A 64,109-nucleotide genomic window follows, 5' to 3' on the forward strand; every position below is an offset into this window, starting at 1 on the left:
ATTGGAGATAGATTCCCCACAAACTTTTCTGAACAGACTGGCTTTGAGCTGTAATTCTCAGAATTCCTAAGAGCCTAGGATTACATTCATGAGTTACTAAGGCCCAACTTTTGTTGTCTATATGCTTCATAATATTTACATCTTCCTGATGTTACTAAACTGATATTATAAGTGTTGCAAATCTATTTATCAGAACCATAAGGTTAGTAAACATTATAATGTAGATTTAGGCACAGGCTATCTAAATACTGTGCAATACGTATGATGCACCCTGCCCTTCTCCTCTTCAGCCTCTTACGTGCTGACACATTCTGCTGTTTTACTCACTCTGCTGAAACTGCTCCTTGAAAGCCAATTGTAAATTCTTCATTTCAAAATCCAGTGGGTTTTTTCCAGTTCTTAACTAGAATGGACATTTCTAAATTCAGAAAGGCTTCCCTCCATAATTTTTCCCTTCTCTGATATTTCTCACCTTCCTCTTCTTAATCCCCTTCTTGATTATGTCAGCTCTTGATTTTCTGCTTATGCTTTATTCTTACACAATGAGGTAAACATGAGCCCTATATTATGGACTTCCTTTACTAACTCAGTAATAATTTTTTGAAGCTCTCCTTTTCTACCCTTGGCTAAAATGGAAAGGCTATCCCCTGGTGAAATTTGTACACAAAATGCACTGGAGAATCCTTAAAGATACTTAAGAAAAATACAAGCTCTAGAAAGATTGCTTACTTTACATATCATTCTAAGAAGGCACCATCCAAAACTTCCTTTCCATTCATAAAGTAGAAGTAATGCCATCAAAAGATAGTAGCAGTACATGGGTAGTCTACAATATGATATAGTATATATAGTATCATATATATATTTATAGTATATATCTCCTATAAGCAATATATGGGGCCAATCTTCTCTATCTGCTTTTTCCCTTGATTTGTGTAGAACTTAAATGTGGTACATTTGGACAGGTTCTACCAAATTAAAGATTATTTCAGTCAAATGCTGATAGCTCATGTCTGTAATCCTACCTACTCAGGACGCTGAAATCTGAGGATTGAAATTCAAAGCCAGTCCCATCACTAAAGTCCATGAGACACTTATCTCCAATTAAACACCAGAAACCCAGAAGTGGCAAAGTGGCTCAAGTGGTAGAATGATGGCCTTGAGCTAAAGAGCTCAGGCAGGGCACCGAGGCCCAGAGTTCAAGGCCCACAGCAGACAAAATATATATATATATATATATGGAAATATTTACAAAACACAATGTCTTACAAAGCAAAGCTATAAATGAGATGATGTTTGTGAGCAATATATCTGCTTTTGCTCTTTTATTTAAAGGCTAATTAACTCCCTTCTCATTTAGGAGCACAGCAACATATTCTACTGACACACAGACAAGAAAAAATAATCCTCTGGAAAAAAAAAAGAAAAAATAATCCTCTGTCTTTTAGTCATGAGATAATGTGCAGGCCTTTCTTAGAGAAATCTTCAGCTGTTACTGAAGATTTCTCAAAGACACATTACTAGTATTGGCCAACAAAAGGAAAATGAAGTGAAGTAGGTCACAAGTACACACCTGTAAACATTATCATTTCCTTCCCTTCTATAAGTGGTCCCTGTCTCCACTGATAATAAAATTTACCTATTAATTTTCACTTTATGTATTATTAATGTAATTTTCCCAACAAAATACTCAACCCAACTTTGCTACCGATCCTACTTTCTTACAATATATTTTGGTAATTTTCCAATATACTCTAAATTCAAAAAAAGAAAATTAATACTATCTTATGAAATTTAAATTCATTAATCACAAAATCTTACCTTGGTCTAAGAGGAAATATTTGTCCTTTTGAAAAAGTTTAGCTTTCTCAGTAACAGAAAAACATCATCAAGCAAGGCACTGGTGGCTCATGCCTATAAATCTAGCTTTTTCAGAAGACTGAGCTCTAGGGATCACAGTTCAAACAGCCTAAGTCAGAAAGTCTATAAAAGTCTTATTTCCATTGAACTACCAAAAAGTTGAAATTGTAGCTGTGGCTCAACTGTTAGAGCACTAGTCTTAAGTTGAAAAGAAAGCTCAAGGATAGTGCACAGGCAGAGTTCAAGTCCCAGAACTTGCTTCCTCCACAAAAAATAAACAAATAAACAGCAGGAAAGATAAACATCAGAATCTGGAAGAAAAACAGTGGCCAAGAATACCAATTTGGAGCATATGAATCCAGTACTGGCTCAGAACAGGAAAATGGCTCAAGAAGTACCCTAGCATTCCAATCACTTGAGAGGAAGGTAGCAAAATGATCATTTTCATTCCTCTGGATAATATCTGAGGAAGTTATCAATTACAATATGATTCAACTACGAATTCTCAAACAATTCATCTGCCTCAAAAAGTTTTCATTATTAATATTGTTTCACAAATATCTCAAACACAAGAATATGTCTTCACTGGAGCCATAAGATCATTTCTATTTACAAAAATAAATGACCTTCATGGCATATTAATAAGGTACCATTTTGGTTCACTCATTAGTTTATTGTCGATGTGATTTTACCTCCATTTGGGGAGGAACTGGTGAAGGTCCAGATTCTGGAGACTGAAGATTCAAGCTTCACTATGAAGCCACTTATTCTGCCTACTGTCTTATTCCTCGAATTCCTATGGCATGTGCTTTATTCTTTCAAATGTAAACCATGATCCTTCCAATTATAAAATGTAAACCATGATCCTTCCAAACCATGATCCTTCCAATTACAAAATATATTAACAGGCAAGCCATGTAATACTTAGTAAATGTTTACAAATGGTATTGCTTTCATTTGTATCAAATACATGTAGGTAGCTATAAACATAAATATATGTAGGTAGCTATATGGCAAAATTACCTTTTTATATAGCAAAACTGAAATACATATAAACCTTAAGAACAGAGCCATAAAACATACCCAAATGCTATAAATATTTCACTAACTATAAGACACATTCATAATGAAAAGATGTGGCTGTGTAAAGAAGTCTTGGTAACTTTTTCTGTATAATGAAATTTCTATAAAACTTTTAAAAATACAAGGAAATAAATAGTTATAGCCAGGTGCCAGAGGCTCACACCTATAATCCCAACTACTCAGGAGGCTGAGATCTGAGGATCATGGTTCAAAGTCAGACTGGGCACAAAAGTTCATGAGACATCTCCAAAGTGGTGTTATGGCTCAGGTGATAGAGCACAAGCCTCGAGGTGAAGAGCTCAAGGACAGCACCTAGGCCCAGAGTTCAAACCACATCATGAACAAAACAAAAACACAAACAAAAAAAACTTTTACTGAGATAGTAAGCTTGAAATTTTTCTGAGAGAAGTTTTGACTTGAAGGTAATAAAAGAAACTGCCCTACAAGACAGTAAGGGTACAAAAATTTCTCAACCTAGTACCAGAGCCACAATCAGAGAAAACAAGTGAAGTAGTACAAAATCCAGATCAGATCTTCTGTTTGACAAATATGGGATTTTCAATTAAAGAGATAATAATGGTTATAACAATATATGTAGCTGCTGGCAAGCACTGGTATCTCACAACTGTGTTCCCAATTACTCAGTAAGCTGTGGTCAGAGGAGTTCAGAGAAGAAAAGTTCAGGAGAACCTTATTTTCAATCAGGCAGAAAAAGGCCACAAGTGAAGGTGTGATTCTGGTGGTAGACCTCAATCAAAAAGTCAAGTAAAACAATGGAATTCTATGCTGTCATCAGAAAGAACGACATCACCCCATTTATAAGGAAATGGAAAGACTTGGAAAAAATCATATTAAGTGAAGTAAGCCAGACCCAAAAGAACATAGGCTCAATGGTTTCCCTCATTTGGAATAATTAGTACAAACCTAGGACTCTCCTGGCAGAGGATTACAAAAGCTCAAACCATAGATACATAAGGCCATGTAGGATGAGGCCAAATTAATGGACCGCCATGATATGGAAATGAGAGATTAATTATGAGTGACTGTTCTTAATGTACTGTTTTTTTTCTCTTCTCTTGTGTTGCCCTTTGGTTAATCTCATATTGTTAGACTTTGTTACCTGGTATATTATATATACATTTATTTGTTTATTTGAAATAGGAGGGGGAAAAGAGAAATAATGCACCTTCTGTCTGGCAAATGAAATCATAAAAGTACATGGAGAAAACAGAGATTAAGTTTTCTAACTGTGGAGTCAGGGAGGAATTTTAAATCCAAACACAAATGTCTGAAACAATAAAATAGGAAGGACCTATTTGGCATAAAATAGTATATTGGGCTATATTATTAACAAAAACTAGAACCTTTAACATATTTGTAAAAAATTAATTTGAAACACATTGGATAGATAATGTTATAAAAAATATTTTCAAGCTTCCAAATGTAGAATTGCTACCATACAAATGAATGTGAGGAAGCTGATAATTGAGATGTAAAGTGGGAGAGTAAAGGTGGGGGGAATACATGAATGAATAGTGGATGGTCAGGGAAGTGTGCAGACAAAATATTCAATGCATATCCTATGGCAGTTGAAGAAATGGCTTGAATAGGTGGGAGGTGGTAGAATGATAGAACTGATGATTAACTAGATGCTCTGTACTAATAAACTGGTGTGTTGAAGGCTAAACCCTATGCATAATTACTTAAAGATAATAAAAATATAATTACAAACAAAAAACTTTTAGCTTGGTACCAATGGCTCACACCTATAATCCTAGCTACTTGGTAGACTGAGATTTGAGTATCACAGTTTGAAGGCAGCTTGGGTAGGAAAGTACATGATGCTCATCTCTAATCACCAAAAAGCTAGAAATAGAGTTCTGGCTCAAGTGGTAGAGCACTATCCCTGAACACAAAAAACTCAGAGATAGCGCCCAGCCCCTTAGTTCAAGCCTTGGGACCAACAAACACACATGCACACAAAAAATGTCTTTGAAAACTCACTAAAAAGAAATCTCCCTCGGCTAGTGGTAGTGATTCACACCTCTAAACCTAGCTAATATCTGAGGATCTTGGTTCAAAGGCAATCCAAGCAAGAAGGTCTGCAACCTTCATATACAAATAACCAACAAAAGGCCAGAAGTGGAGCTGTGGCAATATACAGTACAGGCACAAAATGCAAAACACCATATATTATACTGATAATAACATATAAATGTAAGTAAATATAAATATAGACACTAACACCTTTTGAAAATGTATATAAAAAGTGCCAAAAGTAGGCATAGCATTGGCCTCACTGTAACAAAACAATAAGAGAACCAACTTGGTAAGCTAAGATGATGTTTAGCATGCCAATTCATAACTTTAAAAGAAAAAAACTTATAAACTAGCTGAGATAAGTGGTTGATTATCATCATAATGATAATCTACATACATATTTATGTAGATGATAAATAGTTATATATAAGTAGAAATACATTTTCTAGTAATTATATACTCTTAAAAGTCTCCACAAGCCTTTGTACCTCCCTATTTTGAGTATTTGTTTCCCACCTCAACATGTAAGTAAAATAAACATCCATAACTAGCATTTTCAATTAGTTTGTGGAACTTTTACAGAAACTGAAACAGCACAAGACACTAGAACATTATTGAATTAACCAGGTGATGACTATTGTTAATATAAAGAGGAAAATCAGATGCTCCCCTACTCTCTTTGAAAGACTAAGGACAAATCCTAGGAAAGCAAATAAGCTAGCACTAAAGCTGAGAACCTCCTAGAGAGTAGGGAGAGTTAAGAACCAGCAAGTTCCTGTTTCTTCTAAGGATGCTCTTGATCTTTTACAGAAATGCCACCTACACTGAACAGACTTCTAATGTGGATTAAGTGTGTTACACAGGAAAGGAATGGTCACAGACAATCTTCATGTGTCCCAGCCAGCAGGGGCATCAAACGTCCTGTTATGTCCTCAGATCAGGGATGTTTTCTTCCACTGTCTTCAGGTAGCTAGAATATATAGTTATAGTGTACGCAGGTTTAATAGTAACTTGTGTGCATTATTCTGTTGTGGTTTTATAATCTTAAATAGGGTTTGCTGCAATAAAGTCATATAACATTGAATATTCTATGGACTCAGTTTTCTAGAATGAATTTAAATTCCTCAATATTAGCCATTCTAGTTGTACTAAAATCCCTAAGGGCTAACATTCTTTAACATCTATTTAGCACAAAACTACACAAAATCAAACTAATAAATCAGAAACTAGTTTAGGTCAAAGTATACAATTACTGACCCAAAATTTTTCAAAAAATAAGAAAACAGAAGCCCCATGGTTGATTAATTTGAGCATACCTGAAAAGAATGTATTTGACATTGGTTTTTCGTGACTTTCATAAATAGGCACCCCAAAGTTCTTGGAGGAAAAAATAAAATCTCTCTTGAAGTTCAAATGTATACATAAAATGCTTCAAGTTTATTAATCATAAAGACAATTGACCTAGCTGAGCACTGCGGCTCACGCCTGTAATCCTAGCTATTCAAGAAGCTGAGATCTGAGGATAGCAGTTCAGAGCAGCCCAAGAAGGAAAATCAGTGAGACTCACCTCCAAATAACCACCAGAAAACCAGAAGTGGCATTGTGGCTCAAGGTGGTAGAGTGCTAGCCTTGCACTGAAGAGCTCAGGGGCAGTGCCTAGAGTTCAAGCCCCATGATTGACAAAAAAAAAAGGACAATTGACCTAAAATTAAAGCTTAGTGGTGCTGAAGACAATGAAGTTAAAATACTATTTAACTAAAACTGTTTCTGGAGCTGTTTGGTTTTTTTTGTTGTTGTTGTTATGTTTTGTTTTGTTTTTACTAACACACTAAACTTAGAAATGGATCTATTATTTCCTTTAAATAAAAGGTATAGGTAAAATAGACTATTTTTTCATAAGTTTCATAAATTTTAAAAAGTGACTGGTACATAGTAGCTAGGTTAAAAGGAATAAAATTGTTTTCTTGCTTACCCTTCATTACCTCCTCCTGATTTAGCTTTGGTCATGTTACTCTTCTTGGTGTGATCACCTCAAGATCAAATTGCATTCCAAAATCATTGATCCTGGAAGATCTTTGGATACTCACTTACCCTGACAGGTTCTTCAGTATTTCTACTGGTCATATAGGCTACCACATTTCACTGCCAAAATAATGAACAAAATAAGCCTACATACTTATAGTGTTATTCATTTTATTCATTGAACAAATAGATACTAAGGGGCATCCTGGTATATATCCTCTGTATCAGGAGCTAGAGGTATGATAATGAAATAAACAGATGTTGTAGTTGTAAACTATAACATCTTGTATGAAAAAAGACAGTAGAAAATAATCTTCCAAATCATGTGATGAACAGTATTAATACCACAAGGAGGAAAAATGTACTCACCCACTCAGGTCCACAATCTAAGTAAAAGTTGATAGAAAATTGTCTTCATGAGACTAAGCAGGCCAACAGGGATCCCAAGAAACCTGTTAACAGCAACTTCCTGTGGGTATTAAGAGTTAACACTAGTCCTTTTTTTCCTGCTTCCTCTGGAGGGTGCTATGGGACTATTACAAAAAAAAAAAGGCTAACTTCACTGAACTTTATCACTGAGATGCCAGTATGTCACAGAAGAAAGGAATGGCCATTGTGTCTTAGCAGTGACATCAAGAACTGAGCATCCCAATGTGACATTCTTTGGTAAGGAATGTTTCCTTCAGTAACCTTGTGATGCTGCAAAGCAATAGATACAGTTTTCACAGGATGATACTGAATCCAAGACAAGCCGTTTCTCCTTACTTGCTGTTAGTAAGAAAACATTTCCCTGATGTGCTTCACTTGGTGGCCTCTCTATGTTGGCTCAACTTTGCCTAGTCACAAAAGGATGGAGAAGCAATGACTCAGGAGAAGAGGCAGGACTCTTGCCAGATCAAAACTGACCCTTTGCTTCAGGGAAAACGAGAAAACCAGTCAGGAAACAAGAGTTTTCAGAGATAAAGTAAAACCTCTGGTCTGTCATGTGCTAAGCTGCACTTTGGATGACACCTCAAAACCTGCATTTAAAAAAAGAAATACCCACATCCACCATGATTTCCTGTCCATGAGTGTAAATGAGGACTGATTCTTGGTCACAGGCCTGTGTGTATGGCCCTTGTGTATTGGGCCTGGCATGGTAGTATCTGTAGCCCAAGCTACTCAAAAGGCTGAGGTAGGCAGAATTATTTAAGCTCAGGGTCTTAAAGCAAGCCTAGGAAACATATGACTCTGTACTAAAGCAAATAGTAACAAAAAAAAGACTAGAGAGATTTCTGTACATGGAGTGTGGAAAGGCCTCATTCTAATATACACACCATGTGTATAAAAACTGAATTCTACTATACCCCAAAACTCTATTGCTCTTCTATGTAAAACAAATAAAATACTGGCACATAATTTTCTACTTTTTGATCATAAATTGATAAAACAGACTTCTAGTGATTCATCAACATATTATATTTTGCAAAATTGTCCAAATTTTCAAAGCCATTTTTTAAATCTCTGATGTTTAGACTTAATTTCTTATTCTTGGCATTTATTGTAACTTGCATTCTTGTTTCTGTTGCCTTTTGATAAATTTAAATAGGTTTTGATGCAGGAAAATGATATTTTCTAGGTTTAAAATATTCAAGAAAGTGTTATGACACTGAATATTCAAGGGCTCAATCTTCTAAAATGAATTTCTAATACTTCTCTACCAGTCATTTAAGTTTGACAGTAGCTCTAAAATCTCACATTCTTATCTATGTAATGAAACTATAATTTGCAAACCAAACTAATAGAGGTAAATTTGGGTCAAGTTACACATTATTGACTAAAACACTATAAAAATCCCAGGGTTCTTATACTGTTTAACATACCTGCTAAGAACTAGACAGCTGAGTTCTAAAAGGAAGAAATTAAATCTCTCTTGGAGTTCAAATGTGAATGTAAAATATGTTTCCAGATTATTAGTCATACAGGCAAGAGGCCAAAGGTAAATTTTAGCTAAAAATCTGTACTTGTACTGAAAAGCAATGAGTAGTAGAAAATATTGAGGGGAAAACACTAATAACAAACTGCCTCTGGAACTTTATAAAATTATCAAACATGAAAAAGGAGTTTTTTTTAAATCAAAGGTATATGATAAAAATTGGTTATTATTTTTCATAAATTTTTAATGACTGGTAAATAGGACAAATATATGAAATTTCTGTCTTTCCCTACATCTGGGTTTCCTAATTCCATGTAGGATATTTTAAGATGTGTAATCACCTCAATCCCAGCCTAGGTTCAGAAATCACAAATTCTGGAAGTTCTTTTGCTGCTCTTATTCTGAATTATTCTTCAATTATTTTACAGAGTATTAATATGTTATGATATGCCACTGTCAAAATAATGAACCTAAAACAAGTATCACTCATAGAGTGCTATTCATTCATTGATCATTTAAGAAATATATTTTGAGCTGTTTTGTGAGGCAAGGGACATGGGTTGTATATGCAGTCCTGGCCCTTGAATTCCTGCTATGGGTACTGTTCCTGAGCTTTCTGGCTCAAGGCTAATGCCCTGCTACATGAGCCACTTCTGACTTTTTGCGTACTTAATTGGAGCTAAGATTCACAGACTCTCCTGCCCATGCTGGCTTTCAACTGCAGTCCTCAGATCTCATACTCCTGAGTGTCTAGGATTATAGGAATAGACCAACAGGGCCCAGCTTGAGCTGAAAATTATGTACCTAACCTCTGATGAGATCTAGAGACAAGGTGATAAGCAAAACACAGGTCATATCTATTCCTAAAAATTGTAAAGTCTTGTATGGAAAAGCACAAAGCACGTGAAGGAATAGCATTAATTCCATAAGGAACTAAACAATGTACTCACCTATTTACATTCACAATAAGGGTAAGTTGATGAAAAAGTTGATGAGGAAGGTTGACAGGATCCCAGAAATTCTTTGAATAGCAACTTCCTGTGGATAGATACAGTTAAGTATTACCATCTTCCTGTTTGCTCTAAAGATGCTTTTGTGTCGGAGTCTTCTGTCCCCGAGAGAGGAGAGAGCCCACTGACCACCAGCACCCAGCACTCCTTTGCCAGAGGACAATCAGATGCGTCAGGGAGGCTTGTCAAGGCAGGAACTCTAACCCCCCTCTTGAGGAAGTCCCTCCAGCTAATATCAGGTGCCAGAGCCTATCAGCATGAGGGTGGGCAGGACAGGGAGGTCTACCTGTTTACCCTCACTATAGGTCTCAGCGGAGAGTGATAAAACAATAACATTCATAACCAATGGTAATCAAAAGTCTCAGCAGAAAGTTATTCACAATACCAATGATATAGCTCAAAGTTAGACATGGCCTTACTCAGCTCCCAGCACTTTTGTTCCAAACCCTTTACAATGGACTCTGAGAAGTTAGGTGAGTCACAAAGGAATAGAATGGTCACAGAAAGCTTTGTTTCCTAATAGAGCTCAAGAACCATGAGTATTCCGATGTTGCATCCTTAGGTCAGGAGTGTCTATGTCTGTCGGGAGCAAGAGTGGAATCAAACTGTACTTTGATTTGCATCAGATAATTGCTTGATTGTCTTATTGTTTTTTGGCCTTCTCCTGTTCAATTGATCTGAGATTTACCATATGAATGTAACCCCCAACAGTTCCCTGATTAACCATCTGGATGTAACACCTGGCAGTGCCCTGGTCTGAAGAAGGGATATAAACTTTGAGTTGAGAATAAATGGGGCGCTGCAGTTTTTGCCTGGGCTGCAGACCTCCTGGACCCGATGTGTTTGTCTCTCTTCTAATTTTTCCAGTCCCTGCCCCCTATTTCAGGAACCCCAATTTGCTGCCGGTAGGCCCCGGCATCTGGCGCCCGAACAGGGACCCTGAAAATCTGGGACGACGGTGGAGGACCCCGCTGTGGTGAGTAACACATCATAGGACTATTAAGAGAGGATCTTAAGAGAGTGTATAGTCAGGAGTAAAAATTATGGGTCAAGTTAATAGCCATAGGTCATTTGTACCGATCTTAACAGACCTACTTGAAGCCCACGGAACATGGGTGGAAAAGGGGGTGCTTCAGAGCTTCCTACAGTTTGTCGAGGAGGCATGCCCGAGGTTTTTAGAGGAGAAATTCCAAAAAACCTGGCAGCAGATAGGTAAAAGAATTCAAGAATATTATAATGTATATGGCCCCGAAAAGACCCCAGTAGAGGCTATTGATGTATGGAATCTAGTAAATGAATGCATAGATCCTCAACATGAGAATGCTGAACTTAATCTTGAATTAAGGGAAATTTATGAGTTAAAGGACCCTTCTGAAAAACCTGAGGCTGAGCCATATGCAGCAGCCCAAGAGAGTCTAAGTGAGATCTTGAAAAGGGAACAACAACCAGTAGATATTGAGTATCAGAATTCAGGTTTGAATACCAAGGAGGAAAGTTATGATGAGTCAATGGAGGGCCGGGTGGCTACGATAGAGAAGAAGTTAGAAGAAATGCTACATTTTCTATCGAAAATGGGGATGGAGCAGAGAGCCCCCCCAGAAGTAGGAAAGAAAGATGACCCTCAGGCCACTATGATGTCTGATTCTAAACCTTACCCCTCACACGCACCGCCACCGGCTGCAGCCTTACGGCCTCAATCCCTTTTTCAACCTTTAGGCAAGCCTAAAGGCCCTAGCAACAAGTCCCTTTTAACAGGCACCACAACCAGGCACAGTGCATCACAATTAAACCTGACTCAGGCTGCTAGAGAGAGGGAAGATATTTCAGGGCCTCGATGCTTCCCTAGTTTAGTTGATCATGATGAACAAGTATACCATCAACCTGTTCCTGTTAAACTATTACAGGATTTAAAAAGTGCCTGCTCCCAATATGGGCCAACTGCCCCTTTTACTCAAGTAATATTGGAGGCCGCGTGTGCTGGTATTGCATGCCCAAATGATTGGAAGCGGCTTGCCAGAGCATGCCTTAGTGCAGGAGAGTACTTATTATGGGAGACAGAGTTCACTGCACAATGTCAGGCTAAAATTGAAACAAATGGGTCTAAGAACCTGCCTTACACTGTTGATCAGTTGTTAGGAGAGGGAACCTACAAAAACACCAAAGATCAATTGGGTTATGCAAAGGAGGCCTATTTACAAATAAATGCTGTGGCGAGAGAGGCTTGGAAAAGGTTACGCAATTCCAATCGTACAAAAAATCTAGTAGAAGTTAAACAGGGACCGAATAAACCTTATCTAGAATTTTTGTCTCGATTAATGGAAACTGCAGACCGCCTAGTACAAGATGAGAACGCAAGGAGGATTATAGTTAGACACATAGCCTATGAAAATGCCAACGCCGCCTGTCAGGCGGCTATCAGACTCCATAGGAATAAGGGAGGAATCACGGACTTTATTTCACTGTGTGCTGATATTGGACCCTCCCATGTACAAGGCCTTACCTTAGCCGCCGCTCCTCAAGGAAAGACTGTTACTGAATTTCTAAAATACAGAGGTCAGCGGCATTCTCGGGATGCTAGACCCCCAGGGCGTTGCTTTTCTTGTGGACAAATAGGACATTGGGTGACGCAATGCCCACGCCAAGCCAGGTTAAAGAGAGAAAAATCACCTGGCACATGTCCATGCTGTGGTAAGGGGAAGCACTGGGCTAAAGATTGCAAGTCAGCAACAAATCGCAATGGCCGCCCGTTTTCGGGAAACTGGAGAAGGGGCCAGCCCCTGGCCCCGCAAAACCATGGGGCAGTCCCTCCCTCTTCTCGGCCACAAGTGCATCTTCTAACAACCCCCCAAGATCAGTCTCCAGCCTCCTCCGTGCCACCCCAGGCAGTGCAGGATTGGACCTCTGTTCCTCCACCTGCTCAGTATTGACCCCAGAGATGGGGACACAAGCTCTCCCCACGGGGGTCTTCGGCCCCCTTCCCCCGGGAGTGGCTGGATTGCTGTTAGGGCGAAGTAGCTCAGCCCTTAAAGGGATACAGATTACACCTGGCAAAATTGACCAGGATTTTACTGGAGAAATCAAAGTTATGGCCTCTGCCCCCGAAACACGTGGTATCGATCCCAGCCGGTCAAAAATTAGCACAACTAATACTTGTGCCTTTACCTCCCGGGGAGACTGCTAATTCCCCATGTGGACAGAGAGGATTTAGATCTTCTGATATCTATTGGGTACAAAGCATAAAACAAGAGAGGCCTGAGATGACTATATTTATACAAGAAAAGCCCTTTAAAGGAATATTAGACACTGGAGCAGATGTGTCTGTGATATCTAAAAAACATTGGCCAGCCCAATGGCCCCTGACAACCTCTATGACTTCCCTACAGGGGATGGGGTATGCAACTGACCCACAGCAGAGCAGTGCGATTCTTACTTGGAGAGATGAGGAAGGGCACTCTGGTCATTTTCAGCCATTTGTCCTGGATCATCTGCCAATTAATTTATGGGGTCGTGATATCATGGAAAAAATGGGAGTGTATATGTTTAGTCCTAGTGCTGCGGTCACTAAGCAGTTACTTGATCAAGGCCTCCTCCCCTTTAGGGGACTAGGCCAAGCAGCACAGGGGGAGCCAGAGCCACTCCAACCCCAGTCTCACTCACAGAGACAAGGATTAGGGTATCGTGGAGAGAGCTAATGGATTATTAAAACATCAAATTGCTAAAATACAGAAAGGAGAGTTGTATCCAGCTACCCCTGTGAATATACTTAATCATGCTTTATTTGTTTTAAATTTTTTGAATTTGGATTCAAATAATTTATATGCTGCTCAGCGATTCTGGGAAAAAAGAGCGCAGCGTCCTTTTGCCTTAGTAAAATGGAAGGATCCCCTAACTGGTGCTTGGCATGGACCCGATCCTGTTCTAACCTGGGGTCGAGGGCATGTATGTGTTTTTTCACAAGGAGAAAATGACGCCCGCTGGCTGCCTGAACGCTGCGTTCGGATCGTGGAGAGTGACAGTGGCCATCCAAGCAGCGACTCACTGGGCCTACACCCCCAACCCTCCAGTGGTGCATCCTGCGACGTGGGAAGGACCTGAGTTATTTGTGCATGTCAATTGGGACTGCTACTGATCCACTTGTTCCACACATTCATATGAGCTGTGTTTCTCCTCCTTTTACTATTATGTAGGGACCTTTTAACATATTCATTGACTCTACACAATTTAATATGTGACATTATTTTGTCTTTACCATCCCTCTTCTTAATAACCTTTTTTGTAAAAGATGCCCAGGTGAAAAGCAAAGGCCTCCAGAGGTAAGTAGAAGTCGGCCGACCCCCTGTATGTCTGTGTTTTATTTTATTTTATTTTATTTTTGTTTGTTTGTTTGAAAAGGTGCACTGTGGGCCTAAAACAGAGGCCTGGGTGGTCAAGGGACCCCCCCTCCCCTTCTGAGTTTCTTGTCGATAACAAGGCACACCTGAGAGTCCCACCAGCAAGACATGTCTAAATCTAAAAATAACTGTTTGGTGAAAACATTCATTTGAGCTCATGTTTTTTATGTTAAGTGTATCTGATTGAGTCCAAATTTCTTGTTATATGTCAATGTCTGATTCTGTTTAAAACTCTCTGCTTCTCTGTCTTGTTCGTGTTACTTAGTTTTCCTTGGGTATTTTGTTTTGTTTTGTTTTGTCCAGTTTTGTCTTTAAAATTGGTACCAGTTCTAAATATGGATCCTTATGGTTTTTCTGCGTGTACACAAGCACATCCTTGTTATCTTTTTGAATATTTCTGGGAAGTAAAAAGTTTTTCGCTCCACTCAGGCCTGGTATGGCCCCTCCCAATTGGCTGCAGCTGAGGTGAGCAGAGGCCAGACAAAGCAGCTGCAGTCTTCATCTAGTTTCCTTTTTCCTACAACCTGCTGAAGTGACAGTCTTAGAGACAGTTGGTAGCAGGACACAAACTTCAGTCTTTAATTTTAGCTAGTCGCTTTGTTAAAAAGGGCTTTATTTTAAAACTTGGTTGTCACCCACAAGAATAAGATTAGCAAAAAACCTTCATGATACTAAAATTTTCCGGAAAATGAACGGCCGATATTAATTTTGCGCGCTTTAAGATCTTTGAGTATGAATGTGTGTGCGAATGGGTATGAGTGAACATGTTCAAGGTTAAATTGTCAGCATGCTGTATAAAACAATGGTTGAGCTCATTTGAAACACAAAGGGAATTGGGTAAATCTAAGTCTGAACTTCAAAAAATTAGTAGGTTTGAATGTTTCCTATATCTCAAAGGTTTATTGCATTGTCTTAAAGAAAAGCTGGTAAATATTTTTCTAGATCCTGAAATCTGTATTTTATTGCAAGGCATACAGCTGTTTACATTGTAAACATTGTATCCTGTTAAGCACAGAGGTGTTAGGGAATTTGGGATTTATTACTTTAAGTTAAAGTTTGGAAACATGAATTAGAGATCTCAATGTAAAATTGTTCATTAACGTCAGAAACTTTGCCTGTCTGTCTTTTCTTGCAAACTGACACTAGAAATCTGATGAATGTGGATAATGTGATTAGTATTTTAAAGGAATGTTTAAAGGTTTATCTCCATGCAATTGGGTGTATTTTAAAAAAGGAAAGGAAACTAAGTCCAGACTTAGGCTTTTGGTGCACTGATATCTATAGTTCTTGCATTAGGGAAAAACTGTTATTTGAGTTTAAACTGTTGTTGGAGTTTTAGACAGTAATCTAAACTGCAAAAGAGCCCCTTTTTTCTAAAAGGCAAGAGGAGTGCCTTGGGCCCTAGGGGGCCTGAGGGCAGAAGGAGTTCTTTGTGCCCTTAAAGGTTTTTCAATTGCAAATAAAGGCTAAGGTGTTAATTGTTTAAGCCAGTATCAGTAAAAGTTATTAAGAACATTGGAAATGGGTTTCTAAACAATATTTGAAAGTGAAGTTGTCTTAAATGTTTAAAGAAAGAGAAAAAAGGAAAATCAGGACTACCAAAGTAATTGCTTAATTGCTATTTCAGCTTGCTCTTGTAACTTCCAGCTAGCCCATTGGAGAAGAACAGCAATCCTTATTCAGATGTAACTTTGGCTTTTACCAGGTTCTAGGTAAGCTCATGCTTAGAGACTATTTCTGTGTCGACCACCTTGTTGCTCTAATTGGAGAAACGTGGCCTTTTGTAGGACTCATTGATCTGAAAGCCGCAGCTTTGAGCCTGCCCGGGCAAAGCAAAGTCCCTGTGAGACTGTGGTGTCTAATCTGCCAGCAGAATGCTGGGACAGAGTTGCTTTGGAGCTTGAAGTGGCAGAATGCTAGCTCTGAGCTGAAAAGCTGGGGGGAAGCACTCAAGCACCAAGCTCGGGACTCATAGTGGTAGGGTGCTAGCCTTGAGCTGGAGAGCTGAGGGACAGTGCCCAGGCCCTGAGTTCAAGTCCAGCAACTAAGCAAGTGAAATGCCAATGGGACATTTATCCCTGTGTGGAGAAACACTACTGGGACACGATGCAGAAAGCCTCTGCTTGGATGGCAGAGATGGTGTCAGATCTTAGTCACTTGTGCTTGGCCAATCAAATTAATCAGAGCCGGGAGGTCATAGAATAGTTTGTAAGCATGCCTTACTAATGCCCGTGCCTTTCATAACTGGGCAGGAACTTGTCAATCTTCTGTGATAGTGGGTAGTTTAAAGTCTTAATTGAGCGAAATTTTTATTTATTTATTTATTTATTTTTGACACCAGCCACAAATTCAGGAAAAGTTTGTGGATCTGAGGCTTGGGTCTCTATTAATCTGTTTAGATCTGACAACTGAAGCATTGTTAAGGTTGCAGAAATTTAGTTCCCCAGACAATCAAGAAAAGGCCTTTGCAAATGGGTACTATGTAAACTACACTATTGTAGCCAAAGATGGTTTGTGCAGTTGTTAAATGTTAAATATGATCTCCAGTTTGGAGCAAATTATTATTCCTGATATCTAATCCTTGCAATCCCTGATAAAACAGGCTAGGCTTCTTAAGGTCCCTGGTCAAGCACAGAGACAACGCCCTTGAGTCAGCTTGAAGAAGTCACAGAAGCTGAATCTCCGCCCATCAATCCCCTTTAGATGAAGGGACCAGTCATTTTTGGAAAGTGAGACAGGATAATTAGAGATATTAGAGATAGTGGAAAGAATAGAAATTGCACTTGTGTTTCTTTTAAAATAAAAATGGGGGATATGTCGGGAGCAAGAGTGGAATCAAACTGTACTTTGATTTGCATCAGATAATTGCTTGATTGTCTTATTGTTTTTTGGCCTTCTCCTGTTCAATTGATCTGAGATTTACCATATGAATGTAACCCCCAACAGTTCCCTGATTAACCATCTGGATGTAACACCTGGCAGTGCCCTGGTCTGAAGAAGGGATATAAACTTTGAGTTGAGAATAAATGGGGCGCTGCAGTTTTTGCCTGGGCTGCAGACCTCCCGGACCCGATGTGTTTGTCTCTCTTCTAATTTTTCCAGTCCCTGCCCCCTATTTCAGGAACCCCAATTTGCTGCCGGTAGGCCCCGGCATATGTCTTTTTAAATTTTTTTTTGCCAGTTCTGGGGCTTGAACTCAGGGCCTGAGCACTGTCCTTGAGCTTTTTTCTCAAGACTAGAGCTCTACCATGTGAGCCACAGCACCACTTCCAGCTTTTTTTTCTATGTATGTCTTTTTATGTTGATTCTAAATTGATGCACTAAAAAGAAAGACATCTAGTGATTTTTCATTCTGTTTATATGATAATTTATTTGTCTACATTGTCAAATCCTTTTAATTATTTTTATTTTTATGTCTGCGACCAGACCTCTAACTCAGTATCTTTGCTTCTTGGTTAACACTACCAATTAAGTCATGCTTTCAATGCAGTCAAATCCTTTTTAAAATAAAAAATGATAATTGATTTAGGAGTAACATGCTTATTTATGATGTTTTATCATAATCTTAAATAAGTTTGATGCAGTAAAATCATATTTCCTTGATGTCACTACTGAAAAACTATAGAAGGTATGTGTTACCATTACATTCCTATTTTATTATGAAACTATTTTACTAGGCGATTACAAGATTAAATAATCCTTATACTTGGTTTTCTTTTTTTAAGTCTTTTTTAAATTTTATTGGTTTTCTACAATGATTTTTTTAATATCTTTAGTCATTTTACTTGGACAGGAAGCTCCAAAAGCTGACTTTTTTTTAAAGCTGACATTCTTAACATGTATCTATTATTACCCTTAATCCACAAATCAAACTAATAAATTAGAAGCCCATAAGTGTCAAATTATACATTATTGACTAAGATCTTAGAACATCATCTGGATTGTCATACTGTTGAAAAGCCTAAATGATAAGCATGTATTTCAAGTTAACATGACTTTGATTAAGCACCAGAGTTTTTTGAGGGAAAAAATGAAATAAATGTTTAAGTTCATAAAGATATACAAAAAGTGCTTCAAGTTTAATACACATGAAAACAATATGCCAAAAATAAAGTTTAATTATAAAACCATGCTGGCACTGAAAAACATTGGGGTAAAATAGAAAATACTTGAAGGAAAAATGATATATAACTGATATGTCATCTGGAGCATTTTAGAAATTGTTAATAGCAGACTAAACTTAGAAATGAATCCACTGTCTTTAAAGGTTGGAGAGTTATTCTTTATCAGAAGTTCTTAAATATGCCCGGCACCAGGGGCTCATGCCTATAATCCTAGCTACTCAGGAGGCTGAGATCTGAGGATCAAGGTTCAAAAGCCAGCCGAGACACAAAAGGATCTGAGACTCTTATCTCCAATTAACCTCTAAAAAATGGAAAGTGGGGTTTGGCTTAAGGGTAGGGCGGTAGCCTTGAGCTGAAGAGCTCAAGGACAGCGCCCAGGTTGAGTTCAAGCCCCATGACCCACACACACACACTCAAAAAAAAAAAATCCCTCAGGGAGAGTTCCTTAATTCTAGTCCCAATAATTGGTGCTAAATAAAGAAATAAGAGTCACAAGACAATTATCACACAAACCTCGTGACTGACAGTGTTATACAGAAAGGAACAAAAAGAAGGTATTCACCTTCAGGTCCTGGAGAAAAAGTGTTCCCAGGAGGCCAGCGGGCCCAAGAAACCTCCCAACAGCAACCTTATGTGGCTAGGCAGTTATTTTCCTTCTGAAAATATTATGACCAGTTAAAGAATACCCACCTACTCTTGAGTTTGTCTCTGATGAGTTAGGTGACTCACAAAGGAATGAAATGATAACACATACCTTCTACAGTTTTCCAGTAGTGACAACAAACACCCTGAGTATTCCAAAGTGATATCTTCAGATCCGAAATACCTTTCTTTTTTCATGATCCTTACACAGCTGGTGGGCAGCTACACAAAGTCAAAACATTTTTTCTTAGTTATTGTTGGTAAGGAATCCTTTCCTTAGTATGTTTCACCATCCAGGCTTCTCTAAGGTAGATTCAGTTTTACCTATACCCAAGAAAAGCCAGAAAAAGAACTGCCGATTCCTTCGGCAGGAGAGGACAAAGTAGGTTGGGAGAAAAAGTGTGTTAAGAAATAAGTAATGGACTGTGGTTTCCCATCAATGGAGTGCACTTACAACCATGAAGGCTAAGGCATGTACAGTGGAGGAGCCACCCAAAAATGACAACAAATGAAAGAATCCAGGTATTGATACTCACATCTAATTTTTTTACTATCTGGAAAAGGCAGATGACTAAACAAAAACAAATAAATGGCTGTCTGGAGGTAAGGTGCTAATGAGGATTGGCTATATTGAACACAAGGTCGCATTATAGAATGATTAAAAAGAAAAATTAAAATGTCTTTGGCAGGAGGCACCAGTGGCTCACACTTGTAATTCTAGCTACTTAGAAGACTGAAATCTGAGGATCAAGGTTTCAAACCAGCCTTGACAGAAAGTCTTAAGAAGCTTATCTCCAATTAACTACCAAGTAGCTGGATGTCCAGCTATGGTTCAAGTAGTAGAATACTAGCCTTGAGCAAAATAGATGAATGACAGTGCCCAGGCTTTGAGATTAATTTCTAGAACCAGCACACACACACACACACACACACACACACACACACACACACACACACCACAAAACTGGATTGGGCCTGGCATGGTAGGGTGTGCCTATAGTTTCAGATGCACAAAAATCTGAAGCAGCAGAAATCAATTGAAAACTTGTACTAAAGCAAACACCAAACAAATGGCATTAGTTTTTCCCACCTCAGGCTGGATAGCCCCTATTACACTAGCATAATTAACCGTCTTGATCTTGATCCATTTCACCCCAGAGACCACACTAGTGAATAAACAAGATGATTATACACCTAGCCCTCAGTTATCACAGTATGCATTGGCCAGCATCAGTGACCAGAACTACAAATGCTCTATTATGTACATCTAAGCCCAGCTAAGCTTTCAAATGATGCAGCCTAGAAAATATCTGATAGCCACTGTCCAGAAACCCACCAAAGTCTCAGTCATACCTGTCCTGAATTTCTGATCCACAAAATTGTGAGAAAATAGTTGCTTTAAGGTCCAGAATTTGGGTACATTGTTACATAGCAGAGGCCAGGTTAAGGAAAGTGGTAGAATAGAGAGGAAGATTAGCCATGAGTTAGTCCTCATGGCAGCTAACAGAGGGGCACATTATACATTTCCACTACTTCTGTTATCACCTCGATTTTTGTTCTGTAAAATCCACTGACATAATCATATTACACAGAATATTACAATGTAGTACAAAAATATAATTGTCCTGTTTTTATTATAATCAAAATTACAGTCAGCCTATTTTAGAATGTTGCAAATACTACCAGCATTTCACTGATTTCTTCAAGTAAAAGATGAAAGATTGTTATAAGGAAACTGGATTCAAATACACTGTGTGGATCTAGGATGGTTTATCTTAAAGAACAAAATTAGATATACAATAATAATAATAACAAATTCTAAAGTAGAGCTATGGCACAATGTTAGAACCATTGCCTAACTCACAAGACTCTGAGTCCAATCCCAGTACCACAGTGTGTATGTGTGTGTGTGTGTGTGTGTGTGAGAGAGAGAGAGAGAGTGTGTGTGTGTGTGTGTGTGTGTGTGTGTGTATTTCACCATTGGTGGAAATTAGATGAAACTAGGTGAAAAACTTAGACCACTTGGCTTATATTTTCAACTATCCATGAATGTATAATAAATATTCTAAAAATAAAATGTTTTTAAATAATATAAAGAAAAATAATAGACAAAATTTTAATTGAGATATATGTTCTAAAAAAAAATACAAGATTACTTGAGACTGTATAACAGGGATTTCTTCACTTTCAAGGATCCAAAGATTCCCACAAAGAAGTAACATTCAGCAAAATGTTAACATTTAAACTAGGAATTAAAAAGGAAGTAGCTGAGGCCAGGAGTTTGGTCTAGTGGTAGAGTGTTTGCTTAATATTCATGAAGACCTCAGTAGCATATACATAGAAAAAGCTGGAAGTGTTACTGTGGCTCAAGTGGTAAGAGAAGCCCAAAGACAGTACTCAGGCCCTGAGTTCAAGCTCCAGGACTGGAAAAAAAAAGAAATAGCTAAAAGAATATGGGAAGGAAGATTAATAGAACAAAGAGTGACAAAGAGTTAACTATATTGTTTTATCAAATATGAAAAATAAGAGCTTAACATGAATAGTGGAAAGGAGTTTTCATTAAGATATATCTTTGTCAATTGTCAAACCTGGAGATTTGATAGGTTAAAATAAACTTGATAAATCAATATGTCCTTACTGAATTGGGAATTCAAAAAATCACAGTAATAAAAAGACAGATTACATATATACTTAGCTACCAGGCCAGCACAGAATACACACAGGAACTCAGAGTAGCCTATATCATAAGACATCGAAAAAGCTACTTACTAGCTTTAGGAGATAGCTGTATCTCCTTTATCTCATCACAGTAATGGTGTTAATCTTTTAGCTTTGTATAAAAGATTTAAAACTGCCATTTGAATGACTGTTTTACAAGGATTGTAGAGCATTTAAACCTTTCACCTCTGGCTTCACAGAATGAATCAGTGGTGCCTGAAATTTACTACTTAAAAAAAAAAGGTACTGACTTATGTGAAATGAAAGGTTACAAAATATAATGCAACACAGGCACGTTTCAACAGCTCAGGGTGACATTTAGCCAATGATGCAAATGAAACAGCTAGGTAACATGGAAATAGCTAAACTAATCTGTCAACGTGTTTATTCTCAAAACAAACAGGAGAATGAAGTTTGATTAGCCAATGTGTGAGGAGTAATGCGTCTACTAATTTGCGAATGTAACTATAACCCCTCTATACATTACCCAGCAATAAAAAATAAATAAAAATAACACAGAAGACTGTTTATTTCAGAGGTCACATGACTTACTGTCCAAGCACCAACTACGCCTGTACTTTCTAACATGTTTAATGCATGAGACATAGTCCTATGTGTACAGGCAAAAACATTCATTTATGTGCATGCTGAACCAGTTGTTTGCATTCTAGGATTTTTTTCTTTTTTTAAATATTTCTTATTGTAATTAATAAAAGGGTTACATGATATTTGCCAGATAGAAGGTGCATTAATTCACATACATTGATACCCTTTCACATGTCTTGGTCCCCATTACTCTCCCCCCCCACCCCTCCATCTTGGTTTTCCCCCCTTCCCTATCCAATTTCAAATAACCAAATACAAATATATCCAATATAACAGATAACAAAGTGAGATACTGTAACAATATGATATAACCAAGGGGCAGCAAAAGAGATGAGAGATAACATAGTACATTAAGGACAACAATCATTCATTATATGGCTTTTGTTTTAATATCCTGGAGGTCCTTTCAATTAGCTTCATATTATATGGCCTTATGTATCAGTTTTGCTCTATTGCAAATCTCTGCTAGTAGAGCCCAAGGTTTCTACTGATTATGACAAATGAGGGAAACCATTGAGCCTAAGTTCCTTTGAGTCTGGCTTACTTCACTTAATATGATTTTTTCTAGGTCTTTCCATTTCCTAACAAATAGATCAAAGACCTGGAGGTAAAAGCTGACACACTGAAAACTTTACAAGAAGGAATAGGAGATACACTAGGCCTCCTTGGCACAGGTCGAAACTTTCTTAATAAGGACCAAGAATCACAACAAATCAGAGAAAGGCTGGATAAGTGGGACTGCATTAAACTGCAGAGCTTTTGTATGGCAACGGACATAGCTAGTAAATTAATTAGGAAGCCTACAGAGTGGGAAAAGATCTTCACCAACCATACAGGGGACAAAGGCCTCATATCTAAAATATATCAACAGCTCAAAAAATTAAATCACTCCAAAACTAATCTCTAAAGTAACAACCATACCATTAAAAAATGGGCCAAAGACTTAAAGAGTCTTCTCTGAAGAAGAAACAAAAATGGCCTATAGACATATGAAGAAATGCTCAACATCTCTGGTCATAAAAGAAATGCAAATCAAAACAACGCTAAGATTCTACCCCACTCCAGTTAGAATGGCCAGGATCAGGAAAACTAATAACAACAGATGCTGGAGAGGATGTGGCCAGGAGAGATCACTACTACACTGGTGGTGGGAGTGCAAACTCGTTCAACCACTATGGAAAGCAGTGTGGCAGTGCCTCAAAAGGCTAAACATAGAGCTCCCCTATGACCCAGCAATTCCACTACTTGGCATTTACCCAACCATCCAGAAACTAGAGCATTCTAAATCCTAGCACAACAATGTTCACTGCAGCATTATTCACCATAGCAAAGATATGGAACCAACCTAGATGTCCCTCAGTTGATGAGTGGACCAACATGATGTGGTATTTGTACACAATGGAATTCTAGTGATTTTTTTATCTTTAGATTTTTCCTCACAGTCATTCAGTCTTCTGAACTATAAAAGAGACCTGCAAACTATTATATTATCTAAAAGAATGAAGAAGGAGAGAGAAAAGAAAACTAAATTCCCTTATCTTGATCCTTTCACTATATTCTCAGAAGAAGGTTTTGAGATATATCTACATATGGGTGTATACATATACATAATTATATATATATGTGTGTATGAAAAGAATAATTCTGCAATCTGCACACAGTAATTCTGCACTGAAGTATACTGATGCTTATTTTGATCAATGGGTCTACCAGAAAGAAAGACCAAGTAACAGTTTTGACATTAATGGAAAAGCATTGAAGCATAACTGTACTCAGACTTAAACCTGTTCGCAAGCTGCTTTTTTTTGGGGGGGGGCTAGTTCTGGCTTGAACTCAGGACATGAGCATTTTCCCTGGGCTTTCTCAAGGCTAGAGCTCTATCACTTGAGCCACAGAACCACTTCCAGTTTTTTTTTTCTAGTATGTGGTACTGAGGAATCAAACCTGGGTCTTCATGCATGTTAGGCAAGCACTCTACAACTAGGCCAAACTCGCAGCCCTCAAGCTGCTTTTTATTCAAAACAATTTTTTTAAATGTTATTCAGAGAATTTCCTTTACTAGGCCGCTAAAGCTTAACAGTTTATAGAGCAATGATTTACATATTCTGACAAAAGAAGAATTTTCATCTACAAGTACTATGATTATGTAATCTTGTCTAACCTAAACTAGATTATAGATTAATAGATAACAAAGAAAAATTTACAATCTATTTACAGATTATACTTATACATATAAATGTATATGTACATGTATATAATACATATACAATATATGTACTATTACATATATCATACATATCTCATATGACACATTTGTAAGACATATGTATATACATGTACACATATACATACTTATATTTGCTTTCCATTGAAATAACATTCTTTCAAAATATCATTAATTTTTCACTTTAATTAAAATCCTTAAAAATCTGTGGCTTAGGGCCCCTAGAGCATTGCCTAGCATGCACAAAGTCCTGGATTTAATTTCTCAGTACCACATACACAGAAAAAGCCAGAATTGGTACTGTAGCTCAAGTGGTAGAAAAATAACCTTGAGAAAGCCCAAAGAGAGTGCCCAGGCCCTGAGTTCAAGCCCCAGTTCTGGCAAAATAGTAAAATACGTGGCATAGACAGAATGATGTTTCAAAAGTACTACATAGCCTTCTGTCAGTTCACAAAGAAGAAAAGATGCTACTAGAGATGCCAACAGATACCATATAGCTAACTATGTCAAAAAAGTAACTTAAATGTGTAAAATGATGTGCTAATACTGGGACTAGATAGTACTGGGATTAGCTAGTACTGGAGTTGTTTGTGCTTTCATTTGGCTTTTTCACTCATAGGTGACACTCAACCAGTTAAACTATATTTTCAGTTCAGCTTTTTTGTTAATTGGAGATTGAGTTGTGCAATTTTCCCAGACTGAGCTGGCTTCAAATTTCGATCTTCAAATGTCAAGGTCCTGTATGGTTAGGATTACAGAGATAACAGGGCAAAAAATAATTTAAAAACTCATCAATTATGCTTCTGTCTATATGTTTATATATCACAATCTGTTTATATGTCACAATCCCAAATCTGTGGATGAAATATAGATCTGCTAGACTCAACCAACCATTCCTATTTTAATTCTATTCATCTTCAAGACACTTCTATCTATATTTTAATGAATATACATTTTCAAATTGATCATATTAAAAATACTAACAAGAAGTAAAACAGCATCCTCACATTTTAATAACATTTATCTCATATTTATCTGATCTGTAGGAGAAGATCAATAAGTAGGTATGTCAAATTCGTTACTGGAAGAATGGAAAAATGTATAAATTTTTAAACAAAGGGTGATCAGATAGTCCAAAAACTTTGAATAGGTAAGCTTATTAATGTTGATCCTAGATTTGGAAGTTAGGGTAATGGCACCACATAAAGTCCACTTTCATCTCTAGGATTCCTTAATGGCTGCTCTTTTCCCCTGTTCATGAAACCTAACAGGTAATCCATCACTAGGAAACCTGAGGATTGAGTCAAAGTAAGCCAGGGTACATGGTAAAGCCTTATATCAAAAAAGAAACAAGATGTATGGAATTGTAGAGCTTAATTCTAGGTCTCTATCATGAGAACTAACTAAATTGCTGATTCATTAACTAGATTAGCTAAAGCTCAGCAACACTTCTAAGACTCATGATTTAGTTTGTCTCTCGACAAACTAAAGGACCAGAGAGGGGCAAACCTGTCCCAACTGAGAGTTCCTGTATTTTTCAAGATGATTGGAAGGGTACAAAGTAAAGTCATCCTATGAAATATATATTATCCAAAGTCCTTAAAATTGTCAGGGACATGGGCTGGGAATTTGGCCTAGAGGTACAGTGCTTGCTTAGCATGCACAAGACCCAGGTTCAATTCCTGAGTTATTGAAACTGGAATGGTGTCCATGGACTCAATGGGAATGCATTAGCATTAGTTTCTGACTTGAAGTTTGCATGTGGTTATGAATGCGATCTTTGTTTCTGAAAAGAACAAATGGTGCTATTTTGGCAATGGAATGCTAAAATATCGTATCTCTTGTTTGCTCTCATCTTGTTCAAAAGATTAATTGAACACAATGTAAAGAAAAAGAAAGGGTGAAAGAAAGGAAAAATGAAGTAAAATACTGATGGAGAGGACTCCGCATGGGATAAAAGAATTCTGTACTCTGTTAAGTTTTCTGTAACTTTGAACCAATAGTTCACTTAAATATTACAGTGCATTGAAGAAGGATTTGTAGAACTCATGGGCATTTGTTGAGATACAAATGAAAATGTACTAGAGGTTTATGACAGAAAATATCCTAACAAATAATGAGGAAAACATGAGTTAGAAAAATAATTCTTCAAGTTTTGCATTTTGATGGCCTTGGTTATCACTTACTCAGCTGATTATTTTTGTGTAATATTAAGTCTCTCTTCCTTCATGATGCTATGAGCTATCCCTACAGCTTCTTACTTAATCATATCCAGTGTTGGGATTCACCAGTACGAAGGAGGTGAAATGGGAGAAAATCTGAGAAGGCAGTTAGTTGCCTGGTACCAGAAAGAATATCTCATGTATGAAAATAAATACTGTTTTTCCAAAATTCATAGAAAGTCTATCACAGCATGTGAGGCATATCAAATGTCAGGACAAAAGAATATTTAAAGGAAGCACATACTACTATTTTGCTAGTGTGGATCTATCTCATACTGTTACAGTATTTTACCTTATTATCTGATATATTGTATATATGCTTATTTGGTTATTTGAAATCGGATAGGGAAGGGGGGAAACAAAATGAGGGGCAGGGGGCAGGAGGAAAATGGGGACCAAGACATGAGAAAGGGTATCAATGTTTGTGAAGTAATGCACCTTCTATCTGGTGAACATAATGTAACCCCTCTATTAATTACAATAAAAATTACATGAAAAAAAGAATAAGTCAAAAAAAAGAAACAAGAGGTCTAGGAGTGTAACCTAGTGGTAGAGTGCTTGCCTCATATGCATGAAGCCTTGGGTTCGATTCCTTGGTACCACACACACAGAAAAAGCCAGAAGTGGCACTGTGGCTCAAGTGGCAGAGCACTAATGTTGAGCAAAAAGTGTCAAAGGGCAGTGCCCAGGCCCTGAGTTCAAGCCCCAGAACTGACCAAAAAAACAAAAAACAAAAAACAAAAAAAAAAAACAGAGAAAGAAACAAGATTCATTTGTCTTTTGTTCCCCTCAGCAGACAAATCATTCAAGAAAATGTGGTATATATACACCATGTGATTCTATGCTTCCATCAGAAAGAATGATATTGTACCAATCATAAGAAAATGGAAAGACTTAGAAAATATTATATTAAGTAAAGTAAGCCAGAGGCAAAGACGCACACGTGTTCCCTTACTTGTAACTAGAAAGTATCTATAAATACACAAGTAAACACACTGGATAGTAAAAGACAAAAAAAATACATTTAGACACAGTAAATTATTCAGGACTCAACACTTAAAGTGAGACCAAGGGTACCTTATTGATGTGCATATGACTATATAAAATGATTAAATAAAATAATGTTTATGAAAATGAACTTATAGAAACAGAAACAAGAGGTTTATGTTATTTTGCTTCTTGGATTTTTGTTTGCTCCTCCACTGTTGTTGTTTGTTTACTTCTATACCTATTATCTTGTATGTAAATTTGTCTTTTGGGAGGAGCCTAAGTGGGAACATAGAAATGAAGGACCAAAGGCTAAACAAATACTAGACACTGTTGAAGATAAGCTACACAACTTTGGGGAGAGGGATGTCAGGAGGGGAAAACTGGGATAAAATGATGGAGGAGCAGCTCGCTGTGGTTCATGCCTGTAATCCTAGCTACTCAGGAAGCTGAGATCTAAGGATCAATGTTCAAAGCCAGCCCACGTGCAAAAGACCTGAGACTCTTATCTCCAATTAACATCTAGAAAATGGGAAGTGGGGCTTTTCTCAAGGGTAGGGAGGTAGCCTTGAGCTAAGGAGCTCAGGGACAATGCCCAGTCAAGTTCAAATCCCATGACCCACAAAAAAAGAGAGAGATGACACTTTTCTAAAAGAAATGTACTCAATACCTGACTTATGTAACTATAACCACTCTACATATCATCTTACAATAACAATAAAGAAACAAATAGAAAATAGAGTGGAGAGACAGACAGACAGACAGACAGACAGACAGACACACACACACACACACACACACACACACACACACAGAGGAGACAGAGAGCACAGCATGTTACTGGAGTCTTGCACGACTTGACAACTTTAAGGTCTATATCCAATCTCAGAACATTTGAAGGTACTCAGGTTGCTAGTATGCCCTCTCAGTTTCTGACTCATTCACCATCCAATAAGAAAGATTTGCTTGCTAACTACCTAGCCTGAAGTCTAGAAGTGCTATAACTCTATAGCGTCCACCATACCCTGCTCCTACACATGGCAACCCTGGGACTCTTCATATAACTATTATTGTATTTTGATTTACAGTACCTGATTCAACTCAGTCAATTTCCTCTTCCAGTTTTCTCTCCATGCCTACAGTCTAAGACCTGTGAATTTTCCACATTTCTCAGAGCATGGTCAACTCTTAAGCATTAGTTTTGAGTAATCATTCCTTCTCAAAAAACAAATGATTTCAACTTCATATTCACTGTATCACCCCACTTCCCCCACAAAATATCGGTGGTCACAGAGTCATCTATATTAGCACACATCCATAACCCCACAATTCACAATATGGGGACAAGAGAATAAAGATTCAAAGCGTATTGGTAAATGTTAGGAAAACCCTTTCTCAAAAATCAATCTGCAAACCAAGGGACGGTGGCTCACACCTGTAATCTAGCTACTCAGGAGGCTGAGATCTGAGGATCATGGTTCAAAGCCAGCCCAGGCACTAAAGTCCATGAGACTTGTATCTCCAATTAACCACTAAAAAGAACCAGAAGTGGCACTATGGCTCAAATGGGTAGGGCAATAGCCTTGAGCTGAAGAGCTCAGGGACAAAGCCAGGCCCAGAGTTCAAGCTCCACGACTGACCAAAACAAAACATCAATCTGCATGTATTGGCATATATCTATAATCCAATCTACTTGAGAGGCAGAGGTAGGAAACTAGTAGATGAAAGCCAATCCAGGCAAAGTTAATGTAAGACTCTACCTGAAAAAAAGGACTAATAAAAAACCCTAAAATCAAATGGAAGAGAAGCCTAAGACCCTGAGATAGATCCTTCTTGCTAGGGTGAGAAATCTCAATAATCACTATTGATGGTGACTAGATTAAATTTCATTTTACTGACTTTCACCTCATATGGCCCATTGATTCATCCCAACTCAAGAGTACTCTTATCTGGCCCAACAATTTGTATTTCCAGACAACTAATGCTCCTTTCTAAAACATCCCAATTGTGAATCTTTATTTATTAATTGAAAGCTAAAAACTATATATGGTTATGAGGTACTGGAAGGTAAAATACAATGTACATGTTGTGTCATGTTCGCATCAGAGGAATCTTATCCCCTCAAATAGTTATCATTTCTTTCTACTAAAAGCAGTCAAACTCCTCTTCTGTTGCTCTTTTGGAAGCATGCAGTATATACTTTCATAATCACCCTGCTTTGAACACCATAACACCAATCTTTCTCTATTTCTCCATTCCCATTTCTACCTGAGGTACCTTATAAAATCACTCCTCTAGTCTCAATTTCTGATAACTTTTTAATATTCCAAGTATGAGTGACATTATGCAGTATTTGCTTTCTGTACTTGATTTACCTCACTTAACATGAACTCCAAAGGTCACAGTAACGTCAGTCTCAAAATGGGAACACTATTACAACTACAAAAGAAACCAGTTCTAAAACAAAATCTAGATATATAAGGCCATAATGTAAGCACCTCCAGGATATAGAAACAAAAGCCATATAATGAGTGATTGTTATCCTTAATGTACTATGTTATCTCTCATCTCTTTTGCTGTCCCTTGGTTATCCCATATTGTTACAGTATTTCACCTTGTTATCCGATATATTTTATTTATGCTTAATTGGTTATTTGAAATAGGATAGGAAAGGGGGGAAATCAAGATAAGCGGGGGGAGCAGGGGAGGGAAGTGGGGACCATGACATGAGAAAGGGTATCAATATTTGTGAAGTAATGTACCTTCTATCTGGTGAATATAATGTAACCCTTCTATTAATTACAATAAAAATATATTTAAAAAAACAGTTCTAAAAAGCAAATCTGTGTAGGTGAGTGACTGGTGTCACACTTTCCTTCTGTTCCTAAACCTTTTAAAAGCAATTGTACATTATCCAGAGGATAGGGATGAATTAAATAGCTAATAAATTTTTAAAAAAAACCTTTTCCTAAGTACTATCATATTAACCTCAGATTCTTGATTGCCCTTCCTCACTTACCCAGACTTCTCTTTTTGAAACTACTCATGTGATTTTATTGTGTCACTAAATTTGATACTCAGCAAGGCAAGCTTTCATCCAAATGTTAAATCTCAGCTGGAATTCATCGCAGGCATTAGAACTTTGATCAGATCCATTCTGTGAACCTTGTCTGGACCACTGTTTCTGTGACACTTTATGAAACTCAATACAACACTTCGCTCTGAAGTGTTAGACCATGGAGAAAAATAGAAAAGCATTGGATGATACAAATTCACTATAGAAAGAAAGTGAAGTGACAGCTAGAATTATACTTAAAGGCAAAAAGCTGAAGCCATTTCCTCTAAAATCAGGAACGAGTCAAGGATACCCACTCTCCCCTCTCCTATTTAACACAGTATTAGAATTCCTAGCAGGAGCAATAAGGAAAGAAGGGGATCCAAATAGAGAAAGAGGAAGGGAAACTTTCCCTCTTTGCAGATGACATGATTCTGTACTTAAAGAACTCTATAGACTCCACTCTCAAGCTCCTTGAGCTGATTCAAAACTTTGATAAGGTAGCAGGGTATAAAATTGACCCTCAAAAATCAGCTACCTTCCTATATGAGAGGAATGAGATAGCAATCAGGAAAGCAACTCCTTTTGCAATAGCCTCAAAGAAAATAAAGGGCCTAGGAATTAACTAAGAATGTAAAAGACCTTTTTGAAGAAAACTTTAAAACCCTGAAAAAGGAAATTAAAGCAGAACTGAGAAAATGCTCCTTTCTTAGCAGTGCAGAAGGACAGTGCAGAAGGAATTTCAGTACAAAACTTTAAACTCTATTACAGAGCTATAGTGACCAAAACAGCTTGGTACTGTCACAAGAACAGGCCTGAAGACCAATGGAATAGAACTGAGGACCCAGATATTAACCCACAGACCTATGACCACCTAATCTTTGATAAGGGAGACAAAAAAAATAGAATGGAAGAAAGATAGCAAGCAGTGCTGGCAGAACTGGTTAAGCACCTGCAGAAAAATAAAGTTGGAGCCTTCTTTGTCACCCTGCACCAGGATTAACTCCAAATGGATCAAAGACCTCGAGTTAAAAGCAGATACACTGAAAACTTTACAAGAAGGAATAGGAGATACACTAGGTCTCCTTGGCACAGGCTGAAACTTTCTTAATAAGGACCCAGAAACACAACAAATCAGAGAAAATCTGGATAAGTGGGACTGCATTAAAACGCAGAGCTTCTGTATGTCAAAGGACATAGATAGTAAACTAACTAGAAAGCCTACAAAGTGGGAGAAGATCTTCACTAACCCTACAACAGACAAAGGCCTCCTATCTAAAATATATCAACAACTCAAAAAATTGAACCACGGGGCCGGGAGTTTGGCCTAGTGGTAGAATGCTTGCCTAGCATGCACGAAGACCTGGGTTCAATTCCTAGGTACCACATATATAGAAAAAAAGCCAGAAGTGGTGCTAAGGCTCAAGTGGTAGAGCTCTAGCCTTGAGAAAGTCCAAGGACAGTGCTCAGACCCTGAGCTCAAACCCAGGACTGGCAAAAAAAAAATTGAATCACTCAAAAACTAATCTCCAAAAAAATAACCACCCCATTAAAAGATGGGCCAAATCATTTACCCAACCATCCAGAAACAAGGGCATACTAAATCCACTAGCACAATGATGTTCATTGCAGCACTATTTACCATAGCAAAGATATGGAACCAACCCAGATGTCCCTCAGTTGATGAGTGGATCAACAAGATGTGGCATTTATACACAGTGGAATTCTATGCTGCTGTCAGAAAGAATGACATCGCCCCATTTGTAAGGAAATGGAAAGACTTATAAAAAATCATGTTAAGTGAAGTAAGCCAGACTCAAAGGAACATAGGCCCAATAGTCTCCCTCATTTGTCATAATCAGTAGAAACCTTGGGCTCTCCTAGCAGACATTTACAATAGAACAAAATCTAGAGACATTAGGCCAAACAGTACGACACTAAATGTAAGGACCTTCAGGATAAGGAAACAAAATTCATATGAGTGACTGTTGTCCTTAATGTACTATGTTATCACTCATCTCTTTTGCCATCCCTTGGTTATCTCATATTGTTACAATTTTTCACCTAGTTATCTGATATATTTTATATGTGCCTAATTAGTTATTTGAAATTGGATAGGGAAGGAGGAAAATCAAGATAAGCGGGGGGAGGGTGGGAGGGAAATGGGGACCATGTCATGAGAAAGGGTATCAATGTTTGTGAAGTTATGCGCCTTCTATCTGGTGAATATAATGTAACCCTTCTATTAATCACAATAAAAAATTATTTTAAAAAAAGATGGGCCAAAGACTTAAAGAGAGTCTTCTCTGAAGAAGAAATAAAAATGGCCTAAAGACATGAAGAAATACTCGACATCTCTGGCCATAAAAGAAATGCAAAAAAAACAACTCTAAGATTCAACTTCACTCCAATTAGAATGGCCATGATCAAGAAATATAATAACAACAGATGCTGGTGGGGATGTGGCCAGGAGGGATCCCTACTACACTGTTGGTGGGAGTGCAAACTCGTTCAACCACTGTGGAAAGCAGTATGGCAGTTCCTCAAAAGACTAAACATACAGCTCCCCTATGACCCAGCAATTCCACTACTTGGCAGTTACCCAGTCATCCACAAACAAGGACATACTAAATCCACTAGCACAACAATGTTCATTGCAACACTATTTACCATAGCAAAGATATGGAACCAACCCTGATGCCCCTCAGTTGATTAGTGGATCAACAAGATGTGGTATTTATACACAATGGAATTCTATGCTGCTGTCAGAAAGAATGACTCAAAGGAACATAGGCTCAATGGGTTCCCTCATTTGTCATAACCAGTAGAAACCTTGGGCTCTCCTAGCAGAGATTTACAATAGAGCAAAACCTAGATATATATAGCCATATAGTATGATGCTAAATGAAAGACCTCCAGGATATAGAAACAAAAGCCATATAATGAGTGATTGTTGTCCTTAATGTACTGTTATCTCTCATCTCTTTTCCTGTCCCTTGGTTATCTCATATTGTTACAATATTTTACCATATTATGATTTATTGTATATATGTGTGTTTGGTTATTTGAAATAGGATAGGGAAGGGGAGAAAACAAGATGAGGGGTGGGGTGAGGAGAGGGAAATGGGGATCAATACATGAGAGAGGGTATCAATATTTGTGAAGTAATGTACCTTCTAGCTGATGAATATAATGTAACCCTTCTATTAATTACAATTAAAAATATATGAAAAAAAGATTTTAAAAAATTGAAGTGAAAGATACTGACAGACACTAATACCCAGTGAGCCAATCAGGAGTGAGGGAGGGAGGTGTGCATGCCAATTTGTGCCAAAAACTGGTGGGGTACTCCAATGCTGGGAGCCAGTGGCAAGACAGCAACATGGGGGCTACTCAGCTGAAACACAAAAGGAAGCACAGCCAATAACAGCCCTGTGCTTGCATTAGGAATCAGGTGTGAGCTCTGCCCTAGTACAGAAAAACAGAATGAGAAGGGATAGCAACCCTGAGCCACTGTTGGGACCTGGAGGGTATACCAGCAAGACAGAGCACTCACTCTGGGCACCAGAAAGGCGCTGCTCTGCCCTACTGCAGAAATACCCAAAGCGCATATTCTCAGCTGGGCCCGGACTCTAGGAACAGGGTGGACAAACCAGTTGGGCTATCTGGCTGAGACTCAGGTGTGAAACTGCGCACAACCTTTGGGAACTTATGACCACACCAGAAAAGGTGGATTGCTCAGATCCAGAATCTAGTACACTCCACCCCACTCCAGTTGTGCTATCAAACTATGACACAAGTGTGGGCACAGCAGCACCTGTGTGCCACCACTGGGAAACAGTGGAAACCAGAGTGCATGTCAGCAATAGCCGGGCACTCCTACTAGGAATTGAGAAGATGCCCCACCTTACTGCGGAAAACAAAAAAAAACACCTATAGCTGGACATCAGGCATACAAGATAACCACAACTCTGCTATCCAGCTGAGACCTAGGCACTTGCACAAATAGCAAGTGCCAATCACCATTCAGAGAAGGTGGGTGTGCCAACAACAGCTACTCATTCATACAGGGAATCAGGTGTATTCCCCATTGCAACAGAACCAAAGATGTACAGCAACAGCTGGTCCCTGCTGCTGAGAACCTAATGGACAAGCCCCAACAGATGCTCTATCTAGCCAAATCTCAGGTCAACATAGAGAACAGTGAGCAACTGCTGGGGACCAGTAGGCATGACAGCAAAGGCAGTGCACCTTTGTTAGAAACCAGTTATACACTCCTCATGACCCCAGAAATACCAAAAGCACTCATCCATAGCTGGACCCGGCTACCTGAACTTAGCTAGGGAGATAATATCAATTTCATTATTGGGCTAAGAACCACACATATGCAGATACCCAGAGAGAACCACAAGCCCAAAACCAAGTAAAGACCGCCACCTAAAGGCCACTAACAGACCAAATTAATAGCAGTAAATGGTAAGCCCTGAAGTCCCAATGTGGTAATCAGAGACAAATCACAAAACTTATAAATACTCAAGATCCAAAGCAAACCCTAGAAGGAACTAGGAATGATGTAAAATATTAGTTAATACTCCAAAGTAGCAACCATCCCATTAAAAAATGGGCCAAAGACTTAAAGAGAGTCTTCTCTGAAGAAGAAACAAAAATGGCCTATAGACACATGAAGAAATGCTCAACATCTCTGGTCATAAAAGAAATGCAAATCAAAACAACTCTAAGATTCCACCTCACTCCAGTTAGAATCGCCAGGATCAGGAAAACGAATAACAACAGATGCTGGAGGGGATGTGGCCAGGAGGGATCACTACTACACTGTTGGTGGGAGTGCAAACTGGTTCAACCACTATGGAAAGCAGTGTGTCAGTGCTTCAAAAGGCTAAACATAGAACTCCCCTATGACCCAGCAATTCCACTACTTGGCATTTACCCAACCATCCAGAAACAAGGACATACTAAACCCACTAGCACAACAATGTTCATTGCAGCACTATTCACCATAGCAAAGATATGGAACCAACTTAGATGTCCCTCAGTTGATGAGTGGATCAACAAATTGTGGTATTTGTATACAATGGAATTCTATGCTGCTGTCAGAAAGAATGACATCGCCCCATTTGTTAGGAAATGGAAAGACTTAGAAAAAATCATATTAAGTGAAGTAAGCCAGACTCAAAGGAACTTAGGCTCAATCGTTTCCCTCATTCGTCATAATCAGTAGAAACCTTGGGCTCTACTAGCAGAGATCTGCAATAGAGCAAAATCTTGATACATAAGGCCATATAATGTGAAGCTAATTGAAAGGACCTCCAGGATATTGAAACAAAAGCCATATAATGAATGATTGTTGTCCTTAATGTACTATGTTGTCTCTCATCTCCTTTGCTGTCCCTTGTTTATCTCATATTGGTATAGTATCTCACTTTGTTATCTGATATATTGAATTTATTTGTATTTGGATATTTGAAATTTGATAGGGAAGGAGGGAAAACCAAGACGGGTGGGGGGTGGGGGGGAGGGAAATGGGTACCAAGACATGTGAAAGGGTATCAATGTATGTGAATTAATGCACCTTCTATCTGGCAAATATCATGTAACCCTTTTACTAATTACAATAAAAAAAAATGCAAAAAAATATCAGTTAATAAAACTCATTTTTAAAAAGGCTTGCAGCAAAAAGTTGCTATAAATGACTGTAAATTAATGCAGTAAATTTAATAATGTTTAAATATTGAAGTACATTTTTGCCCTCTTTCCTCACAAGTAAGTTAATAAAAATATCAGAAGTTTATGAGGACACTGTGACATATCTCAATTGAAGAAACAAAATCCTTGCTTTTATATTAATTGATAAATGCTATTTGAATTAAAAATTAATCTCAAAGACAAAATGAGTAAAAACTATTATTTACACTACTCTATAAGGCAAGGCCAATTTCAGTATAGAACTTATCTGACACACAGAAAATGCTTTCAGTCTTGAATTATTTCAGTACTATCATATCCTAGGCATTAGATATAGAAGACACATAGGATGCCTACATAAATGGGATATGGTAGAACAGTCCTGTAATTAGACTTTTCTTCATACAACCCATTCCAAGCACATCCATCCTCAAAAGCTTACCCATGGCTGCACATTGGTGGATATCCATAAAGGGGATAAATAGCTCTCAAGCAAAATTCCACAGCAAAGTCAGACCAAGCTCAAAAACCTTTTTTGTTGGTTGTGGGGCTTGAACTCCAGGTCTGGGTGCTGTCCTGTGCTCTTCAGCTCAATGCCGGCAATCTATCACTTTAGCCACAGTGCCAGTTTGGAGAAAATTCTTAAAATTCATCATATTGACATTTTTATTTCATTTGTCCTCAGTATTGTTTCCAAGTTCCTTCTAAATATCTCCTGTCCTTGATTGTCATGCAAGTAAAATTATTATTTAATTCACCTAATCTAGGCTTAAAAGCCTAATCCTAAATTTAGAAGAAATGGGATGGGTGTTCTACACATTTTCCCAAAATTGAACTATATACTATGGAAGAAATAATAGGAAAGTCTTAAATCTTGTACCAACCAATAACTTCCTGAAAACTTCTTGTGTCAGACTATTTTGAAAAGGGCTATGTTTCTATTCCCTGAGAATTTCTACCTACTATTTAAACCTACCTTTTGAGGCCACATACCTAAAAGCAGACATCATGTTTCATAACTTTGTTGTCTTAAAGTTTCAGAACCATAAAGGCTTCAGCTTCTTTTCCTAGAGTACAACTCGAAACACCTTTCTATCTTGTTTTCATTTCTCTGAATATTCTGAGACTACCTTTATTCTTCTTCTCTAAAGGCTATTGTTGAGTTGAATCTGATTGCCATGTATTTCACCTCTACAAAATTTAGTCATCTCAGCCTTTACAAATTTCTTGAAATTCAAATTCTATAATCCAGCAATATAAAAGTAAAAGAGTAAGTCACTATTGAAACTTATTGGGTTGGATTGCATGAATAGGTAAAGTGTCCATGTGTTTGTGTGAATGTGTATGTCTTTTTATAAAACATCTATTTTCTGTGTTCCTTCCCTCTTCTAAAAGTCCATTATATATGGATGAAAAAAATTTAAATACAAAGGTAAGTATTTTGCAACTGCTATGGATCTTAATAATGAAGACTTTATCAGCCTTTGAAACTCTAAAATAAATGTGTTGCCACATTTTGTGATTCTAACAACAATATATATCATTTAAATTTATCTATTAGCAAAAAGAATAAGTCCACATACATAGCAATAAAAGTAGTTCTATTATTAACTTCATCATCTTATGTCTTACAAATAACTTGAATTTCAGTGGCTTCAGTGATTTGATTTCAACTAAACATCATGCCTGAAAACTTGTAACTTCTAATGTTAAAATTTAGTTTAATTTTAGGAATCCAATCATTTGCTTAGTTCTCTAAATGAGGAGCCTTTGGTCCCTTAACCTGCCCCATGAAAAACATAATGTGGTCAAATAAACAGAAAATCTATTCTTTGGGAGTATTTATAATACTCTTTAGCTTTCTGTTTAAGCTAGATGCAGCATTCCCTAACTCACCTAACCACATAACCTTCCCACATGCTAGCCTCCAATAACATTTCACTGACCTCCAGAACACATGTACTATTATGTAGAGCTTTGTATTTCATTAAATTTTTCCTCCTTTTGATAAACCTTCAGATATGTGAAGAAATCCATTCTATCTATACCTTTAGAACTCTCCAGGGCTAGATGCAGTGTAGTGGGAATGAAGAAAATTTAGTGAAAATCCTTGCCATTTGAGTCATTGAAGATCTTTAAATTACTTGAATCTTTCTAACACACCCAGAGAGACTCAGAAAAGGCATCACAACAAAGAGGGGTCACCAGTACTTGCTAGAGGTCTCCTAGAAACACTAAAATTTCAAAAAAAAATCGATCAATCATGCAGAAGAGTCTGATTCATCTAGAAAATCATGCCAGGTTAATTAATGCCTTGGGAGGAAACCATTTTTTAACAAAGCAGCAGTTAACCTTTTCCTACTATAAAAACTCAAAGAAAAAAAAGAGGAACCCTATTCATTTTGTGTTGGGATTTCTAAGTGTTATTTATTGAGGAATATTTCAAGGAGAGGTAAGATTGGTCAAGCAGTTCATGTAATCAGAAAGGGAATTTTTCTCAGTTAAACAGATATAAGGATTTTTTTAATTAAGAAAATTGTCTCTGACACAGACTGTTATATTCTATTATTTGGAGATTTTTACCCTAGCTTCTCTGAGAAAAGGAATTTCTAAAATCACAGATAGCAGCATCATTTTTTTCAGAAGTACAGAGCAAAGAAAAATGAGTTTATAAATTTACAAAGAAATGTTTGGACAGGACTTCAAATTCCAGGATGTGACTTCGAATCCCAGACTTGTTTAGAGTTTGTTCCAATTTCTTAATAGACTGATAGAACCAAGCATTTGAGTTATGGCAAAAGATAGTAAATGTTTTTAAATGACTCTGTATGTGAAAGAAGGATCCATCTGAGAACAGTAATCATAGGGTAGCTGAGGGGGGTGGTGGGGAGGAAAGGGACGAACATTCAGAGTTCTTTTGGACTTTATCCTGCAGCAAACCAAGTAAAACTAAATATTTAATCAAATCCTAGTCTAAATCTAAGCAATGCAAGCAGAAAATGCCAAGTCACTCACCAAGGGATACTACTCATGGGAGAAGAGAAGCAAAGGGTGGACTTACTTCTGGGGTGATTTTAATCATAGCCACAATTAAAGCTTCAGTATCATGTCAAATACATTTCACCACTTTAAAATCCATTGCTTACATAAAGTTTTTTAACCAGCTAATGCCAGTTAGATGGAAAGGAAGCAATGCATGAGAATTTGCAATTATCGCTGTATCAAATAAAGGAAAGGAAGCATATTAATGGCCCACTGCATATAGCTCACATAATTTCTCCCCATGAATGAATGAAATAGCCTCTCCAATGTGACTCCTGCCAACACTCAGGCCCAATGCAATGCATCTTTCACACTATAGCCAGAGGAATCTTATAAACCTGACCGTGGTCATTTCCTTACCTAAATAATTTCACTAGCATTCTTCTGCCCCAGAAGTAAATTATAAATCCCTGTTTTAGCCTGAAAGTCTTTATAGTTTCCCCTTGTCCCACTCCTCTATAGATACATCATTAGCCATAACTTCTCCACATATAATACACTTCTTAAATTTTTTCATACCTCAACCATTGCATCAGGTTTCTCTCTTCTAAGATTACCTTCCCTTCAATGCAACCCTTGGGAAATTATTTGCAGATCAAAATTATGTTCATGTATCATTATTTCTTTGGAGGCCCTTTTTATTCTCTTGGGTCAAATTAATATTTTTCTTCCTGTGCCCATAGGAATCTACCACTGTAGATAAGAAATTGTGGTTAAGAAGCTGTTACACATAAACACTAAGAATTTACTATTTTCCGGGCACAGTTAATCCTAACAATAACCTCATGAGACTAGTACTATCATTATTATCATCAATTTTCAAATAAGGTAGATTGATACACAAATAGGCTAAGTGTCTTATATAAGGTCACTCAAGCATTCATTGACAAACACAAATTTGGAACCCAGTCGATCTGCCCCTATATTCACTCTTGAAGATTATACCACAGTTCCCCAGACAGACAGAAGAACAGCTTGAGGGTCTCCTGGGATCAAGCCAGAAAGGGAATCTGGGGCTTGGTTGGGCCAAGAGATTCCTGAAATCGGAGTCAACTTCCTAAGGAAGCCTCAAATTCAGGAAAATAAATAGAGCCATGATCTAAAATGGGAAATTATATCAAGCAAACCAAAAAGATAAGATTTCACAAGCTATCAATCAAGAGAGACACAGATGTCAGAAGCTAGGCACTGAAATAAAAGAGTAAGTTTGGTTCCAGAACCAGGGCAGTTTCACTTCTCATGTTCTGAAAAATGAGCTAAGAAAAGTTCTCTCCCTTTGAGGAATTACAAATATGTCTATCCATGTGTGTCAAAGTGACAGAAAACTATAAACTCCACCTTCCAAAGCTTCTTCACTTCTCTATTCAGAATAGGGGAGGTCAAATTGAGAAGAGGTCCTAACTGGCACAGGCAAGGTTTTCTCCCATATGAACATCACATTTCCCAAATAACAAAACCAGGACAAATCATAGACTACTCAATATGTAAACCATATATAAATGATAGACTACTCAATTGTAAATTTTTGGGTGTCTGGTGCTAGGAATTGACCTCTTGTAAATGCTAAACAGCATTTGATACTGAGAGAAATCCCCAGCCCTCATTTGTAGTTTTTAGCAGCTTTTATATGTCTCCATAGGCACTGAAAATTTCTTTAGCAAGCGTTACTCCCTCTGGCACCCTACTCTACAAAATTGCATTTTTCTTCACAGATTTAGTGAAAAAGGAGCAAATTTTTCAAAACCCTATTCAAATGCATTCTTCTTCATAAAGTGTTACTTTTTCAACTTTGTTGAAAAGCTGTCTTTCTCAAATTTCTGTATACAATCTTTGTACCAATTACAGGAATTCTCTGCATTCTTCATGTCAATTGACTTGATTGCTGATTCTATTCCCAATGCAATTACCACTAATACTAGCAGATGTCTTTTTTTTTTTCCGGTTCCAGATCAGAGCTTGAACTCATTGCTTGGAGTTCTCACGCTCTCACTTGGCTTTCTTTTTTTCCTCAAGATTGGCACTCTACCATTTGAGCACTACCTTTCCTTCCAACATTTTGCTGATTCATTAAAGGTAAAAATTTCAATGATCTTTCTACTTAAAACCCCATGAGTCCCCTTCTCATGTGCTGTCCCCCTTTCCTTCCAAAAACATGAGAAGGGGTATCAAGGTTGGAGAAGTAATGCACCCATTACCTGACAAATTTGTAACTGTAACCACTCTATACATTATCCCAACAATAAAATACAACAATTAAAAAAAAACCTATAGTTAACCAATTAAAAAAAAAACATGATTCTGGGCCAGGAGTTTGGCATTTACAAAGACCCGGGTTTGATTCCTTGGTACCACATACATAGAAAAATCTGCAAGTGGTTCTGTGGCTCAAGTGATAGAGTTCTAGCCTTGAGAAAGTCCAAAGACAGTGCTCAGGCCCTGAGTTCAAGCCCCAGGACTTGCAAAAAAGAAAAAAAAAAACATGATCTTTAGACTGAGTATCCTAGTCTGCTACAATTATACATGTGAGCCACCAGCACCTGGCTTCACTTCTTAAGAATATGCTATAGGTCTTATACATACTCACTCACTCAACACATGGAAACATTTTGGTTTTTGTCTGTCATGGGATTTGAACTCTGGTCCTGGGCATTGTCCTGAGCTCTTCAGTTCAATGCTACTGCCCTTCCCCTTGAGCCACAGCACTACTTCTGGATTTCTGGTGGTTAACTGGAAATAAGAGTCTCATGGACTTTTAGTGCTGGGGCTGGCTTTGAACCATGATCTTCAGATCTCAGCCTTCTGAGTAGCTAGGATTACAGGTGTGAGCCACCGCGCCTAGCTAAAAGACATTATTATCCCCACTTTATAAATGAGAAAGCTAAGGTACTAAATCATTGACAATCTTGTAAAGTTCACATACCAGTAAGATGTAGAGATGTAAAGTGACTCCAGGTATGACTTCTACATACAGTGGTGCTTACTGTTTCTGTGCTAACTACATTTCCCATCTCCATGTAATAAGGCTGAAAGCATGTGAACATGAGCTGAAAGCAAAACACACTGGAATCAAGAGAAAATGTATCTCTCTTCTGAGCCAAGACATTTTAGACTACAACTCTGGAAGCCACAAAAAAGGTAGCCTGGGTCTTTAAAACACATTATGGGAGATGACAGAATATGGCAAAGGTGCATCTTGGAGCTATCTGAACTCTAGCCAAGAAACCAGTTTTAGCATTCTAGCTAAAAATTTATAGCTGAAGAGTCACACCAAGTGAGCTATAATAACACAGAGATTTCAGCCAGAGAGGAAAAAGTTTGACAGCCTGCTTTAAGAAGACAGATTTGAACACATATTAGCAGGAGTGGAGGTGGTGTCTGTCATCCCCAGAACAGTAACATCAGGATAAAGGTGGCCAGAGTCTGAGCACTCAGTTCTTCACTTTTCTACAGCACACACTGGTGACTATGAGCATAAATAATCACCCTGCTGGCTACAGACAGACACAGATCACAGACAATCCTGAAAATCACAAAATACGTTCTGATTACATACAGAACAGCATAGGAGAGATAGGCCCTCTCCCAGCAGCCAAGATAAGCACCATCTTGAATACTGGCAAAGAACCTGCCAGAGGAGCTCAAAGATAACTCTCCTGCAAACAGTGACCACAGTGCCATTTTTCAAGAGGAAAAGGAATCTGATAAGCATCAACATGAATCACCCAGGAATGGTTCTCTGCACTGGAGGGCAAAGCACCTCCTAGGGTGGGGCAGCTTTCTTCACTGGGTACACATAGTCAGTGGCAGTCCTGCCCCTGGGTGACTCTCAGTTGAGAACAGTGGCTACAGACTCAGCCTGAGAGTCTGAAGATCTAGCCCCTATGGGCAAAACTATTACAAATACAACCCCACCCACACTCAAGCTACAGAAAACAGCCAACTCCCTCCTTCAGGGCAAACAAAGCACATCACCCTGCCAGTAAATTAGCCTGGGAGAAGAGTCACAAAGACCTCAGGTGTATAAGACAGAACTTTTTTCTGCCTGCTTAACAAACTGATTAGAAAACCGAACTAAGCCAAATGAAAACAGATCACCACAAGCAAATCAAAGCCTACACCAAGAAGCTAGATACTGGACACAGGGAAGACACAGGTCCTCCAACTAAACTGAAGAATTTTTTTTTCTGATTGCAATAAGGGAACCAAAATATATATATATATATATGTATGTATAGCTACATATATATCTGAAGAAAGACAGCCTTTCCAACAGATAGTGCTGGCAGAATTGGTTACTCACACACAAAAACTGAAGTTGGGTCCTTATATGTGGCCCTGCACCTTAAGATGTCTTGAAAACTTTACATAAAGGAATAGGAGATACACTAGGGCTCCTTGACATCACCTCAATAAAGGCCCAGAAACATAAGAAATCAAAGAAAGGTTGAACAAAATGGACTGCATTAAACTGCAGAGCTTCTGTATGGCAAAGGACATAGCTAGTAAGATAAATAGAAAGCCCACAGTTTTCAACCTACACTAAATTTACATACTAGATCTATTGTCTAAATATCAGCATATCTTGTCTGATGCTGGAAGACAAATGTCAAAAAAGAAATCCTAAAATCCTAAAGAATAGCTTTTATAAGCAGCATAAATTCAATCATTTCTTTCTGGTAATTTTCACTTATTACTCATGAAATGGAGAATGGCTGGCCAAAAAAAAGGAAAAATAAGAGAGGCTCTAAACTATATTTGTCAACACACATAGTCAATCAGACAAGATATTGTGAAACAAGCTGTACTTATTTTAAGCCTCTTTTATTTTTTTTTTTTTTTTTTGGCCAGTCGTGGGCTTGAGCTCAGGGCCTGAGCACTGTCCTTGGACTTTCTCAAGGCTAGAGCTCTACCACTTGAGCCTCAACACCACTTCTGGCTTTTTTCTATGCATGTGGTACCGAGGAATCGAACCCCAGTCTTCATGCATGCTAGGCAAGCACCTTAACCACTAGGCCAAACTCCTGGCCCCGCCTCTTTTATCTTTTAAAGAATGTTTTTATCCAACAAGAAATTAATAGGCACACAAAACAAAACCATCAAGTTTTCAATTGGGAAAACTAATGACCAGAATTTCACAGCTAAGATTACAAAATAGGAGAGTAAACAGGAGATTCTAAAAATCTACTGGAACAATAACCCATGTTGTCACAGCTTATTTCACCAGAGGATAGTTTGAATGAAGTTTGATTTTAGGGCTAGCCCATCATTAAGTAGCTACTCCACTAAACATAAAGGTGAATAACAAAGTGCTCATATTCATGTCACTGGCTCTGGGAGAAACCTGCCCTGGAGGGTTTGGAGCAGTGGGTGGCTTGGGGGTGGGGCACTATATATGTGCGTGTGTGCGTGCGTGAGTGTGTACGTGTATGTGTGTGTGTGTGTGTGTGTGTGTGTGTGTGTGTGTGTACCATGCATTCTATGGAGGAGCGGGGGAATAAGAGACAGATAAATCAGAAAGGTTACCACCCCATGCTGAGAGGGCAACAGGATGCAGGATGGAAACCTGGGAAACAGACCTAGACTTGATTAAATGTGAGGATGCAGGGTTTATGGTGCAGGCAGCAAGGCAGTGTAGTTACATTGACTTTAAGCCCAGGTTCCCCATTTCTTCTTTCCTTTATAAATTAGCAAGTATTAGTTGCACAAAGGACCTTCATTGTAATATTTCTCAGCAGGTACACAATGTCCACTGTACCCTCTCCTTTTGCCCACTACTGGAAAGAACCTGTAGTCCATTCCACCTTTCGACATTTAGCATTTATTGTAAAAAGGGATTTCACACATGAAATGTTTGTACTTGATTTAAAAGAAGCTCCACCACCCCCCCTTGGAGGTCAAGGCTGCTCTTAGCTCTGAGATAGCCCAGGACAAGGAAGTTGCAGGCTGGCTAATAAAACTCCTTTGTCACCTTTGCTTCCTTGGATTTTCTCAACTTGAAGGTCATTTAAGCTATTCTATTAGAGTAAACACATACTATAATATTCATGGTTAAAACAAAAAATTAATTTATACTTTTTAAGTCACGGTTCAGTGCAATTGCATACTTATTCAGGAAAGCTCTCATCTAAATGGTGACTCACCTATTCAGGATTCTTCATATTGCAGTTTACCATTTAGAATATGCAGTTTCTGAGGTTGCCACAGAACAGATACTGGGGAATAAAATACAGGATTTTATGGACAGATCTGGCAATAGCATATACCATTTATACCTATGTGCCTTTGTCTAGAAGTTAACCATATCATTTTGCCCCAAGAAAGGCTTGGAAATATAGTCTGTGTACCCAGGAAGACAAAATGGATTTGCTAACATATCAAATGCTGCTGTGCTTTGATGTTAACTCTTCTGGAATTTATCTTTTAGGAACATATTATATACTATCACGATTTTTTTCTCTTTTGTGCCTCAAACTCATGTAACAAAGGATCACCCACCACTCTAACACATAGACCTAAAAGTTATATTCCTCTCTCTTTCCTCAATACTCTCACAATCTTCTAGCCTCAGCCTTTATCACCAGCACCATTACTCAGCCATTTTTCTCCTGGAAAAAAATCTCTGCCTCCACTTTGGCCTCAACCACAATTTATACATCCCATCTACTGTCACCTCCACCAACACAGAAACAATAACAAATCTTCATTATTCCAAAAATAGTATCATTTCCCCTTACCTCTACACCTCAGCAGGTTTACTCCAGGCTCTATAAACAGAGACTACCTTTCTGATCCTTTTGTTCAATATTGCAGTTCAACTAGTTGTATAGTATTTTCCCTCCTCGAAGTCTTTCCTGTCTGTAGTTTTCTATACCCTACTTTCCAGTCTCCTGTTATATATGTTACCATAGGCTTCAGTGATAGAAAAACATAAACATTTCATTCTGCTGAAAATTTTAGATTACTTTCTTCTAGTTGTGTGGAGCAACCAATAAATTCTCATTATCTAAATCACTCATCGCTGTAATGGCACACCAGAATTTCTTGATCCTAACTCTAAGTTGGTACCCACTGGTACCAATATGATCACATTTTCCCCATTCTCCCCAGGATCTGGTAACCACCATTCTACACTCATTATGACATCATCATGGATAGGGTAGGGAAATGGGGGTGGGGAGCTTTTTTTATCTTCTTCTGACAGTTAATGATGTACATGTTTTATTTTAGAAAGCTATGTTGTTTTAACCAATAAACCAAAATTAATTAAAGATAATAATAATGATAATAAAGGTGATTTGCAAAACAAAAAAAAAGTCAGTGGTCTGAGAGGTTTTTTTCTTCTTCCCAAACGTCCAAATTCATGACAATCAAGTAGCAGGAATACAGATTCATCCATGGGTTCTGCTACCTTTGATACTTAACTTCCAGTATCACTACTGCAGAAAGAGAAAGTATATGGAGGATAATGATTAAGAGAGTTTCATAGACAAAGCATGATATATATATATATATGTATATATATATATATATATATATATCGTGAGGCTGCCAATATTACATGGCTAGAACTCATGTACAGGACCTACACCTAAAACTCAAAGATTATAAACTCAGATAAAGGAGAATGGGCTTGAAAAACAGCTTTCCATAGGCTATTTTCCTATCACTCTAACTCTTCCTCTTCTGCACATTTTTAGTATTTTCTCGTACCTACCTGGTGTGCTGAAACAAACTTCCAACTTGAATCTGTTAAATAGCTCACAATATCTCCTATAACTAGAAAACTGAGTTCCTTACATATTGACTGAGGAGACAAACAGTAATCTCATTTTATAGCCTAAATGGTCCCAGACTTTTACACATCGAGAATTCGGCTGTATAAATTTGTTTTCCTTTTCTTGTCATATAGCCATATATATGCATTATTTTAAAATCCTTCAATTTTAATTTCATTTCAATCTTAGTACATCATATATGTCACTGCAGCAAGCACTTCACATTGCTTATTATTGCCTTCAGTATATTGATGTTCTAGCAAGCCTTTTCTTACTCTGCTGTCTCCCCAATAGACTAAAAAGTATTAAATTTCAGCAATGGATTATTCAACAAATATAATCTCTAACAAATGTAATTATTATATATAATGTTATATGATATTAATTATTAACATATATTTTATTATAATCAAATTATGTTTGATTATAATTTACAAGAAAATAAATAGCAACAGAACTGCTCAGGCTGTGGCCCATGGGAGCAAATGCTCCTTTATATTATACCCATAAACTAAGATAGGAAGGGGTAAAGAAGAAGAAATTGAGAGAGAAAAAGAAGTCTCAGATTTGTACAATATATTAAAATAAACAGTTGTTAAAGAACTACAACAGACTTTTCGATAACATCCCAGCTAACACATAATAATTCTACACAGCTCAATAAGTTCACAAAGCCTCTTCTTTAAACACAACATAAATATGAAAACATACATATAATTGCATCAAATCAGCTTCATGAAGAATATGGCCTTTCAGACTTATTTGAATAGCATTGAAGAGAGGCACAAAATAATTTCTAAAAGGAATCTAGAATGGTAATACGTATAATTTTTAAACAAAAATGTTAACATTTTACATGTTAAAAGGGATAAAATAGTTCAATTATTTCTAAGAATATTAAGGCTTATGGGCTCAGTAAAAAAGTTCTTTGTGCCAAAATCAATATTATTGTATATGTTAATGTTTGTAGAGGTTGTAATTTTTAATTAATTTCTGTTCCCTTGGGCCATTATTTTTATCATCATATTGATTAAAGGGCTTTGAATTAAATGTTAACTGAAAATAGTTTGAAATGAAGCAGGACAAAGTTTCTCTAAGCCATAATGACACAGGAAGATTATAAAAGTATTGAAGTAAAATAAAAATGCATTTTTGACAAAAATCAATGTTAGTATAATACGTTTTTTGTTTTTTTGGTTTTTGCCAGTCCTGGGCTTGAGCTCAGGGCTTGAGCACTGTCCTTGGACTTTCTCAAGGCTGGCACTCTACCACTTGAGCCTCAGCACCACTTCCGGCTTTTTTTTGCTATGTATGTGGGGTACCAAGGCATCGAACCTGGGTCTTTGTGCATGCTAGGCAAGCACTCTACCACTAGGACAAACTCCTGGCCCCCAGTACAAAACGTTTTTAATGTGGCACAGGATAGGACAATCTGAGCTCTGTGAAATACTCCACTAAACATATTGGATTGCAAGTTACTAAAATATTACAAAGAAAACAGAAAGAGGCAAAGTGATTGTACTTCAGTTTTCTACCAGTGCTTAACCATTTCTACCAGCACCATTTGTTGAAGAGGCTGTCTTTCTTCCATCCTATTTTTTGGCTCCCCTATCAAGATTAGGTAGCCGTAGGTCTGTGGTTTGATTTATATTCTATTGGTCCTCAGGCCTGTTCTTGTGCTAGTACCAAGCTGTTTTTATTACTCTAGCTCCATAATAGAATCTAAAGTTTGACATTGATATTCCTCCAGTGCTGGTCTTTCTAGGAAGGATTGTGCCAAAGTGAAAATCTTGAGAACAAGGTGATCCCCTGATATTATGTTAGTCCCAATCTGAATGTCTAATAACCAGAAATCCCAGAATATCCCAGCCCAGAAAGTAAAATTAACCCTTTTACTATGGTTTGGATTATTCACCCTCTCAGCAGATAAAATGAATTAATGAGGGTGATCTGTACTCAATTTACTTATCAAAATACTAATCTCCTCTGGCAACATCCTCATACTCATCCAAAAATAGCTTTGCCAGCTACCTAAAAATCCTTAGACCACTCGAGCTGACACAATCAGCCTTAATAATAAAGGAAATGTGATGAGTGAGCCCTTATTTTTTCCTCTTGAAGAATAATAGAGAATCACATCACTCTGAAAACATATAAATAAATGTAAAAAGTAAGTATGGGATCTCCTTTTATTACACATATTACAATTATGATTTTAAGCAAACATGTTTCTCTTTATAAATGCATTCTGGACATTCAATAAGTGAAAGAGATAATAGAATTAGAACATCGCCACTGGGCTGCCCTTAATCTAAGCACTAAGCATCATTTTTCTTATTTCAGAGAGTCGGAAAGACAGAGACAGAACCACATATTATAAGTCTGCATCTTTCTTGTATTTAAGATGGAGGACCATATCTGAATTTGTGAGATAGACATAACCAAAATAGTCTAAACTAAATTGGATAAAGCCTTGACAATGTAATTATCAATTAGCAAATAATAAAAACAGTAGAAGAATTATTAAACTACCCCATGAACAATAAGGAACAGAGAACAATCTGGACATGGAAAATTCTAAAGGACAAACAATTATTAGGAAGAAAAAAAGAGATGCAAAGGGTGAACCTATAAAGATTTTTTAAAGGTGTCAAGAAATTGTTGTGGTGTATCATGTCATTTATCATAGTTCACTGGCAGAATACTTCTTAGTATAGGTAAGGCCCCATGTTCAATATCCAGCACCACAAAAGAAAAAAAAAAGAGGGAAAAGGTCATCTCAAATTACTTATATTAAAAAGAAACTAAGAACTAAATTTTTTCTACATCTGTATCATAACCAGCTGAGTGATTATGGGAAAGTCACACAAAGATAAAATTCCCTCTTGACAAAAAGGGTGAATTATTGTTACAAACCATAAAAACTCTTTGAGTACAAAATCTTTTCTAATCAGCTTTTATTCTTGCAAAATAATTCAGTGCCTTAAATACCATAGACATGCAACACATTCATGTTGAATTGGATTGAATTTCCGAATATAGTAATAAAATTCTTTTGAAACTCTCAAGTGTGACCTCTAGACATGTAAATATTTTTACCCAGAGATGATTTTACCAGGGACCTTGATTCCTTGATTATGTAATCATAAATGAGTGCAGTCAATCTACTTATAAAATTTTCCCTGCTCATAATATTATATTATCCAGGAAGGCCTAAAAATAAGAATTTTACTCTGGTTAGTACAGAATCTCAGCATATGTTAACTATAAAGTTATATTTTCTCAATAAGAATTCAATGTTTTAAATATCTTGTATTAAAATGAAGCCAGGGAATCCAGGACTGGGAAGTCATTACAGGCAGCCACGTAAGTCCGGCTTGACCCCATCACTACCATCACCCACATGAGGAGCAAATGACTCTACTTTTTCTGTCTATATATTATCATGATTTTATAAAATGGTGACAGTTTATTTTAAACTTTCCTTATTTTAAAAAGATTGAAAAGTCATTTGTCTAAAAGGAGTTAGCAACATTACACAGAGCACTGGTAGCTTGCACCTATATTCGGAACTAGTCAGGAGGCTGAGATCTGAGGATCAGTCAAGGGAGCAAATTCCACGTGCCTCTTACCCCTAATAAACTACCAAAAATGCTAGAAGTGAAGCTTTGGCTCAAGTGGTAGGTTGATAGTCTACCACTTGCGTGAGTTCAAGCTCCAGAACCAGAAAAAAAGGGGTAGGGAGGAAAATTAGCAACCTTATTTCAGAATATCATTACCAAAATTCCTTCTGTACAGAACTACAACAGAGAAATGGGGTAACTAGCATGTTTAGGAACAGAATATTTGCCAAAAACATTTTTAAAATGCCTTTTTTTGTGTGCCAATCCTGGTGCGTGAACTTAGGGACTGGGCACGGTCTGTGAGCACTCACAAGGCTAGTGCTTTACCACCTGAATCACAGCACCAGTTCTAACTTTTGCAATAAATGGGATATCGAGGAATCGAACCCAGGGTTTCATATATGCTAGGCAAGCACTCTTCCACTAGGCCACACTCCTGGCAGTTAAAATGCCCACAATTTTTTTTACCTTCCTTCATTGCCATTCCTATTTGTTACTGTCTCCCAACACCAACTCATAAATAATGTTCACAGTCTCATTTTCTGTAATCAGGACATGCCCCAGACATAATCCAAACTACATGAATTAATAACACAGGGAAAAAGTTCTCAGAGCAAAGCTGACTCTGCTGAGTATTCAAAACCACTCTTGTTCAGGTAATATATGCTGAAACAGTATTGTGAACAATTCTTTTTATTACTTAAAAGTAATATCTTGAATATTTTAATTATTAATCTCTAATTCCAGAGAACTGGAAACTTTAAGATGTGAAATGAAAAACCCATACAAACCATGAATATTTTTGTTTAAAAGAATATCCCATACCTTCTCACTGGAGAAAAACTATTAGCATGTCAAGGCAGAAAATGAAAGAAAAGCCAAAATTTGGGAAGAGATAATAGTGAAATACAGGAGGAGGTAGAGAATGTCTAAAGAATCAGATCAGATGAATCTTAATTACTAGTATAATCATACAAGCACTTATAAACTGATTCTCAGTGAGAGTCTTATTTCTACTTCCTTTACTTGAATGCCATCAGAGCAAATCACTGTCATCTTATAAACTACCCTTTCAAAAGCCATTATAGTGTTGAAGATGTGTTTATGCTTTAACCACATTTAAACAAATGTCAGAATTATTAAATATACTATAAAATTTTATGTCAAAATCTACCAGTCAAGCAGAGAGGACTACATTGCATATGTCAAACACTTCGAAAGAGCAATAACAGCTGTGTGTGTGTGTGTGTGTGTGTGTGTATGTATGCATGTGCTCATATGCCATTAATGAGGCTTGAAATGAGGGCCCAAGCTCTGTCTCTCAGCTTTTTTGCTCAAACCTAGTGCTCTGCCACGTGTGCCACAGCTCCAATTCCAACTTTTTCATAGTTAATTGGAATTTCATGCATTTTCTTGCCTACGTTGGCTTTGAACTGCAATGGTCAGATTTCAGACTCCTAAGTAGCTAGAATTAAAGCAAAAACCCTCAGTGCCTGGTAATAATGTCCTCTTAATCTGAACACAGGTTAAATGACCTCACCATATGCTTCTTAACAATAATGTTTTCATCAACTTGAAACCAAACACCTTGAGTCAGTTGTACATTGCCATATAGTATTAATGGACACAGTTTAGAAATTCAAAGACTGAATCTGAACATAAGCACTAGAATCAATCATAGCTTCTAGCATTGAAGTATTATTTTATTTTTTGAAAATTATTTCTTTTGGGATGAGATTGTAATTCACATTGTATACATGTAGAAATGTCACAACAAAATCCCTCTTGAGCAATTAATGGATACTAATAAAAACCTCTCTGAGCCAGGCATGAGTGGCTCATGCTTGTAATCCTAGCTACTCAGGAGCTTGAGATCTGAGGATTGTGGTGCAAAGCCAGCCCAGACAGGTAAGTCTGAGACTCTTATATCCAATAAACTACTCAGAATTAGCCACCAGAAAACCAGTGGATTTTCCACTTCCAGTTGTTTAAGGAAGTGGAGCTGTGCTCAAAGTGGTAGAGAATTACCCTGGAGCAAGAATGCTCAGGGACAGTACCCAGGCTCTAAATTCAAGACCCCTGCCCAACAAACAAAAACCAAACAACAACAACAACAAAACAGAAACAAAACCTCTGAATTTTTTTTCTGGAATCCTAACTACACATATCATGGGAAAAAATACACTGTACAAGAACCAAGTGGTAGTCAAAATTGTGTCATTGAACACTCTAGATCTCCACAATGATCAACAACCACCATAGTAACCACCGTACTGCTGAAGGTATGATAAGCACAGGATTGGAGAGTTGGATGTATCACTGACATTTTTAAGGCCAGCCACAGACCTGAAGCTTCCTTATCTATTTCTGTTTTCCTCTGCAAGATATATGATTGGATAAAATCCTATATAGTACTAAAATACTCTGGATAGTTACGTTTCTGCTACTTGTTCTCAAGTGCAAGTTCAAAAATGTCTGAACTTTACTGATTTTATGCCTTTCAGTGACTTTGCAACTATGCTCACTTTTAATCTTCAGTTTTACTTAAGTTTTTGAAAAGCTACAGAAGAGGTATCACACACACAATATATATAAATAGATTTTAAGAAATTTCTTTCTTGAATTAAGAAACTACAATAGAGGGACGTAGAAAGTTATAATATTGGTTAATCAGTAGAAATCTTGGACTCTCCTAGCAGAGATTTATAATAGAGCAAAATCTAGATACATAAGGCCATACAGGATGAGGCTAAATGAAAGGACCTCCAGGATATAGAAACAAAAGCCATATAATGAGTGATTGTTGTCCTTAATGTACTATGTTATCTCTCATCTCTTTTGGTGCCCCTTGGTTATCACATATTGTTATAGTATTTCACCTGGTTATCTGATATATTGTATATATGCGTATTTGGTTATTTAAAGTTGGATAGAGAAGAGAGGAAAACAAGATGAGGGTCGAGGGTGGAGAGAGGGAAATGGGGATCAAGACATGAGAAAGGGTATCAATGTATGTGAAGTAATGCACCTTCTATCTGGTGAATACAATGTAACCCTTCTATTAATTACAATAAAAAAATACATGAAAAAAAACAGCTTGGGATAAAAGAATCTAGGCAGCTTCTAAGACCAAAACAGAAATAAGGTCATAGATCAGATTAGTGGGTTCTCCAGCACTGTAAACCCTGCGCTCTGGACCCTGGGCATTAGCTATAAGCAAGATGAAGAATGTGCATCTGGAAAGTTCAGCTAAATCCATAAAAGGCAGATTCTGTAAAGGGGCTTTGCAAAGCAAAGGGTCGGGGTGCATGTCCAGGAAACACAGACAGATGAGAGACGACAGTGACGCTATTATGAATGAGACTTCATTAGCCTTCCAGGAGGGGTTTGGAGAAAAGCCAGGAGAAGGGGAGTGGGAAGGAAAGAAGTGGGGGGAAACACGAGGGTGAATATGAAGGGCAGGGATGAGGGGAGCAGGAGAAGAAGAAGGGGAAAAGGAAGGGAAGCGGTTGGGCCGGTTGTGTCTACTCTGGGAGCCCCCGCAAGGCCTCAAGTAGCAGCCAGGGCCCTGGTGCTCCTTCCCGTGCTCTCACCTCAACCGAAGGCCAGGGGGGCACTGAGTGAGCCAGCAAGCGAGGGTGGGGGCAGCAGATAGAACTTAGGGACCAGGCACCTCTGGTGGGTGGACCCAGCAGGCTCTACTGGCACCATGAGAGGTTCGGTGTGCCCCCTCCATGCATCCCCTCCACGGGGGAGGACGCGTCCCCACTGCGCCTGCGCACACACTGCACCCCGCTCCCCCTCAGTAAAAAAAAACTCACCTTGGAGCCCACTGGACCTCAGAGAAAAAGCCACAAGAAGCAACTGAACCCCTTAATGAAGTACAAAATGAAATGGACTTAATGAGCAGGTCAATGAGGAGATGTTGAAAGCGGAACAGAAATTCAGCAAACTCTTCCAACCATTCTTTTCAGAAGAGATCAGAGTGTATCGGCCAAATCTCAAATCTGGAGATAAAATTTGTCAACCCTCTGCGTGTCAGTCCTGCTGGAGGAGCACGAAGAGGCGCTGCCTGACCTAACAGAATGAAGTGACACAATGGGAAGATATAAAATCAGGTTACAGACAGAACAGATTTTTTTTTTAATGAAAATCCTTACTTTGAAACTAAAATTCTCTCCAAAGAATTTCATCCTGAGTGAGGATGGCAATTTATCTTCAAACTCCACTGAAGGAAAATGGAATTATGGCCGGGCACGGTGGCTCACACCTGTAATCCTAGCTACTGAGATCCAAGGATCCCGGTTGAAAGGCAGCGCAGGCAATAGAGAACGGGAGACTCTTATCTCCAATTAACCACGAGAAAACTGGAAGCAGTGGTGAGGCGTAGGGTCATAGCCTTCAGCTGAAGAGCTCAGGGATAGTGCCCAGGCCTAGAGTCCAGGCCCCACGAACGACCAAACAACAAAAAAGGAAATACGGAAAAGATTTGACAAAATGCTCCACCAAACAGAATAAAGTCAGCAGGAAGAAGCAACGTGAAGAACCAGAGAGTTTCTTTCCCATGTATTGACCATTCTAATGCTGGTGCAGATGAGTTAAGAGAGAGATCATCAAGGATGATGTTGGCCAAAGCCATTGCAGTGCTACCTGGTTCCTGACACCGAAGATGCGGGAGGAGAAGGAGGTGAAGGAGATTATTTAAAGGGGGAAAAAAAAGGTGCGTTTGAGATGTTTGTGTGGGTTATGGGCATTTTGAAAACATGGCTTCTCCTCTGGCATGTTTAATTGTGATGTGTAAGGGACATCCTTGCAGTTTGAGGGCCCTATTGATGATTACTTAAGGATCCTATTAATTACTTGAGCCTTATCACTGCAGGAGAATCCACAGACCCTGTAGGATTTTATTCAGAATTGACATTGTCTATTGTAATTTTGTTCATTTATTTTAAAATTTTCTTTTTTTCACTGGAAAGATGATACACTTGAAAAGGGGCAGATATATATATATATATGTATATGTATACATATATATATATATTGCAAGAGGCTATAGTGGCTCATGGTTCAGTTCAGAGGGACTAGATGGGAGAGTTTTAACCTGCTCAGAAGTCAACACACAGAGCCAAGTTGTAGGGCCTTGAGCCTGAGTACTTTGCTAGCTCCAAGGTCAGACATTGTAATTACTCTGTCTTTAGATGTAGGAAGTCACTCCTGGTACAGAAGGGTAGGGCCTCTGACTACTGTGATGCCCAAACTTTCAGCATCCTATCTTCCAATAACAGTACATCTGCATGGCTTTTGACCTATCACCTCTCACCTCTGAGGGTATGGTGGTCTCCATGCCTCTGTAAGAAATTTTGAGGTGTGTAACCCACTGCTGCCAGATTATTGAGCAGCCATTAATGTCATAGGTTAGAGCAGTTGCCTGAAGTTTAAACTTCTTTACAGGGATTTGTCTGGCACTCCTCTCCTCAACTATTTCTTGTAACCATCTTACATCTTACCCCCAGAATTTATGTCAAAATAGGCCAACAACAACTTGAGCAATCATTGTTCTTCACAGATACATAGGTTAATTGGGCCTACAACAATAGGTGCTCAAGATATATCTCTCAAGGTACATCTTAATTTTGCTGAAAATTGAGAAGAAATTGAAAGAGATATTAGAAGATTCATGACATCCCGTGCTCATGGGTTTGGCAGAATTAATGCCATGAAAATGGCCGCATTGAATAAAGCAATCTGTAGATTCAATGCAATACTTATCAAAATCCTCCTCATGGAAACAGAAACAGCCCAAAAATTCATATGGAACCTTAGAAGCATTCCTAACAAAAGTAAACCTAAATTTTTAAGAATGCTAGAGGAATCAGGAAACCACATTTCAAATTATACTAAAGAAACATGGTACAAAAACAGGCTGGTACTGGCACAAAAACAGATCCCAATACTAATAAACCTTAATGAAAAGATGCAGAGGAAAAATACAATCACCTAATTTTCAACAAAGAAGCCAAAAATATACAATAGAGAACCAATAGCCTCCTCAACAAAGAGAGCTAAGAAAACTGGTTATCTACTTGAAGGACACTGAAAGTTGACTCATCTCTCCCTTTGTCCAAAAATTAACCCCAAATAGACCTAAAATCTCAGAGTATGGCCTAGAACTATATTACAGGAGAACCTAAAGATTTCCCTGGAAGATACAGACACAGTTAATTAGTTTCTGAATAGGATTCCAACTGCCCAGAAAACAAGAACACTAACAACTGGGATTACATGAAGTTTAAGTTTATGTACAGAACTGGGAGTGTGGCTTAGTGGGAAAGTGCTTACCTTGCATACATGAAGCTATAAGTTCAATTCCTCAGTACCACATACACAGAAAAGGCCAGAAGTGGTGCTATGGATCAAGTAATAGAGTGCTAGCCTTGAACAAAAGAAGCTCAAGGGCAGTGCCCAGGCCCTGAGTTCAAGCCCTGGGACGGAACCAAAAAAAAGTTTATGTAGAGCAAAAGAAACATTTACCAAAACCAACAATCCACTGAAAGAGAGAAATATTCACTAGCTATTCAACAGGTAAGAGATCAGTAAATATACAAAATATAAAAAACTGAAAAAAAATTGAACAGAAAGGAATAAATAATTCAACCAACTAAAGAGTAAGAAAACTGAAACTGTTTTCAGATTAAGAAATCTAATTAAGGAGCATTTTAACATTCTTAGCCATAAAGGAAATATGAGTAAAAAATCTTGTCAAAGAAACTTCAAAAGTTCCATCTAACCACAGTCACAACGACAACCATCAAAAACGCATACCACAAATGCTGATGAGAATTCAGGGGGGAAAAAAGACCTTCATGCATCAATGATGGGAATGTAAACTAGAGCAACCACTATGGAAATCAATATGGAGGTTCCTCACAAGAGTAAAACTAGGGCTATCTTCTAACTCTGCCAAACCACCAGTAGGCAAATATCTGAAGCAGTATAAATCAAGAAAACTATATGCATGCCCAGATGTTTATTATAGTTGTATTCACAACAGCCAAATGACTAAATCCTCTGAAGTAATACAAAAGACATTATATATATGGAGTTATAAATACACATGGAATATTATATATATGGAGTATTACATATCCATAAAGAGAAATGAAATGGCATTGGGGGTGAGGAAAATAGATGGAATTGGAGAACTTTAAGCCAGATAAGCCAATCTGAAAAAGGCAGTATTATATATATTTTGTCTATATATATGCATATATTCCTATATATGCATACAATTAGAATATGATTCTAATTATGTAAAAGGATGAGGGGAAAGGGAGGTAAAAGGAAAAAAAGGGGGGGCCTGGGAGTGTGGCCAAGTGGTCGAGTGCTTGCTTAGTATGCAGGAAGCTCTGGTTTCAATTCCCTGGTACCACCACATACACAGAAAAAGCCAGAAGTGGCACTGTGGCTCAAGTGCTGATCTTGAGATAGCCCAAGGATAGTGCCAGGCCCCAAGTTCAAGCCACAGGACTGGAAAAACAAAGAAAGAAAGAAAAAAGAAAAAGAAGAAAAGGATGGTGAATAATTTGAATAATTTGGGTTGGGTTTGGTTTACTCCCCCAAGTTGTATAGTTCATTTCCAACATAGCAACTAGTAGGTTTCATGATGAATTGGTTCCCTCTCTGTCTCACCATTTTGGTCCTTCCCCTTCCCCCTGCCCAATCAGATAAACTTATGTACAAGACAAGGGGTACAAAAATCAAAAACAGCAACAGAAGGAAATAAACCAAAGAAAAAGGGGCAGAAGAAAAGAATAGCAAACAGAACAATAAAAAAATAAAACCTCTTGGAGTTCATTTCATTAATACCATTTTATATAATCATATGCACATAGCTATTGAGCCCTGGCAACCCTCTCCTAAGAATATCCTCCTTTGTGAAAGTTTACACTACTGTTTAATTAATCATGGCTTCTACTATTCATTGGGGGTACTTACAAATTAATAGGCACATTAAAATTATTACAAATGAGGGAAAACGTGCAGCCTGTGTTTCTTTGGCTTACTTCACTATTTTTTTATAAGGAAAGGGAAAGATGGAAAAATAATTTTGTAAAGTACAACTGTGTAGAATGACAGCATGGGAGCCTCAATGAAAGCTGTTTATCAATAGGAGACTGAGAAAGTTAGGGAATAGAAAACAATTGAGAGGCTTATCCTTGTAAAGCACATCTGAAATACCATTAAGAAAAAAAAAAAGGAAAAGGAATTACCTGAACAGAAAGCTAAATATAACAGCTGCCACCAATATCATACCAAATGGGGAAAATTTTTCATTTCCCCTAAAAAATCAGATGAGAAAATGAAACTGCTCTAACTACTGTTATTTAACACAGTACCAGAATTCCTAGACAAAGAAATAAAGCAAAAGTTTTTTAAAAAAGAAACTTAAATAGGAAACAAACTCAAATTATCTCTATTAGCAGACAATACCTTATACTTTAAAGGCCATAAATCTTACACCAAAATGCCCCTACATTTTATAACTACATTTGGCAAAAACAACAGCACTCAAAAAGCTTTTCTGTATAGGAAGAAAGGCCATATAGTATGATGCTAAATGTAAGGATCTCCAGGACAAAGAAACAAAAGCCATATAATGAGTGATTGTTGTCCTTAATGTACTATGTTATCTCTCATCTCTTTTGCTGTCCCTTGGTTATGTCATATTGTTACAATATTTCACCTTGTTATCTGATATATTTTTATATATGCTTAATTGGTTATTTGAAATAGGATAGGGAAGGGGGGAAATCAAGATGGGGGGGAATGGGGACCATGACATGAGAAAGGGTATCAATATTTGTGAAGTAATGTACCTTCTATCTGGTGAATATAATGTAAATAATGTAACCCTTCTATTAATTACAATAAAAAATATGAAAAAAAGAAAAGGAAGGGCAGGGCGATGGCTCAGGACAGAGGGACTGAGCAAGATCTGCTCCCTTGGAGTCGTTGGTATCAGGCTGCTCTGTCCTCAGGATAAACCAGAGAACCAGGATAAACACAGGAACACAGGGAAAGGCCTGCAGTGGTGACCGAATGATCCTAGGATGGGTGGCAGCCAACCTGAGCCAGAGGCCTGGAGACAGTCTAAAGCGGGGTGACTGAGAACAGCGCCAGGAGCCAGGCCACAGTGGGATGACAGAGGACAAGCCCACAGCAAGAGTGAGCCAGGAAGAAGGGCCACAGCTGGGGCCACAGGGACCCTTGAACAGGCCCGCGCAGACACAGGAGCCCTGGCTGTGTTAACGGAACTCGTCGCATCGCTGCCCTGCTCTGCAGTGACTCCACGGCAGCCTCTCCACCCTGCCCAGCTCCTGGGAAGGCCCCTCAGCAGGCTGCCAAGAACATGGCATCCTTAGGCTACTGCAGGCTTGGCACAGCATTGGAAAATAGTAGAGGCCCTCGGGAGGGGCGAGAAGGCTGGCGGCTTAGGAAACTCACTGACATTCCTGGCCACCAGGCTCGCAGATGCGTGGCCTGGGTGTCCTCCCTGGCCCAGAGAAGGAAACTTCAGCCATGACAAGACAGATGAAGGCCTTAACGATCCGGTGAGCGGAGTCCCGGATGATGGCAGTTCCGCATAAGGTCTTGATGATGGGGGGTGGGGGGAGGGAGGAGTTCCTGACGATGCCAGGATGATGGAGGCTGCAGTGGGAAGGCCTGGGTGGTGGGGTGGGAGGGTGTGAAGGGGTGTAGGGGATGGTGGGGGCGGGGATGGTGGGGGAGGGAGTTAAACGAAAAGGCCCGGATGACGGCTGATGCTCTATGAAGCCCCAGAAGATGGTAGGTAAAACGCTTAGATGTTGGCGGGTACAGCCGCTAAGTCCCAGTTGATGGTGGGCGCATTGACTGGGGTGCAAGGAGAAGCTGTGGATGGTGCCAGTGGGATGGATGCAAGAAGAAGCGAATGCACGGGGACGCCCCCGTTGACTGGAGTGCAACAAGAAAGCAGAGGAACCAGAGGTCCCGGATAACTGGTGTTAGAAGTAGCTCTGGAGGCTGAGGTGCCACATAGGGATAAGGACACCAACTCCGAAGGAACTCTGTGAAGTTCACTTCTGGAGAAGTAAACTTCATAGGCCCAAACTCTGGCACTCAAGCTTAACATTTGAAACTCTCTCTAGAAATGACACAAGCACACGTCGCATACAATTTTAGAAGATTCACAGAAACTGATAATTTTGAGGAAAACCTTGATTTAGATGTGAGTAGAAATATAGGAGAGTTTAAGTAATGAACAGGCTACGTGGTCAGTGGAAGGCCCCTCTGTGTTACTCAGGTTTAAATCTAAATGCCACTTTATAACTAAACTTATTGTAGTTGGTCTACATCAGACTCTGAGATTTCTCAAAACTTGAGAGTGATACAGAATTCTTACTTCAACCTTTGTAAAGCATTAATAGAATCATTTTATTCATTCTTTCATCCAGTAAAGGATATATTTATTTTATTTTATTTTTATTTCTTTGCCAGTCCTGGGGCTTGAACTCAGGGTCTGAGCACTGTCCTTGGACATTTTGTTCAAGGCTAAAGCTCTGTCACTTGAACCACAGCACCACTTCTGCCTTTTTCTGAGTATGTGGTACTGAGGAATCGAACCCAGGGTTTCATGCATGCTAGGCAAGCACTCTGCCACTAGGCTATGCTCACAGCCCCAGGGTATATTTTCAATTTTCATTCAAAGGTAGATTTCCTTATCACAATAAAAACAAACAAGCAAAAAAATATGAATAAATCTGACACAACATATGGCAAAGCATGGTGAGCTGCTCTTTCTGTCTCTAAACTATATAGGATGTTAAAATACTAGCAATCTGAAGGATTTTATATTGTATTTTCTGTTTTGTTGCAGCAACTAGAGTATCTCCTGTGCCAATGAATGAGTCTTATTCCTGACTGAGAAGAAAACAAAATTAACCTTGGGCTGGAGGACTTACGCTTGATTTCCCTAGGTGAGTCATCAGCTCACCAAGTATATAAATAATATATGCAACTCTCTTTATTGATCAGAGTTTATGTTTTTGTTCTTTCATATTCTGCACCCAGAAGTTTTGATCATAATCCCAAATTATGATCTCAGCAACAATATGGCAACACAGAAGAATGACCCTCTTCCTGTTAGCAGAGTTTTAGTGTGCAACTTGCAAAATCTGACTAATTATGCAACAAAAAAGGAAAAGAAAAAAGAATCATTCCAGACTCACACTTAGGGTCTAGATCACAATTGTTTCTGTAAAACTATCACTGGGCTGCAGCCAGTTCATCTGGGCAGGAAGGAAATGTAAATTAAAAGGAAAATCAGTTGATTTTACAGCAAAGAAAATTTTTAGCAAAAGCCCAATACTAAATGCATAAAGAAGGTATTGTTCAGTTTTAAATTTGGTTGATTGAAATCATATTAAGTGAAGTAAGCCAGACCCAAAGGAACATAGGCTCAATGGTTTCCCTAATTTTAATAATTAGTACAAACCTAGGACTCTCCTAGCAGAGGATTACAATAGCTCAAAACCTATATACATAAGGTCATGTAGGATGAGGCTAAATGAAAGGATCTCCAGGATATAGAACTAAGAGCTTTATCTTGAGTAGCTGTTGCTCTTAATGTACTATGTTATTTCTCTTTTCTTTTGTTGCCCTTTGGTTGATCTCATATTGTTACAGTATCTGACTTTGTTACCTGGTATATTGTATGTATATTTAATTGTTTATTTGAAATAGGAAAGGGAAGGGGGGAAAATAAGATGATTGGGAGGGGGTGGGGGGAGGGAAATGGGGACAAAATCATGAGAAGGGGTATCAATGTGTGAGAAGTAATGCACCTTCTATGTGGCAAATATAACTGTAACCCCTCTATACATTAGAATAAAAAATTAAATAAATTTGGTTGATTGATTCTTTTCTTCAGTTCTAAATTTCCTCTTTCACTCTTCTCAGAACTCAGGGAGGCAGTATGATAAAGATTTACTTAATCTCATTCAACCTTTTCCTTTTGTTCAACTAGAGAAGGTGATTTTGACTTTGTAAATAAGTTTTTTTTCTAAACATCTGTTAAGTATCTTCAAACTTACACTGTTTATGGTAAAAAAAAAAAAATCAGACTTGAGTCAAGCCTGGTAGACTCCTTTTTCCTTTGATCCAGGCCTATAATCATTAAATTTCTCATTATTTCAGTATCATATAAGATTATGTAGATTCTAGCACTTAATGAGGTGTATTATATGTCCTGGGGGCTATTTTTAACCCTTACTATTTTCTAATGCATTTAATTTTCAAACTAACTTTAAAAGTATGCACAAAGCCCTGGGTTTGATTCTTCAGTATCACCTACACAGAAAACACCAGGAGTGGTGTTTTGGCTCAAGTGGTAGAGCACTAGCCTTGAGAAAGCTCAAGGACAGTGCCAAGGACTGCCAAAAAATAACAAAGTAGAGGATATTTTCCTCTGCTTTATCAATGATAAAACTGAGGCAAACATATTAACATTCTAAATTCTCTCAAGTACAAAATGCAATTTTCAAGATGCAAACCTCTCTTCCCAACTATACATGCACATATACTCTTTATTAGACATTTATTGTGCATTAGTGATTAAGAAAAACTATTTTTATTACTTTTCATTGTCTCCATCTTCACTTTTTTACTCTAATGGAAATAGAGAAGAAGGTATAGGAAGAAGAAACAAAGAAATGTCTAAACGCAGCATTAAAAACATTTTCAACAGTCCTTTGAGTCTAGTATGTGAGATTACCTCTATTTCACTATCATTCTGTTCATTTATGGTTATCGCTTTCTGAAATGTTGTATTTCCCCTGATTTCTTATATTTCTATGTTGAGATTTATCCATTTGAAACCATTTTTGGAATCAACTTTTAGCTCTGAAAAGAAAGTAGGCATCTTTTCTTTCATATGTAGATGTGTGTGTGTGTGTGTGTGTGTGTGTGTGTGTGTGTGTGTGTGTGTGTGTATTAACTAAATCATGAGCTATGTAGGGGATGATTCCAAT

General features: G+C 38.0%; 2 long non-coding RNA genes and 1 pseudogene across 2 annotated transcripts; 1 reads left to right on the top strand and 2 right to left on the bottom strand.

The window, feature by feature from the left end:
* Positions 1–5,876: 5,876 nt before the first annotated feature.
* Positions 5,877–7,468, bottom strand: LOC150068963 (uncharacterized). The gene is made up of 3 exons (XR_016535128.1): positions 7,375–7,468; positions 6,956–7,125; positions 5,877–5,953 (listed from the first exon to the last, which is right to left on the bottom strand). It is a non-coding gene; the product is annotated as an uncharacterized LOC150068963 (long non-coding RNA).
* An 11,740-nt stretch (positions 7,469–19,208) lies between these two features.
* Positions 19,209–46,731, bottom strand: LOC150068964 (uncharacterized). Its single transcript, XR_016535135.1, has 3 exons — positions 46,379–46,731; positions 45,785–45,856; positions 19,209–19,309 (listed from the first exon to the last, which is right to left on the bottom strand). It is a non-coding gene; the product is annotated as an uncharacterized LOC150068964 (long non-coding RNA).
* Positions 46,732–54,493: 7,762 nt separating this feature from the next.
* On the top strand, positions 54,494–60,625 carry LOC150068965 (protein SET-like; annotated as a pseudogene).
* Positions 60,626–64,109: the final 3,484 nt, after the last annotated feature.

This window comes from Megascapheus bottae, chromosome 1, assembly GCF_031878675.1.
Source record: "Megascapheus bottae isolate mThoBot1 chromosome 1, mThoBot2.hap1, whole genome shotgun sequence".
In the NCBI taxonomy this organism is placed as follows: Eukaryota; Metazoa; Chordata; class Mammalia; order Rodentia; family Geomyidae; genus Megascapheus; species Megascapheus bottae.